Here is a 64,939-nt window from a genome sequence, read left to right on the forward strand (position 1 = left end):
TTGCCCCAGTTTCATGCACCTGACTAATGTAACCCTGGGTGCAGTGGGCTACTCCGGCTTTATCTGCAATAGTTAACACAAAAGAGACGCTAAAACAGCCTGGTGTCATTTGCTGGTTTACGTTAAGTTCCGAGAATAAAGTGGTATAAAGAACATTTCGCTTTACGCAAGTTGGGAAGCAGTCAGCATCAGTTGTCGCTTCAGTGGGACTACAGTGCGCTCGCTGGATAGAGGTGGCGGGTTGGGCAAACTCCGATCTTTGCCGAGTGTAGCCGAGAACTTCCGGAAGTGGAATGTGTAGCGGCAGTCCACACACGACTAGGGCACTGTTTCCCACACACACGAGCCGTATAGTGGTTAGTTAAACATCTGGGCACCGGTTAAACTTTTACCACCCGGAATCATGTCCGATTTGTGTTATAATAAGGGATGTGGACAGCGATTTGATCCAGAAAATAACCCAGCTGGTGAGTAGTGTCTTAGTTTACTACGCTGCCCCGTACCAGTGTGTTAGCAAGCTAACCTCAGATCATCTGGAAATTTCTACAGCGAGCAGGCCTGCTGGGCCCATGTAGCTAGTCTGAGGTGACTGTAACAGACTGGACCCAACACAAATACTATTTCATTCATCTACACTGCTGTAACCGATAACTCAGGAAGCTAATAGCATGTGGTCCTGCATGGATGTTGTGGCTTATCACGATGTTGTTAGCATGTTAAGCTCATGTGATTAGCAGGTTAAGTTAGAAGAGGACGTTTGACTTCGTAGAAGCATTGTCCCAGACAGGATATACAGAACACCGGTGATTTAACAACAAGCACGTTATAGATCGCACATTTCTCATTGTTATCCCACAAAACACGTGTTATTGCCAAAGAAGCGAAATGGTTTTTTTTCTCGAAAACTTTATAAAAAGTGGGGAGGTAAACTGAGAGAGCCATCAACATTTACGGCTTGGCTTTAAAAGGAATGTCAATTAATGTCTGTGTTTTTAGATTTATTAAATTGCTTGTTTTTTTTTTAAATAGTTGTTTGTCACCATTATTATTATCTTAATGCTAACACAACACTGCCACATTATAAAACTGAACTAAAGAGAACAGCAGCACTAGTGATAGTTTTCCTGCTGACTCGATATGCCTCCCATACACTTTAATCTACCTCAAACAGTACATGTAGGTTTTTCTTGTAGTTGTGTGTAACTTCAAACCTCATGTGCATGCCATCGCTGCCAATCAGCATGCAAAACTAGGAACATCAAATATGTAAAAAAGTTGTAAGAGTATTCAAGATAATACATTTCCTTTGTAAAGTACTAAGCCAACTCGTTGTTGGGGAATATGCTTTTAGGCCAAAGTATATTTTGAACCCACACTGTCTACTGCTGGGGGCCTCATTTAGAAATCTGGACGTTTGAAAATGCTGTCATGATGAGTTTACAGTGAGCACTCTTCATTGAAACAGAGGCCAAATCCTCGAGTTAATTTAACAAATGAAGCCTCCTCAGGACACAAAGACATTTTAAACACGGCTCATCATCATGAGCAAATCTAATGATTTCTATCTCATTGCATTTTGTCATGTTTAAGGTCATGGTTGAGTTGGTGTTTACAGGTTTGGCACATAGTTAATGGCTTGAATGTTCCTGTTTGAGGAAAAAGCAGGTTTTTGGAAGGAATGCATCAGCCTATACGTTATTCCAGTTCAGTACTCCAGAAAACCAAGAGGAAATTCACTTACATAAGGTTATGTGGGGATACGATCATTGCTTCTTGATCTTAAGTTTCCTTACTCACGATAAAGTTTGCTCATAAAAACCTTGTTTATATGAAGCCACTAATATAAATGTAATTGAATGTTCAAGAAGTGCATTGTCTTCAGCTCCCACTACACAACTTATGTGAGTCCCTTATTTCCTTTCATTAGAAGCGTCCTCTTCTGTCTTCAAGCAATATAGCATTGAGAACTTTCAGGCAGTAGAATGAGTACATTTCCATTTTAATAGGATGCGTCTTTTCATAACAATAAAGTATATTAAACCTCTAGTGGTATGTAGGAGGTGTAAGGCAACGGCACGGAAAGGGCATAGCTCAGGCTGTGCTGTAAGGAAACTTCTTGATTTATGGCGTCATGCAGACACTTTTTTTTGTTCACTCCGCAGTGATTTGTCTTCTAAGGCAGGTCTACAAAGAGGACATCCTGCCAAACCTTCCATAGGCAATCTCAAAGACACAATTTCTAATCTGAAATGAATCCAAAATCAATTATTTAAAAATAAATGTGTGTAAAATTGGTATTTGTATGTCAGGTAGTCTTTTGTCTTGTTCATATTTAATTCAAATGTTATATCCTTATAATGAAACTGAGTTATGTTTAAGGAACATATTTCCAATTAATTTCCAAATGTCTTTTGTTTGCTGCACTTATTTTAAGTTATGACGAGGTAGTAGAAACTTCTCATTTTCTACAACTCTACTCATAATTCTGTAAGATAAATTATGTTTTTGCCACAGTGAGCGATTTAGAGTGAACCCCTAAACACTCAAAGTGTCTTTTGTTAAAAGTTAATCACAGCTGTGTTTCGTCTCACAGATGGCTGCACCTATCATCCAGGAATCCCAGTATTCCATGATGCATTGAAGGTAAAAACCTTGAAAATGTTTCCTTGTGTTTTTTGGTGTATGGTCAAATCTAATGTCCGTCTGACTTCCTCAAGGGATGGTCCTGCTGCAAAAGAAGAACCACTGACTTCTCAGACTTTCTCAGCATTGTTGTAAGTTTAATAGTCTCTGATTTAATCCATACTTTAAATCCTCCATGGACATGTTTCCATTGCCTTTTATTTTCACAAGCATTGACTGCCACCTTTGCTGTGGCCACATCGTCCTGAGCACTCATTGTTTGTGACCTTCTCCTCCACAGGGCTGTACAAAAGGTCCCCACAACAAGGAGAAGCCCCCTGAGCCGGTGAAACCAGACATGACATCGTCAGGAGAAAATAAAGACATAGATGACCAAAAACCAAAGTTCAATGAGTTCATCATCTCCGCACCAAAGCCTCAGGAGGCGATACGCAGACCAAGGTATCACAGTTTGCTTCATACATGATTTTTTTATTTTAATCAATATCATCCGAGTGCTCTAAGCTCTATTATCTGTGCAAGAAACTCCCATATAAGACAAGAACACATTTATTTTCTATGTAGTCCATCAGCAGGGCTTTCAGTTTAAGACTATATCCCTATAAAGTACCAAATAAAGACACCAAGATCTTAAAGAACTCCGTAGTAAAATCTATTTTGTGATTTGACATTTCGAGATTTCTTTAAGAATTACATTACCCGGCGATTGAATGGCGAGGACTTAAAACCGCCACCAACCCCCGATAATAGCAGTAGTTTCATTTTCGTTTGTCAAGTGACTCCAATGCATAAAAGGATGGGTAGAATTATCGATATTAAATCAGCCTGCATACTAATGATCCACAGAATGGTCAGAGTTGTCCTCTCTGGTCGTTTACCATGAATACTCCTCAACAGACTTCAAAAGAACGCGGACAAGTGATTGATGAAGCGATTAGGAATGAATAAATAGTGAAACTACTTTCAAGTTTTGCGTTGGTCTTCGTACCAGAGACCTATGTGCTACTGATGATGTATTCCTTAAATATCGCATACCCCAATCAAAGTAGTTTTCAGTGATACAATTAAGTAGCACTTTGCTATATTACACCTCAGTAACATACTTCAAAATTGAATCAAGTTCTGGCACACTGTGAATATTCTATTCTGTATTATGTATATGCCCACTGTCTTCTGTATATGTTGTGTGTTAAAAATAGTACTGCATATTTTGGAGTGTGGGGAAACACAATGTCGATCCTCTGTATAATTACTTGCACTAATTGTATGGTCTGATTGACAATAAAGTTCACTTTTTTAAACTTGTTTTAAAAACACCGTTGGCCCACCTTTGTTTTTAATGTGTCCTACCTAATAAATACGTTACAGTGCTGATGAGCCGATGGTGAGGATGCAGCACAAAGTGTCTTCTTCGCTGAAGCAGGCTTTGGAGAAACTGAAGCTTACTGAAAATGAAGCAGAGAAGAAAGGTGAGAACAGAACTTCATCTTAACCTCTTTCTCTTGTTATCTCATCAGTGTTTTTGGCCTGTTTACTGCAGACTACCATCCATTACCAAAGGCTTGTTGTTACAGTAGACAGGAAGGTCATGTTGACAGGGGAAGTTAATGGATGTCCTGTGGGAATTTGCCCTAACCTGTGTCTTTCACATCGTGGCGTTTGAGTTAAAGCTGGCAGGGACGGGACAACACATCACAACAGTGGATGCACTTTTTAGATCCTCTTCAAAGCATCTAAGTCAATTCTTTGCCTCTCTTTGTGTCTCTGTTTTTATAGAGGAAGATAATGACGAGATCAAGATTGGAACATCCTGTAAGAATGGAGGATGTACTAAAGTAAGTGAATGTTTTGATGTACACTGGAGGAAAAAGTTATAAATGATCATGGTGTTAAAAGGTGTGAATAAAAAAGATGTTTTTTATCTGTACCAGATGTAGGGATTTGCCAATAGCAGCTCAAACGTTTTAAGTTATTTGGCTTCATGCTCATGCTGAAATTATGGATTCTGCTTAGCACAATTTCCGCTTCTTCTCGATTATAAAGCAAATTGTAATTTGCATCGTTGAAGAAATCAATGACAGATTTCTTTAAATGAATACATAAACAAATCATGATGAATCATGTCAGATGAGCTAGGCGAAACACTTGTTTTCCTCCTCCATGTTTGTGACCGAGGCAGATGCAAAGCAACAATATTTGGTCAAGCTAATCTGTTCTGTCAAAGTAGAAACCACACATTTAGAACATACATTTTATGGAAAAGTTGCATGAACATGTTTTACAGAAGCTTGGAGCGTGACTTAATTATTTACATAAATTGTACTTCAACTGATGTGATTGAAATCCATGAGATGTTCTCCCAAGGGGAGCCTGCCTATAGTTGATAAGTCAGTTAGGGTCTTCCAAAGTCTTCATTGGAAAACAAAACACTGTACATCCCATAACTATGTTTTCTATACAATCAAGCCCTATTTTTATTTTTGTTAACAAAAGCAACCTGCTTAATAAACATTTGAGCCTCACTTTTGTTGTCATCTTTAGAGTTTCGATGGACCTGCAAGCGATTCGGATGAGTGCTCATACCACTCGGGATTTCCAATCTTCCATGAAGGGTTAGTATAACTGAAAGGTTTTCCATCACAGCATTTCACTGTAGTGACATGGAATTGTACATATGCTCAGAAAACTGTAAAAGAAGCATGAGGATTAACACTAGTACTTTCCCGTTGTCTTCCTGTTAGTCTTGTTCACTTTTTCTCTTGAGCGACAAGTTATTGACAGCTAAAAACCCAATGGGTGTCTGTTCTTGCATCTTCAGGATGAAATACTGGAGCTGCTGTAAGAGGAAAACTTCCGACTTTAACACCTTCCTCTCTCAAGAGGGCTGTACCAAGGGATCACATCTATGGAGGAAAAAAGATGAGGTAGGTGTGCCGGTTTGACAGCAAGTGATCATTCATGTGTGCAAGTCTTTATGAGAGAGCCTCAGCTGTGACTCCATCTAGTGGTGTGTGGGAAACACTTGCATGGTGGAGACACTGCTTTGTGGTACAGACTGAATAGCTAAATGCCTAAACGTTGTGAAATCTCCACGCAGGGTAACAAAGTGGTTCCATGTCGGTTTGACTGGCACCAGACGGGGATGCAGGTCATCATCTCTATCTACGCCAAAAATGGCATCCCAGAGCTGAGCTACGTAGAGGCTAACAGCACCACGGTGAGGGATTATTCTACAGTAGAGACGATGAGATCATGTCTGTCCATACCTTGTTATTGTGTTTGTGGTCTTCTCAACCTAATGTTTATTTATCTTTTCTCCTTCAGCTCGACATCCATGTTATATTTGAGGGAGAGAAGGAGTTTATGCAGAAAATCAACTTGTGGGCAGTAAGTACAGCCTGATTCCAACCTGATATAAAGTCCTATGACGTTTGCTATATGCTGGTTTTAATACATAACGTTTTTGGCACAGCATTTCACGTACAGCAGTACATCGTAGTTTCATGCATTATTATATGTGGTATTAATCTATATACCATTGATTTACACTAGAAATCGTTGCTGTCGGGTTTCAAAGTGGCAGTACTTAGAAAATATAATTTTCTTTGATCTCCGCGTATCAAAGCATCGAGCATATCTGTTACATTCCCTCCTTTTTTTTGTAGGTGATAGACGTGAGTAAAAGCATCGTGAACATGATGGCCAGCAAAATCGAGATAGCCATGAAGAAGTCCGAGCCCATGACTTGGGCACGCCTTGACCTTCCTCCCCCGGCCCCCCCCAAGGAGCAAATAAAGGAAAAAGAGGAGACTGATAGCGAGGAGGAAGATGAATGATGAGGTATTACAATACAAACATGGTGCGTACCTTTAGCTGAATCCAAGGCCTCACAGTTCATTACCTCTTTTGCTGTCATTGACAATGGGCCTCTGCTCTTCAACAGCTTTCCCCTTTCATTCTTATTTGTCAACATACTTGATTTTTGCTGGTTTTGGTTCTTTGTATTGCTCAATATAATTGTTTGAATGCTTAGGAATCTACAAGATTTTACAACAGCTTTTTCACTAAAGACTAAGGGTCACATTTGTTAATTGCACTGAAGTTCCCAGGAGATGAATTCCCCACAGTAAGATAGGAGTCAGGCGTGACTATGCTTAAGTCATCCTAATGGACCACTGATCTCTATTCCCACATTCTACGTTAAAAGATTCATTCCATCCAATAATTTTATATTTTTGATGATTGCATTGTTTGTCCAGAAGAATCACATCAGACTGATTGCTGTGCTCATAGATATGTCCCCATGTATGGCAATGAGACAGACCCATGTAGTCTAAGCAGGAAGTTTTGATCTCTAAGACACTTGTATAATATAAAGTTTAATATCAATAAATTGTGTTTTAAAGAAATGAACTGTTCATTTTGAGCCTTAAATTTAGAAATGAAGATTAGCTCCCACTACCCCCTTTAATTCTCTCTTTTTTTTTAACATGGTTATACCTATTATGTATATTTGTACAAGTTTTGCTTCGAAATGATCAATGCTGTGTTTATCTCCATTTGTTGTCAGAGCAACAAAGCGCAGTTTGTATAACGAGAATGTACTGTAATGTCTGAGAATGCTAAATGAATACCAAGTATTTTTCAGCAAAGTACTGTGTTGTTAAAAATGCTAGACAGCACGTCTGGGATTTGGCTGAATGAATACATGACGTGTGGGTGAAAATGTTTAGGGAACCAGTTTATCTTACCAAAAATAAACGTTTGTGTTGAACTTTTGAAATTGAGTTGATGTGTGTGATAGATTATATCCTGATTTTAAATATTTGTTAGAAACTGTTTATGCAGATCAAGTTTTGCAGAATGGTGTTCAGGCCATAGTCTTCCAACAGCTGTGACCTCTTGAAACATACACTTTTTGAATTAAAGAAGGTGTGACATTTCAAGTGATTATCTTTATCCACATCCACTCTGGGAATTGCAGTGACTTTTAAAATGTCAGAACGTTTTTTTTAAACTATTACACACTTGTCAAGATGTCCGTCCTTGACATCTGGGCAGACATTATCACCCTTTTCTCTTTCCAAAAGCACGTCTCACACCACAAACAAAAAGCCATTTAAATGTTAATTTAAATGTTTCATTCAACTCCCAATGATAATGAAAGAAAGTCCCCCAAGGCTTTTGTAAATGTATCTAAGGAGTCTGGGATTCTAACTTAATGGAAGTAGGATGCATGTAGGATTCAATTTCTCCGTAACAAAATGCCCACTTGCATGACTGATGCAACATCCTGAAGAACCTTGTTTTGATGGTAATCAGCTCAAATCCCTATGAATGTGAAAGTCATTATGGAACATTACCATGACAGGATCCATAACTGTCGCACAGACCGTGTGTGAAATGAGCTAGAATGTACAAGTTGTGTGAGGAATATGAATGCCTCTTAACAAACTTTTGTGTTTACTCTTTAATACAGTTTAAATACCCTGCCAGTAACAAAGATTGCAATGCTCATTAAAATAAGCCAATACAACATATAATTCACAGTGCTTTGATATTAAAATTCATAGGTGCACGCGTCAGTGCACAGGGTTGGCCGTGCCTTCAGATAGCTGTTTGGTAGTTATGGTGTTTGGTTTCCTCTGTGTCACTGCCCCAGATAAGTGGCTGTCTCTCTGGAAGAGCAAATACGTTTTTCCACTTTCTCACGTGTAGCCAAGACACTCCTTCGCATCGCCGTTTTGCAGTTAGGACCACAGCAGCTATACTCACTGCTAAAATTCCTCCACAGACCGCTGCAATCAGCAGCCAGGGCCACACATCCTGCATCACCTCCAGGTAAGGGCCCATTGTTTCTGCTAGCCTCTGGTCTGGAAAAAAAGGATACAAGTAGTCACAGGAAAGTAGGGAAATGTTTACTCAAGTTAAACATGGACAGTATGTAACCAACCCTGAATTATATGTTCCTTTATCTTTCCACTAAAGTTGCAGGGGACATTTGGAAACAGAGATGATGGAAAGCAGTCTACAGTTTTTCTTAAATAGAAATAGATATTGAAAATAGAAAAATCTCTGTTTGGATTGAACTTACTAGCATCTAGAAGATATGAATATTCATATCCCAGATCCTTGCTGGAGATGAAGAATTCTCTGTTTCTGTGGAGGGGCAGGAAGGGCACCATGTGGTAGTCGCCGTTGTGTCCTATAGGTGCATCAGAGTCTGGAAAATCCGACGGAGACGGTCTATACCTCCTGAGCCACTGCTCGTAAATGCTTCCACAGACAAATAAAATGATGTTAGGAGCAAGTGTGAATGTGTACTCAAGTGTTAGTCATATGTATGTGTGTCTCACCTGTCAACAAAAGCGTGGTGGAGGAGAAATATGGGGTCATTTGCTGAGCCCTGCACTGAAGACATGGATCCGTTCATGAACACGTGGAGAGCAGCATGAATTCCCCTACGAGGACTGTTCCCTATCCCAGTCTGAGAGTCCCCGAATCCTGCAAGATGATAAGTATTTACTGGTTAATTGGCAATGACAAATGTGGCAGTAGCATGTTGTAAAAATCTTAATAAATAGTTATGATTGATAAAGAAGTATGGGGCACATTTGGTGCATTTTGGAAATATATGTATTAAATAGACAAGCAATTTTATTTAACAAGGATGTGTATGGTCATAGTAATCTCCATTAAAGGTCTCCTGTAGTGGATTTTTGTTTTACTTTGTCTATCTTTGTATTTTTGTTTTATTCTAAAATGAGCAGTAACAAACCCAATCTCCCCCAGGGATCAATTTAGTATTTTTGATTCTAATTGCCTGACTAACAATTCAGTTACTTATTGAAACTAATACTTACTTATCCCTTAAGATAAATAAGTGTGTGTGTTTACGACTTATCTGACCTTCCAGAGTGTTCCTGAAGCTCATGTTGGCGCTGCGGTCCATGGCACCGGTGTCATACTTGGTCAGACTGAGAGCGAACTCCACCTCTGCTGAAGTTGGTATTCGTTCAACCACTTTACGGTTGTGGTTTCCAGGATTACGCCGCAATGGGCCTTCCTCTTCAGCATCACACAACACACCCCTGTTACTGTAGTCCTCTGCTCGGGAACACAGCACCTGTTGATGAAGGTACACGGTATAATGTTGCAATAATGAAGGAACCAGCACTTATCCCATGTTGCAAATTATATTTTTGCTACTTGGAATTGGTTTCACTGAGTTTTAAAATGATCCTTATAAAACTGTGTACTTTGATATTATAGTTAAAATATATTTTGTCTTAAAATTAAAGCCAACTCTTTAGACGACTAAAACCTTAATATTTTAACTGAAAAGTCATCCACTAATTCCCTTCCAATGGTCTATATCCACTTTTAACTCTTAAGCTCCTGAGCTCATTGCTTACACTGTCAATTTACATTGCCATTTTACCTTAATATAGAATATATACATTACAGTACTATTTACTTAAAAATAAGTACACCTGTTAACATCTCTGTACAAATAAATATACATATAAATATGCATAATAACATTTCTGTTTACATCACAATTTATTACGTTTTTGAAACAATATACTATATTACTGTATTTACATTATCTCTGTTGTATTTTCCATAGATATCCTTTCAATATTTTGTAGACTACTTCTTAGGCATAGCTAATTCTTTAACTGAAATGTTGAAACTATACGTAGGACATGAAACAATGAAGAGCAACTCACTTGGAGGGAACACGGACCAAAACAAACGTTGACACACACATAGGCCTACTGGAGAAGTATCTAACATGTGTTTACCGTCCAAGAAGAGAAGACTGAGCCTGGGCTGAGCAGACTGGGGTCGTGGGGGCTCCGGTCCCCCATCAACTCGTCTGTGCACACGTCGCATCCCTGGGCATCCCTCCAGTCCCAGTACGGGATGGTGAAGCTCATGTCTCCGGTCAGCTTCCTGATCTCATGCTCCCAGTGCAGCAGGTACAAACGGTGCCATGGGAGGAACCCTGGTCCCCAGTGGGCAAAGTCGACATTGGTCCACACATTCTCCGGCCCACCGAGCAGCGCGTTACGGGACACATAATAATGCATCCACACAAACACATCATACACAGACACATCAGCAAACATTGGGTTGGAGCCGTTTTCCATCTCCTGGTAGGTCCCGGTGACCACGACATAGTCCCTGCTGACTGTCTGCTTTGCCAAGTTCAGGTAAGATACAAACCTGATCTTCTCGGCCCGGGACAGGTGCAATATGTTCTTCCTGACAGACTCTCTCCTCTCATTGCAGTTCACACCAAAGTATCCGAATATACAGTCTGCGCAGTTGAAACCCATAAAGTTCCCTGCGCACTGGCAAGTGCGGTTGTAGAAAACCAATGGCCACTTCTCCCTGTCGTCCAATCCGGAGAAGGGGTACTGCGGTCCGTCAGGCCGATCAGGCACCTCCACATCCTCGCAGGATCCACGACCCGAGCTGGCTCCGCAGGGCGACCCGTCCCCTTCCCAGGACGGGCAGCACTCCTTTGTGCGCAACACTTCCCGGGTAGCACAAAAACGTGGAAATTGTTGATATGATGGTACAAAACACAATACGAAACTAATAATTGCAAGTTGCCACATTTCAGCTAAGTTCTATTTTGGAGACTGCAACTAGTTACGAATGCATAAATTAAATAAGGCCCATGTGAATTTCTCTCAGGCTTAAGTTCTGCCGAGGTTTACCCAGGCGCCCCCTTCTCTCTTGAGCCAGTCACATGCTACTTAGCCTCGGGGTGAAGCTTACTTCATGAGGGGAGGGCGCAATTAAAAAGAAATGCAGACATCCCGAGATTTCAGAGGAACTACTTCCACTAGAGGCCCACATTTTGTAATAACAAAGATGCTACAGTGGTTGTCTGAGTCATGAGTATAAAACAGGCGTAACCAAGGAGGTCTCGAGGCACACATACATGCTCACACATTATGCCTCAAATATGGTAAACTGTTATTCCTGGCATTAAGGGATGTAATTACCATGATAAAACGCGGACTACAAAGTGAGACACATAGTGAATGAGGAGTGAGATAAAAGACAGGATTTGTATAGGTTCTCCTGTGTCATGGCCATGTGTTTTTGTCTTCCCATTTTCACCCACCGATGTATAATTTAACTTTAAACTGCCAATACCTAGCACTGCAGTTAGGTATAACGTAAATAATTAAGGAAACAATAAGCTCATGTCAGGATTCAGAGACAATGCTTTAATTAAATTGTTATTTTGAAAAAATGTAGTTCAAATGCCAAATAACTAAAAGCATTGTGTTGCCAACTATTCCTTTAATTAAAAAAAAAACATTTGTGGAAATGTCTTTTATGTCCGTGTGGTCATATGACCTAACACCCACCTTCAGTTCAAACGGATTTTTAAACGAAAGATTCATTGACAACAATCTGATAACACATGCTCAAAACAAGCTGTTGCCTCAGGGAAGGATGTACTTTATTTGAATGTGTGCTTTCTCAGAAGATCACTGTGATGGATTTTGATCTTTCTGAGTAGCGCTGTCTCACATGGTTCTATCCACCTGAGGACTGTGTGCTCCCTGCTTGAGTTCAGTGATTACGGAACTCCTTGGATGTGATATTTATAACGAATGAGCTTCAGTGACAGCCCCACCAGAGGGCGCCATGGGACCATTTCCTATACCGATCTCTCTAAAAAATGACAGTTCATCAAGTCTACCTCCCGTTCTCTGTTTCCCCAGGCAACTGACAAACCAGATTTGTGCAGACAGAAATCCCTTCATTTGGCTCCTGGTAATGAATCCCGATGTAGAAAAATCATCAATCACATAGTTGACCTCCATTTGATAAGACTTTCCAATCATCCTGTGAAAAGATTGTCGTTATTGGATTAACTGTGGCTGGAAATGCTTTTGTTTATTTGGAGGCCTGCTGAAAGCCTTGATCATACCTGTGTCTTACACCAGAAGCTAATGGGTTCACCTTTATATTGTGGAGGTGTTCCTATGTTTGATGAAGCTTCAGAAATGTAAATGAGTTATTTTGACTTTCTCTTCTGTATATGGAATAATTATAACCCAATTACACAGCTCAACATCTTTGCTTTTGTTCTTATGGGGGTGTAACGTTTAAAAATCAAAGCAGGATGTTATTCTTTATCAGTTGAAACTTAATATTAGTGGTATCAAATCAAGCACAATTCACACACTTTTGTCGCCATGCGTTCTTTGTTATATTTAGATTGTGTATTTTCCTAGATTTCCACTTCACATAAAGACAGACATGGTAATTACATAATTGTTTAAGAGAGTACTTCCCCCTCGTATTCATAATTCACATTGTTATCAGATCAGTATTCTCTCAAATAAAGAGCAAAGAGCTTCTAGTTACCACAGAATATTTGTGATGTTTGACTTTGATTCCAATTTTGGACTTCATGACAATATAGAAAGAAATACATGGAAGTGGGCGAGAAAAGTCCTACCATTTATTTAATACAATTTAATACAAGACAAACCTTTCATAATTTTTGTGAATAATTTGAACCTGAGGCAAGAGAGGGAAATAGTCCAGTCCTGATACTATACTGATGCTGAAACTACACTTCCTTTGCAGCTAAGAAACACAATCATATATATTTAAAACCAGAGACTGTAATGACACAGTCAAACTTTCTGGATCAGACACAAAAACATTTAATTTTATGACCACTGTTTTTATCTGACGTATTTTGAAAGTCACAGAATCCTCTCGTGTCATTGTGTGATTGATTGATCATTTCGAATCGGTTACTACATTCACATGGAAGCTGCATAGAATTGGGATCAGCAGAAACTTGAAGTGCAGAAGAAAAATAATCGCGTCTCACCAATTAATTGCACACCAATCACATATATAATCACATATTTCTTTTGCATGTCTGTGCTTCTTTTTTTTGTTCATGCTAAACATGCGTTTTCTGTGGCTCGGCTCCCTTAGCTTTCCACAGCCCTGCTCGTTTAGTCACTGTTGCTGCTCCATGCTCTCCACTGTTTTGGAGTAGGAGGAGGAGGAGGTGGAGAAGGAGGGGGGCCGCCGTGTGCGTCAGTAAGTCAAACATGTTCCAATAACGGGCTATATTATCTGCTGCTATTTGCAGTTTCCTGTAACCAGGCGCCAGACTGAGCTTGAGCAGAAACCTGCAGCGCTTTTTTCTTTTTGCTCTTCTGTGATGGAAACGCTCTTAAAAGGAATGGCATCTGCAAGGCTGAGGGCAGAAAACAGGTAGGCTGAAGTTCTCTCGTAGTTTGTTTGCGCGCTACGCAGGTTTAATGAATTGATTCTTAAATTCAGGAGCGATTTTTGCGTAGGTTGTTTTGTCATCATTGTACATAAAGCCCAGATATAATGTATTAAAAGTTACACGAAGCCTTGCCAACATAATTTCAGCACCATAGACAGCAGCTTGATGACATTTTTAAGTAGGGTATATCAAATTTTAAATAAACTGGCATTTGTGAAATATAACCAAACCTTCTTTTCTTTGTTCCCATGATCACTGTACCTAAAATACATGTGCTGACTCAACTGAGTAAGTCGTTTACTAAAAGGTCCTAGTTGACTGCCTGCAACTATTATTCACGTGTAGAAGGAAGAGGTGTAGCCTACTTTTGGCCAAATCTCACATGTTCTTTATTCTATCTCTCCAATTTTTGTATTCTAGATGACTTGATACCGTCTGTTTCTGAATGACTTCTTTTCGAATAATAATTTTAAATATAAATGTATTTCGGTAATGGGAGAACCTACACACCCAATAGTAGCCTTTGCACAGTTTTTTTACATACAATAAAATCAATGGATAGGTAAAATCTGTGCTATGGGTTCTTATGTACAGTAATAGGAATTATTCAACTTTCTTAAAATAATAATCTCAATCTGTATTTCTTTATTCTTCAAATGATTTTAATTACATAACAATTCTGTTTTTATTAAAAACAAACTATAATGGTTCTCTATAATAGTGGTTCTTGTTAGTTAAATTGGTTGATAAGATAACGATTGCTTACACTCCGAGTTCATTCACCTTCTATCCCTTTCCCTTTCTTCAGGAATATAACCCTTACCCTGTACACTAAGAGCACGTTGCCAGAGACAGCACCTTCATCAGAACGTCAGCTCTAAGACCAAACAGGATGGCTGGAGGAGTAAGACGAAACCCAGGGATGGGAAATAAATTAGGGTTATATGTGAGGCTGTTGGCAGTGACTGCGATTCTGGGAGCTGATCTGGGCTGGCTGGGCCTGAAAGGGCGAGCTGGGGTCAATGCCCAAAACACAGAGAGAAGGGTATTGACACATATCCCTGGTGACATCATTATAGGAGCTCTGTTCTCCGTCCATCACCAACCACCTGCAGACAAGGTACATGCTGCGTGTTCATGCGTATGTGATCATTTTCTCCACAAGTGTATATGTGATGTCATCAATCTCACTTGGGTTTTACTCAGGTCCATGAGCGAAAGTGTGGTGCAGTGCGTGAGCAGTATGGGATCCAGAGAGTGGAGGCCATGATGCACACACTGGATCGAATTAACGCAGACCCCACTATCCTCCCTAATATCACCCTAGGATGCGAGATCAGGTCAGAAACCATTTACAAAACTTCTGATGTTGTTGTTCTTAGCGACGTTTACTGTTAAATTATAAATGTGCCATGTGTTCAGCAGGCAGGTGGACTTAACAAAGTCTTAAGTAAGATTGTTACTTATGAGTAGGTAATGAAATAAACCAGACTGAGGCAGGCAGCGACTATTGTAACTTCAAATAGAATTTTAGGTTTTAAGACACACAGGTCACACTGACCAACAGGTCAATCTGACCAACTAACAAAGGGTGGCTGACAGATTGCAGTAAAATGTATCCGAAGTACTCAAATGCTATGTGCATCTTGAAGAGGTCACTGCAATGATTCTTCCTCTCCATAAGGGCTGTGAAAACACAGCAGGCGAACACAAAAAGGCAAATTTGTTCAAACAAAACTTTGGAAGATTGTTGAGACTGACTCATATCAGCTTTGCTGAACTCTGGACTGCAGATTGCTCTCAGCTCCAAAAAACGTGTTATTCAAGTGTCGTTTTTTTGTTTGTTTTTTCCCAAATCATTTATCTGGCTTCTCCAAACCATCACCTTTTTCCCCATCATGCACGCCTAAATACTATCAGGGACTCATGCTGGCACTCTGCGGTGGCGCTGGAGCAGAGTATTGAGTTTATTCGGGACACACTAGTGTCTAACGAAGAGGAAGAGAGCCAAGGCAGGTGTACTGCAGAGGCAGGGAGCATGTTGCTGCAGGCAAAAAAGCCTATTGTGGGAATGATTGGACCAGGCTCCAGCTCTGTGGCCATCCAGGTGCAAAATCTCCTTCAGCTATTCAACATCCCACAGATCGCTTATTCAGCCACCAGCATGGATCTCAGCGACAAGGTAAGACCAATTAACATACACAACATTATGAAGGCTTTAGAACACTTTTTATATTATGCAGCCATGACAACATCAAAGGAAGTCATTGTGTATCTTAAGGATGGTTATATAATATAACTAATGAAAAGCTGGTGTAATACACCAGGTAGAATACAGTATTCTAAAAAAACAACAGCATGTATGGTGCTTTTGTACATCGAATTTAAATGGAATGATGTTTATAATAGGGGTTATAATGGACGCACAGGTATACTGCTAGACTTGTGGACATATGCATTCCTTTCAACAGAGCCTGTTTAAGTATTTTATGAGGGTGGTGCCATCAGATATGCAACAGGCCAAAGCCATGGTAGACATTGTAAAGAAATACAACTGGAGCTACGTGTCCGCGATACACACAGAAGGTAAGATTGTGTATAATGTGCGTTACTGCTTAACATTCGTCATTCTGTCACTCCCCTGTCATACCTCTCTCTTATGCTTATTTACACATGGATTAGGCAGCATGTTTTACACTGACACTGATGTGTCTATAACATTTTTCTCTCTTGTTTTACTTTGGGTCAGAACATCTGCATTTTTGTGGGCAGTGCTTATTATAATTTTTTTCCCTTTGAAGTGGAATTGAAAAAATATTATGATTTCACTCACTGACCTTCTGACCTCTCATTAAAACAAGAAGCTAAATCTCCTCTCATTATCGGTGTGAATAGCCTCCTACAGCAAGCACACTGGGCACACATATAGCCACAAACACACACACACACACACACACACACACACACACACACACACACACACACACAACATTCATAAAGTCACTCCTCCATGAAACATCACATTTTCACGGAGGGGGGGGGGGGGGGGGGGGCATTATATCTATGCATTTTTATCAAATTCATATAAAATTAGCTCTGATTATATATTCTTTGTAATCCTGTTCACTATTGGCAAAGCTTCCCAGGGAACATCTGCCATGGGCTTTGAACTCTCTGGGTAGCATGGCACTGTGTCCACTTATTTCAGTGACGCTTCACTGATCCCATTCTCAGAGCAGTCTCTCGGCATACCCTTGATTTTGTATTTTCTCTTATTGTCTTATGTATGTTATCTTTTCATACAGTGGAAAAGATGCTATAAGAGCCCAAAAATATATCTCCCATCATTATAGGGAACAATCAACGGGTCTAGGATATTTCGATGTAGGATATTTTTGTAGAGCAGATGTTCAATGCGGCCCCTTAGCCCCTGATGTCGAACTACAGGCAATAGCAACACACAGGGTTATCATAGCTTCAAAACATCCAGCCCATGAATCCCTAATCTCACCGGAGACTAAATATATAGTATTGGCATCATTCTCAGTATCAATATATATTTCTCTTTTGTGATCTATTTGACACTACATAGACAGCCGTGTGGACGTTTGACGTAGTTACAAGACAAACAAGACAAATATTACATTGCCAAGCTCATTCTGGGGTTTCTAATCTATATTTTTCCGATCTTGTTACACCAAGACAGTGACTGTAATGCCCCTCCGTGACAAATGCAAATGTACCTTGCTTGTGACTCTAGATAGCATTTGTATAATCTAATGACAAGCTTTATAACCCAGTGAATTATATCAGCTTTCACACATTCCCACATACAAAGCACAAAACATTTCTCTTTAAAATAGTCTAATGCGCTGATGAAGGCACAAAAAATCCCAAGTACATCAAAGGAAAAATAATTAAATAATTATGATGCAAATAGAAACGGCAGCCCCATTTCTTGACACATTAAGGGAGTTGGATCAAGGAAACAGTTTAATACAGTTAAAACTACTCAAGAAGGCATGCCACATATTGGAGTAAACTCACACATAGTAAAGAAAAGGATGCCTCAAACTGTGCCTTGCCCAGAGTGAGAGCACACTTGCTAGGCAACAGAAAGTAGGTGACCTCATTTTTAGCAAAACAGGGAAATGTAACCCCTGACAGTTGCCATAATAGGGACAAATTTACTAGATTCTCAGTGTTGTGCTGGCATTACATCAGTGTATTTCCTTGTGCACACACTGTGTGTGCCTGTGTGATCATGCTTAAGCCTTTGTGCCATACTGAAAGGTTGGGAAGCACAAAAACAAGTAACAAATGCATGAACACCATTAATGAATGTTTTCCCCTTCTTAGGTAATTATGGTGAGAGTGGTATGGAAGCATTTAAAGACATGGCAGCTAAAGAGGGGATCTGCATCGCCCACTCTGATAAGATTTACAGCAACGCAGGGGAACAGGGCTTTGATAAGCTTTTACAGAAGCTACGAGCCCATCTGCCCAAAGCCAGGGTTGTGGCCTGCTTCTGCGAGGGCATGACGGTCCGCGGCATACTGATGGCTATGAGAAGGCAGCGTCTTGTGGGGGAGTTCCTGCTGGTTGGAAGGTGAGTGGGCGATTGTGCTGTGTAGAATGTATTATTTCTAATGGACCTTTTGTTTTGCTTTCATTAGCGGCTGAAACATTTGACTGAAATATTTATGCTTCAGATTTTTTCATGGTCATTTCCAATCCAGTCCCTTCAGATGTCCAGCATCATCAGACAAGATGTGTTTGTTGTCATTGGGGCCATCTTTGTCTCCTCCTCATCATCATCCCTATTATCATCTTCATCGCATCCATCTACTTCATGGTGGTCTAGGAACATAAAGGTATTTTTGTATGTATGTATTATTACTTCAAAGTGAAACTGATTTAAGATGAGTGAGATGCAAAAGTCTATCTTAAAACACCTAATTATATCTAATTATTAAAAAATGTTATCTCTACTCTGGTAGCTTTAGTGAAAAAGCTAACCCCGCCTGCTTTGATTTGATTTAATAATGATTTTACTTTTAATACAATTATTCATGCAGGTTTTTTTATTTACCTTCATTCAACCTGCAAAAATGTGCTTGAAATTGAATCATATTATAGGATCCATATAAACTTATAGAGTAAAGCAGTAAATTAATTATAACTCTATGTTTAGTAGGACACTATAGGCATTGTCACTGCATATCAGGGGGTTTTTTTCTTAAAAGAGGACAACTAAATACGTCAGTGCTGATTTTCCAGTAATAATTCATTTCTAGATACAGTATGTAGCAATGTAATGTCCTACTACATCTTTTTTTTTTCAGATGTTGTAATGTGCTGGCTCATTTAAAGATTGATTTAACAGAAAAAAACGAAAGACTGGGCAACTGATGCAGGACGGACAGAATGCAATTAAAAACATGAGGGGGAAAAAAATAAATGGGAAAGAGGGGGTTGATTTAGCAGGAGGTTTCACACTCTCCGAGAATAACGTGTTTTATTTTAAGGTTTAGCTCTCTGGCTCACTCTCGTCCCTCGTGTTCTATAAATGCCTTTCCTCATTAGGAGCCACATGTAGGCTGTCGCTCAAACCTGACAGCAGGAAACATAAAATAACCTTGAACTACATTACAAAACACTATGCTCTATATTCCAGGTTAAAGTGGCAAATTTATGTCTCGTTGTGTGCGATCATAAAAGAGCCGCTACTGTTTTATGCTGCTTTCCTTCAACAGCATGTTTCTGACCTCACTTTGTTGGCCACATCCTCCATCGTTTTCATCAGCCTGGAAGATTTGTCACCAGGTTTTTGTATGTGCGCAGTGCATTCATGCTTAGTTTCCATTTATAGAAAGAGACACTGAAGGAGAAGATAATGATTTTTTTTTGTGTGTTTGTTTTGTTGCCAGCACTGCCTAAGCCGATTTTAAACTGTTGTAGCCAAGCTACTGTCATCCTTCCTTCTGAACGTATAGAAATCAGTTGAGAAATGACAGTTATTCCATATATTACAAAGACAGTGAGTTGTGTTATTCTAACAGGCTTTGTCATTCAAATGAAGATGGCAAAGAGTCACACAAGTACAGTCCTTCTTTGTATTTAGCTGAATATTGAATGGATTTACATCTTTCTCTGCTGTCACCCTGAGGTTTTGAGTCAAACAGGACGTATTTAGTCTTTTTGGGGTTTTCCCTTTCCTTTATATATGTTTTTGTGCATGTAAATGGTCTCCAAAGGCTAAACTCCCACCGTTCACTCCAGAAGGAGTTTCTCTCCCACGCACTCTCCTCGTACCTGAAACACCTCTATTGGACTCCTTTGTTTACTTCCGTAACATAGTGACATCTCTGTGTAACACTTGCGCTTTTACTTTTTACGTGATGAGGCTGAGGGGCGGGACATCTCTAAGTGATTGACCAATCACAACAGAGCCGGCCAGTTAACCAATCAGAGCAGGCTGGGCTCTGGTTTCAGATGGAGGGTGAAAAGAGGTGCTGCAGCACAGGGAGTATGAGAAAATTAAAGACCTTTTTGAACATTAAAGCATGTAAAAAATATCACAGTAGAGGCACAAAATACAAATATGAACTTAAAAATGTGCATAATAGGGACACTTTAATGTATGATTTAGTTTGTTAGGTGTGAATCAGTTATCACGTGGATTTGAATCATGCTGTTCAGTTCCGTTTAATTAAGTCAATCATCATGTTACATTTGTAAACTAAGCAGACCCCTGCTATCTACCAACAATTTCTTCAGTCACAGTGATTCAGTATACAACTGAAACACACAGCTTGCTTAGGTTGTGTGTTTGTCCTCTGTTACCTTCAGACAGTAGTTTCATTTTTTTCTTTCATGTCTCGTTTGGTTTAATTATAGGAATGGACACCTTTCCAACCTCAAGTTTGTACCACTACACAGTAAAGTGTCCACTCAGTAAAGATCTGGCCAAAAGTTAACTAATATGTGTGTGTTTGTGTGTGTGTGTGTGGGTGTGTGTGTGAGAGAGAAGAGCGCTCACACTTGTGTGTCTTTGAGCTTGTAGGTGGTGTAGCAACACACTGCATACAGCATATTGCCCTCCCAGGTCGATGTGTGGGTTTCAGAGCTCTCGTTCAAGAGTGATTCAAACTATCCAGAGTCAAAGCCATCCATGCTTTTCATTTCCATTCCTGTCTTTTTTATGCCAGCATACCATTTCTGTGCTCGCTTCTCTAAGGATGTGTTATAAAATGATCTCCTTTCTCTCCAAGAGAACCAAGCATCATAAAAAAAAAACACCCACACTTCTGTTGTGTAACTCTGTTGGCTAAGTTTTCAAAAATGACTTCCTTTGCTTTTTTTCTCACGTAGAATAGATAGAGAGGAGGTCATTTATTTGTGTGAGTGAGGTGTGCCTGTTAACATGTGTGCACATGTGTGGAGGTGTAAGCAGCCTTCTGTGTTTGTTGATCGTAGTGTCCAGAGGGAGGGATAATAATAGATGGAGCAGAAACCATTTCAACCGTTCACTGATGAGATAGCTTTTTGAGTCCAAGTTTTTAAATAAACAGCAGATCAGACGTGTCTGCAGATGCTGCTGTTAAAAGTAAATTGACTATCAGATATATTTCGGTAGTATAGTCAAAAGGTGTTGAATCAAAGTTCCTATTGATCAAATAAAATGAGTAAATGAATCCTTAACATTTCCATGTCAAATTCTCAATGTATTCTTAATGTAATGACATGCTTCACTTAATCACTGCATTAAAAATACATTGAGAGTTTGGTTCAGAGGAACATGTTTGTGCAAGCAGGGCTATCGAGATATATTTGCTCCTAAAGTTTTTTAATCAGTACGTTTTTCATTGCTGTTGTATTAAATTGGCCTTCACCGATAATGAGTCTATAGAAATTGTATGAGTCAGCAGTCAGACTTTGCCATCTAAATCTTGTGACCATGGAATGAATATATACACAATAAGCCCCAACGTGGTTTTTTGAAAGAAGTCCTCCAAGCAGCATCAACCTTCAACCATCAAGCTATCTTTGCAATTGAACGCAACTGAAATACTTTTATCTTTATCACCCAGTGAGTCTTGTGTCGTCACATCTGAGTCATCTTAAGAAATATTTTATTTTACTGTAAGTCTCTGCACAGTATTCATTAGGTTTATTTAGCGAGATACCACCTGTCTCTTTCAATCTGTGCAACAGTGGTACCACATACACAAGCACCCAGCTTTTCTACAGCTGGCCACATTAAAATTCACTGCCATCGTTGTCTTGAAGTGATATTACACTTTTAAAAAATCATTAGGAAGTATGCATGATAATCCTGTGTTCAGATGAACCTTTCATTTTTAATCCTGTTGCCTGAAAGTATTATTTTCACATGAGCTAATGTTGGTTGTTATGGTAACATTTGCCTTCTGGAATGCTGAGCTTATTGAAACTGGTCTGTTGCTGAAACCAGCTTCATTGGTGTAATTGTGAACCAGGTTAAAGGTTACTGTGTAGGTCAGGGGGTGGGAGCTTCAGCAAACGACGTCATAATGTTTCAATGTTCTTTTCAGATTTAAAAACAAAATGTACGTTCTGCCTGGATCTTTTATTTTTGTGTCAGGTTTATCTGCTCCTTACAGATAAAAGACAATAAGAAATCTTGCTGAGGCGAAAGTGCTATCCAAACAGTCAAATCATTGTGTGTGGGTTGCAATATTAAGCAGCCATTACCAAGAGGCTGAAAATAGTACACAATGTGCTGTATATAAAAAGGAATAGTTCATGTGAGAAATGAGGAAACAATTCTTTAAAAATGTCTGACAAGTCCACAACGAGAATTTTATTATGCCTAAGTTTGCCTGTAATATATTTAATTAGTAGCTTTAAGAAAACAAAACAAGCTATGTATGTCTATATGTAAATAATTAAAAAAATGTAAAATAGAGCCTTATATGACTAATCTTATCCTCACTTATGTTGTTCTGTACTTTTCATCCCTGTGTCTCTCCTCCTGTCCAGTGACGGCTGGGCAGACAGGTCGGATGTTACCGATGGCTACCAGAGGGAGGCAGCTGGTGGTATCACTATAAAGTTAAAGTCGGCATACGTGACCTGGTTCGACGATTATTACCTGAACCTGAAGCCTGACGCTAACCTGAGGAACCCCTGGTTCCCTGAGTTCTGGCAGCATCGCTTCCAATGCAGGCTGCGGGGTCATCCGCAGGAGAGCCTCACGTACAACCGCACCTGCACCTGTTAGTACAAGATCACCTTGCACACACCTCCGTAGCGTATTCACATCCTAAAAGTTTGGATTACAGTGCTTGAGTTTCTCCTTATGAGCAGGTCTCTGTCCTCCACAGGGAGAGAGTCTCTGCGCCATCAGTATGTCCAAGACACCAAGATGGGTTTTGTCATCAATGCCATCTATTCCATGGCTCACGGCCTGCACGAAATGCAGCAATCCCTCTGTCCAGGATATAAGGTACGAAAATTCACTGTGTGCACACTTGTATGGTTTCCCATTTGCTGTCACAGTATTTAATTTTTTCTTTTCTCTGGTGCCAGGGTTTATGTGAGAACATGCGGCCCATTGATGGCCGCAAGCTGCTGGATTTCCTGATGAGAACAAACTTCACTGGTGTGTCAGGGGAGACCATCTACTTTGACCAGAATGGAGACTCACCTGGCAGGTAAAGATTATGGTGGGGCAGGAAGAAGAAGTACAACGGGAACTATAAATGTATGCATGTGCTGTTTGATGCACACAGTATTTGTGCCTCAGGTATGAAATCATGAACTTCAAGGAGACAGGGGAGGATGAGTTCGCTTATATCCATGTGGGAAGCTGGGATCAGGGTGGCCTGAAGATGAACGATGAGGAAATCTGGAGTAACACCAGTGAAATCATCCAGTCAGTGTGCTCTGAGCCCTGCCAGAAGGCACAGATCAAGGTATGTACCACTAAAACACACCGTTTCCCACTGTAGATAAGATGTGTTTTATTATATATATAATAAATATATAAGTTATTATAATGTATTTAAATGTTAACCCATTTGTATAAAGTAACAATAAATTAGATTTTTTGAAGTAAGTAAGTTATTATTCTTTTATATTCTTTAAAGGTGCCATAGAATGGAAAACTGTATTTACCTTGGCATAGTTGAACAAGGAGAGTTCGGTACATTGAACTGACATACCCTGAACCTCAAACACCATTATTTCCTCCTTCACGTGCAAATCATGAATATGCATATCACAGCGGTAAAATGGGCGGATTACAGCAATCCCTGTGTGTGACGTAACACACGGTAGTCCAGCCCCAACATTTGCATGCACCAGCTGCTGGAAACACTAACGCTAACACTTACCCCTCTGTAACGTTGCTCTCCAATCTCCGACCAACTGGCTGTTCTTCAAATTCCTCGGTTTCCTCCTCCGATAAAGGCTCAAACATGTAAGGTTGGATGCCAATAGCCTCCATGGTTCATCTCTCACAGTTTCGCGAACTTCACTTACTTCTGTGGGCTCTGAGGCAGCCATGGATTGCTCCTTGTAAACCAGCCAATCAGAGCAGAGCTCGTCATAATTATTGTTATTGCTTGTTTCATTCTAAGACCAAATCATAGGGTTGTAAATGGGCCTGTAAAAACGCATCTGGACCTTTTTTGGATCAACCGAATTATATACCTTCTTTGTAGACATCAGAGAACAATTTAAAATACCAGATAGATGTTTTCTATGGCACCTTTAATATGTTAGATATCATCTAATGCTCCCCCTGAGGCAACATTTGTGATTTGTGATCTTGGTCTTTATAAATAAAATGTACATTACCTGACATTTTTCCTGTCTGTACCTTCCCTTTTGTTTTCATACACAAAGTCAAATATACACTATATAGACAAAAGTATTGGGACACTCCTCTTATTCATTGAATTCAGGTGTTTCATTCAGTCCCATTGCCACAGGGGTATACAATCAAGCACCTTTTTTTCTGGGGTTGACCTAGACCCCTTAGTTCCAGTGAAAGGGATTCTTAATGCTTCATCTTACCAAGACATTCTGGACAATTCTATGCTTCCAACTTTGTGGAAACAGTTTGGGGGAGGCCCTTTTCTGCTCCAGCATGACTATGCCCCAGTGCACAAAGCAATAAAGTCCATAAAGCCATGGTTGGATGAGTTTGGTGTGGAAGAACTTGGCTAGCCCGCACAGAGCCCTTACCTCGACACCACTGAATACCTTTTGATGAACTAGAACGGAGATTGCGAGCCAGGCCCTCTCGTCCATCACCAGTGTCTGACCTCACAAATGCTCTTCTGGATGAATGGGCAAACATTCCCATAGAGACACTCCAAGATCTTGTAGAAAGCTTTCCCAGAAGAGTGGAAGCTGTTTATAGCTACAAAAAAGGAGGCCAACTTCATATTAATGCCTAGGAATTTGGAATGGGATGTAATAAAAGCTCCTGTAGGTGTAATGTGTAGGTGTCCCAATACTTTTGTCTATATAGTGTATATATCACCTTTTCAAGTTATACATTATTATTATTATCTATGGCGTCACCCTGGAAATTCAGTTTTACTAATATTGGCAGCTTTTTTCATCATGATGACCTCCAAATCACAGACTTGGTGTCATTCATTTATGTTTGTAGACAAGAGAGCATGTCAACATTTTACAGAAGAAAACTCTTAAGCAATACCCACACAGCAGCCGTGATTTGGGCCCACAGGTTTGCAATCTGCAGAATTGGTCCAATCATATCCTCGAGTATCCCACCAGGGACTCAGAAAAGCTCTTTGTTCAAGCTGTAATCACGTCCCATCTGGGGTTCTGTAACTCCCTGTAGCTACTCCAAATCATGGAGAACACGGCAGCCTGCCTTTTCTTAATCATCCCAAAAGTCTCTAATATTAAACCCCTTCCTACACATTCAACATTAACTCCCAGTAATGTGGCAGCTTGTGGGGAATTAAAAACTCAAGTCTCACGCATAACAATTTGAGGAGACCTGCTTTTACACCTCCAGGCCTTAGATCCCAGCCCACGCTGCATAGCTTGGCTCCACCAGCCAATTGGCTTTCTTTCACCTGTTCTGACCTTGACAACACATTGGAGTTGTTCCCTACCTCATGTCATTTTAGCAATGCATTTCTTCAAAAAGAAAATACTTCCTAATTTCAATCCTTTTCATCCACCTGAATGAATGAAGCCTCTCTCTGGTTACCATCACAGGACAGCTGTAACATGCAGATGACACATGTTTTTACAATTAAGAGCAACATACAGTTTTCAGATGTCCTGCTCTGCATGTCCTCAGTCTGTAGGAGAAGCTACAGCATCCTACTTGCAACTTCCACACAAATATATGAACCACTACATTTCTGAATAAACCACTAACCCAAAGTCTGTTAAGACAAGACAAAATGTATAAAATAATGAGCATAAATGTACATCTTCCTCTTTTTTCTCCTCCTATCCCCTGATGAGAAAATCCTCATTTCCCTGTCCTACAGAGCGGTCAGAGTGTAAGATTAGCTACAGCAAAGTGCCATTAGAGCTTTGAGACCTTCCCTCCCCTTTTAATACTGTCTGTGTCTCCAGGTGATCCGCAAGGGAGAGGTGAGCTGCTGTTGGACTTGCACTCCCTGCAAAGAGAACGAGTTTGTGTTTGATGAGTACACTTGTCGAGCCTGTGTCCTTGGCTTCTGGCCAACAGATGATCTCACAGGTAATACACATTCTTTATGTGTCTGATAAATGCAACTGAATATCACCAGAGGAGCCTTGAATCTGGTTCAGACTCTCATAGTGCGCCTAACATCTCCTTACATCTTTCGTCGACACACACCAAACTTGACAACACTCAACTAAGACCCAGGAATCAACACAAATACTGCAAACACACCAAAGTACTTCCTATCCTTGTTTGAATTAGGCATTTGGCTGAAGCCTTTTTAACTCAATAGTCCGTCAAATGTTTTGAAACCCATTTCCTGATCCTTTGTAAACACTTATTGTCTCCCATGGTAATTCTGTTCATCTGTTGTTGTTGTTGTTGTTGTTGATGTGTATCCTAAATATGAGAAAAACAGGGTGTTTATACTCTGTTCCCTTTGATCTCTCTCTTTCTGATCCCCCTTTTCTCCCTCACAGATTGCTTTAATGTTTAAAAAAAAAGATTGCCTCCACTCTCATTTCCTCACTGCATCATAGACTGAATTTTAAGTCATTTTTTGTTGGTCAGGGTAAATAGTGCAGAAGATATGTGGCTGTAACACGTAAATACATGAATGCACATCTAACTGTCCCTTTTGCAGACAAAACAATTCAAGTTCTCTTTCTTTTTTTCTCTCTCCCGTTGATCTCTCTGTTTGCTGCAGGTTGTGAGCCGATTCAGGTGCAGTATGTGCGTTGGGGGGATCCAGAGCCCATTGCTGCAGTGGTCTTCTCCTGCCTGGGCCTAATGGCTACACTTTTTGTTACTTCGGTCTTCATCAAGTAATTACAACCCACTAGCCAAATATCAAAATCAATCAAAAAGTTAAGGGGTTAACTTTACACGCCATGACTAAAAAAGTGGTGGTCTTGTGTTTTTATGATTATTCATCTTAAACAAACTCTTATTGAACTTCCATGTCACTGATAGTTGCTCATATGTTTATTTTTTGTATGTCACATTAGTTTTTACAGTTAACAATACCTTTGTTGAATTTAAATCTTAAGCTATTATGTCTGACATCAGATCAAATTAAACATTGTTTTAGTTTAGCTTAATAACCCTTACGTAACATAAGAACAGAACACATAAAATGGTTTAAACAACCAATTTTTTGAACAGGTATACCAGTGTGATGCAGGCCTTATTTACAGTAGACACCATGTAAAAGAATATAGAAATACAGTTTACTCATACAAATAAGATTGCAACTCTATGCCATGTGCCGAAGCAATACCTGTTCTACTTAATCTGTTAAGGTAATTACGTGAAACAACATATAATCTTATCCGTCTGTAGGTTTTGGGACACTCCTGTAGTCAAGTCATCCAGTCGTGAGCTCTGCTACATCATCCTGGCTGGAATATGTCTGGGTTACCTGTGCACGTTCAGCCTCATCGCCAAGCCCCACATAATCTACTGCTACCTCCAGCGGCTGGGGATCGGCCTGTCCCCCGCCATGAGCTACTCTGCACTGGTCACCAAGGTACTTTCTTTTCTATTTCATTTTAAGGAGGTTGGGGCATAAATATAAACAGTTCAAGTAGTACAAGGTTCAACCATACTCTGACATCAGTGCTTTTTTCTGTGAAACTGTACAATGCAGCCTAATAGTCTTAGAAAGTCCAATTTAGATTTAAAATGAGGTCCTTCCAATTTTTTTGTTTGACACTTCCACCCTTAATTGGTATTTGATATTGAGAAGAAGGTTTGTTTGCCAACAAACTACGAAATGTACACTCAAAAGAGCTATTGATGACCCATTTCTTTCCTCGTACGCACTTACTGAGGTGGTGGAGAACAAACAGACAACCACGCAGTAAGCAGCTACCGGTGCTTGTTGGACCATTTGTCAGAGGAGAGAGCTGTCGATGATGTTGCAAACTGAAACATGTGATCAGTCCAATTTCCACTATCGCAGTCCAGTGGTTGTTTTTTGAAGGTCTTTAGCAAAAATAGAATGGCATTTAAGGATAAGGGCAGGAGTAAAAAAGCTACCTCCAGAGATTGGATGATGGCCAATTGTAAGAGAGGTACATTAAAGTTTAGTCCCTGTGTGTGGGTTGAGGCTGAGGTTTCATGATCTGAAAACTGAAAAGGAGATTATCGTTGTGAATCAGCATGAGCGTTTTTATCGACATTCATTGTAATCGAAACCTGCATAACTATTAAAACTATTTTTGATCCAGACCAACCGTATAGCGCGGATCCTGGCAGGCAGCAAGAAGAAGATCTGCACCAAGAAACCGCGCTTTATGTCCGCCTGCGCACAATTGGTCATCGCCTTCCTACTCATACTGCTGCAGTTTGGGATTATTGTGGCGCTGCTTATCATAGAGCCACCGCAGGTATATAAGTGTGTGTGTTTTTCTCGGTGTAAATTATGTTTATTTAGATGTATTTACACACAAGGAGTGATCGATCCCCATCTCTCTTCCTAGGTGATCTACGACTACCCTAGCATCAGTGAGGTGCATTTGATCTGCAATCTGACCACTCTGGGGGTGGTGGCGCCGCTGGGCTACAACGGCCTGCTTATCCTGAGCTGCACCTTCTACGCCTTCAAGGTACATCAGCACACCCAGAGATATTAATACCGTCAACATTTACTTTCTATGTCAGGATCATGGTTTTCTTTCTTGTAACCTTCACATGTTTCTTCTTCAGCCTGCACGATTTTCAAAAATTCTGTTCTTAATTTTCTCCCACAGACTCGTAATGTTCCAGCTAATTTCAATGAGGCCAAGTATATTGCCTTCACCATGTACACCACCTGTATCATCTGGCTGGCCTTTGTTCCCATTTACTTCGGCTCCAACTACAAGATCATAACCATGTGCTTTAGTGTCAGCCTCAGTGCCACAGTGGCTCTGTGCTGCATGTTTGTGCCTAAGGTAAGAAACGGAAACATGGTTGATAATTTTCTTTTCTACATATTTTTTGTAGGCGTGCATCTCATTGCTAAGAGCTAATGTGTTGTTCATTTTTGTGGTCAGGTGTACATCATGCTTGCCAAACCTGAGAAAAATGTCCGGAGTGCTTTCACAACATCCACAGTGGTGCGCATGCATGTAGGTGATGCCAAGAAAGCTGCCAAGACAGGAAAATCCACCAGCAGCATGGCCAACTTGTTTCGACGCCGTGGCTCTGCGCAGGATATCAGGTATGAATATAAGCAAATACACCTGTGTCACCTACTACAGAGGAGAGGATTTTTTTTCTAAAACAGCCAAAACCTCATGAGGGCGTCTTTGCCCTGTGCACTCCCTCCATCTAATTGTATGATCATTTTATTCTCAATATACGCATTCTAAAATATATTATGTCATCTTTTGGCATATCATTTAACAACCATTTTGGCTCCTTTTCTGCTGAATTATGTCCATTATTACAGGAATAAACATGCAAACCTTGCTGAGATATTACCGTGAATTATCCATCTTCCTTCTCAAACTGTCTTGGGTAATCAGAGCTGATTCCACTACAGCAGGGTAGATATGCCAGGAAAAAACTGCTCCCCGAGCTGAGAAAAGGCTACCTCATTTGGGTTAAGTACTCCCAGAGGAGCCTCGCTGCCTTAAGGATTTCTCTTTCTAGGGAAGATAAAAAGAAAATGGAGGGAGATGTGAAATTACACAGACGGCAAAAGATTAAATTGGGGGATGGAAGAAATTCCAACTAGAAGAAGTAGAACATGAAATTACTAATCCTGGTGTTATAGCAAAAGACGTTTTTTGCCAACATGTACTTTATGTCAGCACTCACATTGATATACATGTATTCATATAGAAGATACTGTACTACGTGGATATTTACTATTACTTATTTTGTTATGTCTTTAATTTGTATTGCAGTTCCAATGGAAAATCTGTAACATGGGCCCAGAATGAACGCAGCTACAGACCAAACATATGGAAGAGGATGTCATTTCATGTCAAGAAAAAGGAGGCAGTCGAGGTAAACCAGACAGCCATCATCAAGCCGTTCTCTAAGGGAGGAGATGCACCTGCCGACACTGTCGTCAAAGAGCAGTATGAGGATCAACATGTGCCTCAACCCTTCACATGCTCCCCCTCTCAGTCACCAAGGGGTTTCCAGAGAGGAGAGATGGGGGAGGACGGACAAGCCTTACCCACCTACGTACCTGATAATGGAGCTGGGGTCAGAAGAAGAGTGGGGGACAACAGTCAGGATGTTGGTATGCTGGACGGGGGGGACATTAGCGTGATAGGCGTAGGGGACATCGGCACAGGGATGATTGGCGGCCAAGCTCAAGGCACTTGTATCATGGACCAAATCAGCTGTGTGGTTAACCGTTTCACTGCCAACATCAGCGAGCTGAACACCATGATGCTGCCGGGGGGAGTCACCGCAAGCCCCACGGCAAGTCCTGCTGTGCCTGCAGCTGCAGATGCCGCCCCCTGCCCATCTCAGTACCACACATCCAGGAGCATAGACGCCTCCTCCACTGTCACCACACATGCAGAGGTTGCAGCCGTCTCCAATTTCTGCGAGAATCGACCAACAGGGAAGATTTATGAGCACCTGGCTGGGACTTGTAGCAGGCGAGCCAAGGATATGGAGGAGCTGGTAGCTCTGACGCCCCCCTCCCCTTTTAGAGACTCATCTCTGAGCTCCAGCGGCAGCTCAACCCCCTCGATGTCCCCGGCCTCAGAGGCTGAGTATGACCAGCTGCTGCTGAGACACTACAGCCAGAGCTCCTCCTCTCTCTAAACCTGCTCTCTGCACACCTTTTTCTCCTTGTTGGAGTATTTTTTTAAAGACTTTCTTTAGATGGGACCAGACTCTTGGATGCTTTTTCTACACATGGATATTGAGAGTGTAAGCAATTTAAAAAACCGAAATTTTCAGATTGATTTAAAATGCGCAGACACATACCTCAATTGAGAGGACTGACAGGAAACACATCAGTGGCGAGACTACAAATACAAAAGGATTAAATTAAGCAACGTCAGGGCTTCATCATTTGTCTTCTAGTGAGTAAAACAACTTGACAAACTAAAAGACACGGGCATTTTACACAACTTTTAAATGCTATGATAACTGTCACAATTTTTTAACTTTCCAAATTCCAAAGAACATACTGATAAGCTGAGAGAACAAATGTGAAATTGCCTATTACATTTTTATTTCATTATAACTTTGCCAGTGATCCTAAGTTACCAAATATGTATGTTCAGTGTTTCTTTGATTATGCCAAAATGGCTTATATACAGAATTTCAAGTAGACATTTTTTTTTAGATAACTGCAGGTATTATTATTACCTCTTAAGATAGTTGTATTTCAGTTGTATATTTTGCATCAAATATTATCATAAACCCAAAAAGCGTGTTTTTTTTCTATTGCTTACTGTATCGCTGTTGTACATGTGATGTTTTTGTATATCTCTAATAATGTGAGACCTGGTGAATGCCGATTGTGACAGCATGAAGGCGTCCGCCCAGAAGATAACAGCTCAAATAACTTGCCTGAAATGAAAAGGTTAGTCTGCAACATGTTTTTTTCCTGATCTATAATTTGTTGTCAGTCCTGAGAGACTTAAGCAAGCATTTTGTATCCTAAAGCTAGAGGAGAACGTGTACAGATGCTGCACGTTGTGAATCAGAAAGCAGGTTTTTCAATGACCCTCCCTTTTCTTGGAAAGAAAACACTCTCTGAGAAGGAATCCCCCTCCGAGTTACGATAGGACAAGAGCTCTTTGTGTCTTAAAATAATTTAAGCGTGGTTTTATTGGACTCAACATCATGAGGTGTCTAACCGACAAAGAGATTATGGACTACCTGGATGTGTTCTTTGATTCTTTTCTCTAGAAGTGACTTGACTGAATGTACAATAAGTTGTCATTTGAAGTGGACCAAAATGATCTTCCTCCTCAGGATGTGTCTGAACCAAAATACCTTGACTTTAACTCCTAACTGCCGAATGAGCGCCGTCTTTTGTTGGCTCAGTTTGCATGATGTCAGGATTTGGTTTTGCAAGTTACATTTGTAATGCATTTCTTTTTGATATTCTACACGTTAAACCAATAAGATGAATAGATACAGTAGCAAAGTAATGATACCATGAGTGTGTGTATTGATGTATTTTTAAGATCAGTTCTAGGAGGAGAGAAGCAAACTGAAAATGTGCCAGATTTTCCAGACATCTATTACAAAGCAGTTGTTTCTCGCCTGGCTTTTTAACTCCGTATGTGCCAACGTCTCTGTGCAGTAAATAACATGTTTCTATGAATGGGCTCATGTTGCAGGCTCTATAAGGAGGATGTTCTTTTTTATAATATTTTATGACCTTTAACCATTTTATTGATCAATGAATGAGTATTCTTTTTTTATATCTGCAGTGTGGCCTGTCTGAGGATAGTGACAATGTTAAATAACAGGCAGATGTAACTGATGATATTAATGTCATAGCTTGCTTATGCTCGTTTAACAAACCTATTTTTCCTGTATGTTTACAAAGGCAGAAATGTGTTCATGTTTTTTCAAATTTGAAGAATTTTTCTACTGGCTTTCGTTTGTTAAAATCGTTATAGGCAATTCTCATATTTGCATGCAGGTCTGTGACAATTTTGCAGTTGTATATTACGCTTTATGCTAATTATTCAAGCTACAGAAGATGTTTGTCTTATTTTATCATCGGCATTTCATAATTTACAATTTAAACCTATGTTGAATTAAAGATTTCCAGACAAAAGGCTACATCTTTTCTTGTAATTGTTTCAGTTCATTATAAATACAACTGTACACAAGATCTTTTCCCTTATTATACGATTAATATTATATTTCAGTATTCTAAGTCAAAAGCCCAACTGGAACTAGAATAACATGTCTCAAAGTGACTTTAAATGACCTATACCAAAATGTACGTATATGCCATAAGTTTTTACGAGCCATAATTATTATTATTCCAAGAAACTGGATCATGTGCAGCGTTATTTATATACTTCCTTAGTCCATGTTATTTGAACCTTCTCTAAATATGAGATAATTGTGTCGAATCATGGTGCAATAATTAATAAAGAAATAAGGTTTCTGGGGCAGTCTTTATTAAATAACAAGGGATTTAATTTCCTATGTTGTATATTATAGACCTGCATTGAAATTAACATTCACACGATGATGGGCAAAACAGAGAAGTCGCTAACGTCGATGAGCTTAGGGAGAGAGCAAGGCCTTAATGGACCACCTCATTGTTTATCTGATGGTGGAGCTTGCTGTTAAAATCGATTGACACTGCCCGGTCAAAACAAAGGTCACCACCTGGATTTAACTAAGCAAATAAGTAAGAGCCTCCCATTGGATAATTGCAGCATGGGTTTCAGCTGGCAAAAAGTTATTCAACCCTAACTGATGCAGTGAAGTGCAAAGATGTCATTGAATGACATGAAACCCTCTTTATTTGTCACATACATGCACACAGCAGAGCACACACAGTGAAATTTGTCCTCTGCATTTAACCCATCCTATTACTAGGAGCAGTGGGCCGCTATTGTGCAGCCCCTGGGAAGCAATGGGGAGTGGGGGATTGGAGGTGTCCAGTACCTTGCTCAAGGGCACCACCACAGGGCCTAGGAGGTGAACTGGGACCTCTCCAAGTAGCAGCAAAGATGTTAATCTGTTTCAGAAGGGTCAAATTATTGGCATGCATCAAGCAGAGAAAACATCTAAGGAGATTGCTGAAACTACTAAAATTGCGTTAAGAACTGTCCAACGCATTATTAAAAACTGGAAGGACAGTGGGGAAACATCATCTTCGAGGAAGGAATGTTGTCGGAAAAAATCTTGAATGATCCTTATAGGCGATCACTTAAACGTTTGGTGAAATCAAATCATAGAACTCACGGCTATGTTTAATATTGAAAGTAAGAGCATTTCCACATGCACAATGCGAAGGAAACTCAAGGGAGTGGGACTAAAACCACTTTTCAGTGAGGCTAATCGGAAAAAACGGCTTCAATTTGCTAGGGAGCGTAAAGATTGGACTCTGGAGCAATGGAAGAAGGTCATGTGGCCTGATGAAGCCAGATTTACCCTATTCCAGAGTGATGGGAGCATCAGGGTAAGAAAAGAAGCGGCTGAAGTGATGCACCCATCATGCCTGGTGCCTACTGTACAAGCCTGTCGGGGCAGTGCTATGATCTGGGGTTGCTGCAGTTGGTCTGGTCTAGGTTCAGCAACGTTATGTGCCCAAAGAATGAGGTCAGCTGACTACCTGAATATACTGAATGACCAGGTTATTCCATCAATGGATTTTTTTTTCCCCTGGTGGCACAGACATGTTCCAAGATCCAATGCCAGGATCCATCGGGCTCAAATTGTGAAAGTGTGGTTCAGGGAGCATGAGACATCATTTTCACATGGATTGGCCACCACAGAGTCCAGACCTGAACCCGATTGAGAATCTTTGGGATGTGCTTAAGAAGACTTTGCGCAGTGGTCCGAATCTTCCTTCATCCATACAAGATCTTGGCGAAAAATGAATGCAACTCTGGACAGAAATAAATGTTGTGACATTGCAGAAGCTTGTGGAAATGATGCCACAGTGAATGCCTGCCGTAATCAAAGCTAAAGGCGGTCCAACGAAATATTAGAGTGTGTCACCTTTTTTTTGGCCAGGCAGTGTATGTGAACGGTATTAGAAACACCTTTCAATGTGATGTATTACAATTTCAACTGCGCCACAATTTACAGTGACCCATTTTGGCCTACATTCTACTGTCTTTATTATTAGGCAACAGAAAACAACCAGTTGATCATTATTGCCTTCCCTCCACTTCATGCTGTCCAGTTGTGCTGAGAGGTCACTGCCAAAGGTGAGAATAACGTCACCTGTTTAGACCTAAAGCTACATAAAGGCAAACAGTACTGTAGTAGAAGTTAGTAGTCAGTTACAGGATGTCCTGTATGTGAGCAACCTCCCATATGACATCCTGGACCTTGTGTTGATTCCCCCAGAGAACCAAAACAGCATTCTCTTTTTCGCATTTGCCTGTTTGACTGGATGTAGTCAAACCCAGTGCTCTGTATTCAGGGGTTAAATTGGCATTATGATGATAATATACCATCATTTATTTCATAAATGTTTACATACTATACTTCCACTCTTTTCAAACTTGCTGTACAATGACCTATTTTCATATTTTTCGACAAACTGTTCTATGAATCTTTTCATAGTTTTTTGTCAAATTCTAGGACCTTTTTTCGACAGACTATATTATAACTTCAGAAAAATGCTTTACTTTGACTTTTTTTTATTTTCACCATATTATACTTTTACTTTTCATATATTTTTCGACATAAAATACTATGACTTTTTCATGATATGATGCCTTTTGCACTTATTGTAAGTCACTTTGGATAAAAGCGTCAGCCAAAAGAAATGGCATGTAATATTTTTTAACCTACTATACTATATATATTTTTTCCATTTTTGTTTTACACACCATGTTATGAGCTTTTTCATAATAATTTTACATACACATCTTTTCGAAACTGACCTTTTCACATGTTTTTCTCAACATAATATGTTGTGCTTTTTTCAACATACTGTGGTGTCACTTTTTGATGATATTTCCGGCAAGACAATGAAATAACCTTTTCCATATTTGACGTACTGTACCCCGACTCTTTTCGAACTTACTTTACAGTGACCCTTATGTATGATAAGTTTACAATTAGCATTTGAAAAGGAATATGTTCACGGTAGGTAGACACAAAGACAGATTGAGTGGCAAAAGGCTATACTTCACTGGACTCACGAACCCCTGTAACAGGAACTACTTCGCGGAGTTTACAGTAAACCGTGCGCAGTTTTAGTGTCCTCAGGGAGAGGCAGAGAGGTCACAAGTTCCCAAGTACAGCCCCTGAGGAGATCACACGCGTCCCTTCGGGAGAGGCGGTCACTACACTCATTACGGAGAGACTGCACACGGGATTATCGGGTAGGGATCCTCAAACTGCGCTCATACCGAGTCAAAGTTGCTGAAAGCTGCTGTACACGTCGGAGATCCACCAAGAGCAATGACCAATCACTCATCGCACTCCAACGGCATGCACAGCCACCGCCAAGAGCACCTGTACAAGGTGCTGGTTATCGGAGACCTGGGGGTCGGGAAGACTTCCATCATCAGGCGATACGTCCACCAGACATACTCCACCAACTACCGGGCCACTATCGGAGTGGACTTCGCTCTGAAGGTGTTGAACTGGGACTCAGAGATTGTCCGGCTCCAGCTGTGGGACATTGCAGGTATGACGCTGAAGAAGTGTATTTTTTGTTGTTGTTGGGTATACACTTATCTTCTCCTGGTGTCACTGCCACAATTTAAACATAGACTTAATTGCAGAGTCCTCATTGATGGCTGTTATTTTCCTGTTTCGTTTGTTTAACATGCGGAATAACTTTTAGAGCTCTTTATATGCTGATTGAAAAAAACAACAATGTTCTTGAGCAACTCTGTTTGTCATAGTTCCTAAAAAGTTGATTGTTTGTGCAGATAAGACTTATTTTCAAAATGACAGTGAGTGTGACTGTTGTAAAATTGTGAAACATTCACAACTTAAAGATGCACTGTCATTGAGCAGAGAGATTGTATCTGACACACAGTATTTCTTCTCTCTCACAGACACAAACACACACGCACACACACACATACACACCAAGTGGTTGGTTGAAGCACTTGTATGAAGGGACTGCCATACTGTATGTCTCCTTTTCTAACATGACACCTCCCAAGGCATACAAGCTGTAGTAGTAATGACGACAACTTTGTTGGAATAAGTGAAATGTTAGCTGGCAGGTAAAAGTACACTAAGTCTGACTTAACTAACATCATATACTAATACATGGAAAGAAAGGATAATTGTTAGAATAAAATAATACCACTCCCGTCCGTCTGTCTTTCTCCTCCTGACCTCCTCAGCTAGACTTGCTGCCTTAAACTAATACAAATAAAAAACTTTGAATCTGACTCTATACATACATAAGCACATTGTTGGTTTCAGCCATGCTCACAATGGCAATATTGCTTAGGTAAGAACACCTCATTCCAGTCATTATTCAAGGTGCGGCGATGCGTCATGTGATTCTAGGAGCATGTGAGGGAGATTTAAAGGCAAGTCACAGGAGTGTCATTGTAGCCTAAATAAAAAAACAAAACATCAATAGTCACTCACACACAAGCACATGCTTCCAGAGGGCAAATGCAATTATGAGTAACATCTGATTTAGTTTAATTTACCTGCTTGAAATTCATCTCAATAGGGATAGATTAACTAGGGTCTGTGACATTCTAGTTTGTTATTATATGGTGGTGAAGTTAACAGGTTGTACCTTGAATCATGTAAAGCTTGAAATTGCAACGTCATTTTGTTGAATGACAATGTGTCAAGTGACATGTGTGATGTGGGTGTCTGTCTGAGACTGCTGTCACATCGCTTCACATGAGGGTTCCTTGTGAGCAATAACAGTCATTGATGCTTTTTTTTTGCAAGAAAGGAGGAAGTTCTCAATCCACTTAGTGTCAGTTTTTCCATTTCCTCTCTTACTCATGAAGAAGAAGAAGAAGAATCGGAGGATGAAACCCTCTTTATTTGTCACAAACATGCACACAGCAGAGCACACACAGTGAAATTGGTCCTCTGCATTTAACCCATCCTAGTACTAGGAGCAGTGGGCAGCTATTGTGCAGTGCCCGGGGAGCAATGGGGAGGGGGGATTGGAGGTGTCCGGTGCCTTGCTCAAGGACACCACAGCAGGGCCTAGGAGGTGAACTGGAACCTCTCCAAGTAGCACTCCACCTTCCATATTTTCAAGTCTGTTCGGGGACTTGAACCGGCGACCCTACGATTCCCAGTCCAAGCCCCTACTGACTGAGTCACTGCTGGATCATGAGGCAGATAGCAGCATTTTGTCCATGTAGAAGTGACTCTATAAGCCAAAAGTGTACTCTGAAACATGCATATTTATTAACAGTGTAAACTTTTCTGTCGAGAGGGCTTGGTATGTAAAACAAGCAGAATGCAAACGCCTACACTCGTTTGGACCAACAAGTATTCACATTAGACAGCAGAACACAACCCCCTGGGAAATGAGATGTTGACAGCTTTTCTAACCTGCCCCTTAAGCAACTTATATCCATTCCCGGCATAATACACACACATTCATGGACACACAGACACATGTATCTCCACAAAGACATTTCACATTGTTATATTCTTACAAATATATTGTTTTAATATCATTTTAGTCTGGGTCAAAGTTAGTTTTCATTACAGGTCCGGCAAAATACAGGTTTAATTTAAGTAGGCCTATTATCAGCAGGCACAAGCAGTTGCATTGACCATCTGGTTAAGAGCAACGTGACAGAAAGACCACAGGAATGTGCTGTTTTTGTGGGAATGCAGGCTCTGCTAACTGCAGTCCGAATGCCAGCTGCATTAGCTTATTTGCTGCAAAACATAAGGGAAAGAATGAGAATCTGTCATTAAACTGGTGGCCAGGAAACAGCAGTTTTACAACACTTATCAATGAAGCCCCCTTTGTGTTCGCATGTGTTCATCACAGGTCAGGAACGCTTTGGAAACATGACAAGAGTATACTACCGTGAAGCCATGGGAGCCTTCATAGTGTGCGATGTGACAAGACCCACGACCTTTGAAGCCGTCCTCAAATGGAAAGAGGACCTGGACTCCAAACTGATGCTAAATAACGGGCAGAGCATTGCCACAGTGCTTCTGGCTAACAAGTGTGACCAAGGAAGGGAGCTGACCAATAACGCCACCAAAATGGACCAGTTCTGCAAGGAACATGGCTTTGTTGGCTGGTTTGAGACCTCAGCAAAGGTGAGATCAGAGTATGCTTAAGGTTTTCTTGTTTGCAATGTGTGAAATGAAATTTATTCCTGCCGGTCCAGGGGCATTTGTAGTTAAAAATAAGATTTTTTTTCAACTTAATTGATAATAATTTGCTGAGAAAATTAAACCCACTTACAATATATATCTTATGACCAGAAATAGGGGGAAATGGCTATCCTGGCTCTGTTTTAACGCAACCAACTCTCCCGCAACTTCATATTATATCATATTTAATATTTTCAAAAAGTAAAAGTGTAACATAATAATTGTCGTTGATGATTGTTTACTTTCATACAGGGACTGGCTTGTCCCCCTCTTTACAGTCTTAATGCTAAGCTAAGACGACGCTGTAGTTATGTAATACTTGAAATGAGTGTATCTATCTTCTTATACAACTCAAGAAGGCAAAACAGCCTATATCCCAAAATGTTGAAGTATTGCTCTAATCATCTAAATTATAATGAATGGTTCAGATGGTAGTCCTGAGTGGTGAGCGGCTGACACACTCAGTGGAGATCCTCTCCCCCTCAGGTCACTGCAGTCAGAGACATCCCCACAGAGCCCACTGGAATTTCATATCCTGGTGGAAAGTGGCTCTCTGAGATACATTTATAAAGCAGGGTGAGAGTTGTGTGGTGTTTAAAAAACTCCATCTTGCAGAGAATTCTGTTCCCAAGCAACGGCAAGTTATTTAATTAATTTAGATTCTACTTTTTTCTTGACTAGAATCGAAAATTGGATGTCTGAACTAATAATTTCCGTACAGTATTTGTTTGTGTGTTTTAAGGCTAGAGCTCCCATATAATCTAAACAGTATGTAATGTCAGTGATGCATAATCATTTAAATAAGCCTACTTCCTTATTCCTAAAATAAACTCTGCAGTACCTAAACATGGCTATAAATTATACAAAAGTCTTCATTAACACAGCTTCTGCTGACACTAATTTGTTTTGGGCAGCATAAGTGCACAGTCATTTGCATGACATCAAGACTCAACATTCCCGAAAGGTCAAAGGTTATAAGGTTCAGGTTCAGCCAGTAGTGTCAGTGACAGGCGCTATCGCAGACATACACGTTTTCCTTTGGTAGCAATTAGAAAAACACACGCCAGTTTGATATAGCTGCGACCAATTAAATCCCTGCATTGATGCATGCATTGATACACATGAACTAACACCCAAACACACACACAAACAAACACAAACACACACACCTACCACAAGAAACAGTTCATTAGGTTGGCCACAGTTCCTACATCTTTGTTAAAGGCCACACTCACCACAAGCCCTTTTTTCCAAATGGCATGAAAAAAGCCACACCTTCCGGCTTAAACAAAAACCAACAGTTGTCTCTCTTTTTTTTTTTAGGACAATCTCAACATTGGTGAAGCTGCAAACTTCCTGGTCAAGCACATCATGGCCACAGAAAATGACATCCTGAAAAGCGTGGTGCCAGACACCATCTCACCTCAGCTCGATTCCAACAAGCAGATGAGCTGCTCTGGATGCTCCAAATAATGAATGGAGAGAAAACTGAATGGGGACAAAGTAGGACAAAGAGGGACATGCAAACCACACAGTCTTCCAAAGAAGGAACAACAGTACAATGTGGCTTTGTTGGTCCAAACCAAAGTTAAAGATTGACATTCGATACAGGGTGTTTGTTTCCTCATTGCCAAATTACAAGCGAACCAGAGCGTGCAAAAAGAAAAATCCCATGGACTCAGGAGTGCTCGCTTTAAAGTATGACAGACAAACACGTATTACTTAAGCCTCTATGCTCTTTGGCATGATGATTGAAAGTATCAAACAGTCAACTTTGCCTTTTTTGGCTGTTCTTATTAGGATATCTAAACCCTCTTCTTATAACAGTATCAGATCTGGCAACTGTCGCACAACCTGCCGGACCAAACTTAACAAACTGAGTAAATGCTCCCAGCATGCTTTAGGCAACATACCCAACGTTGTTCAGTAATTACAGAATGAAAACTGAAGTCTTGTTATCAGTTCTTCATCATTTCCAGCAATTCGATTGTGTTGCTGTTCCCCCTGTGTTTACATTCACCTCTACATAAACATGGTGAAGAGAAACAGTGTGAGTGACACACAGTCCTCCTTCACCATTAGTATGCCAGAGCCAAGAAAAGCAGTATCGACTTTGTACGTAAGTGAATTTTTGCACATATATATTTTTGGTTATGATTTTAAGTTATTTACAGTAAGCTTTTGTGAGTGCAATGCTTGAAATATTTTCTACAACTGACTATTGTGTGTGTGATTGAGTTTAAAGAACATTGCCTAGTAGAACGTGTTTTTGTGAAACGTGCAGATCCCGTGACGCATTTGAAGTAATCAACATTTGTCAGACATGTTTGTTTCTAATGGAAGAGAGTGGTGGTTTGCTACCATAATTACTCTGTCTGGTTGCAAATTGATTTGTGCTTCTTCTCGGTTTGTTCCAAAAAAATGTATCTGTGCATGTGTTCTTTTTCTTCGTCAGAAGGAGAATTGTGTTGATTGTCTGGATGTATCCTGGACTTTATTATGAGTTCACTTGCCAAAGCCTAACCCTCTGTATCCATGGTAACTAGATCATTTCTTATGGGTATCCTCGAACATCCATGTGAAGCTATTTCTTGCTGTACTCACAACCATGCAGGCACAAATGCGTGCACACACACACACACACACACACACACACACACACACACACACACACACACACACACACACACACACACACACACACACACACACACACACACACACACACACACACACACACACACACACACACACACACACACACATACATACATAGGCAAAGAGATCTTTCCTCTTTTCATGTTCTTGTTGCTTTGTATCTACATCTTTTCTTCTCTCCCCCTCACTTCCATCATTTGTTTTTGTTTTTAATACTGAAAAATGTTCAGTCTCTGTCCAAATATTTCTGTTACATGTCCTCTTCTTCTTCTCTTTTCCTGATCATGTCATTAAGTGACTCGTATACAGAAAACCTACACGCCCAGGGAGCCGTAGTACTTTTTTATATCATCCAACAATATAATGTTATTATTTAAAGTTGTAATCCTCCTGTTGGTGACCTTGCATCTTTGTATAATCCTGTTTAGGGCAGTGCAGTTGAACCCACTGTGGTCAATATCTTTTTTTCATTGTAACTTAAGACAGAGAAGACTTGGTATTTTATAAGACCTCCGTTACATTGTTTCCTACAGCAGCTGTTGGTCAGCAGGGTTAGCACAGTATTTATAAGACTGATCACAACAGCGTCATGTGTTATTGTGTGCTTTCTTGGAAGTAATGCACAGCATGCACATTAGGGCCTGATAGAATTAAACAATGGCATCTACACAGGATTACAATTTCACAGTGTTAGTTTGGCTCATCATGAGGGTGTGGCATCATGTGACATTAGTTGTGTCAATAGTGTTACAGTATTGTAGCAATAGCTGCATTATCTCTCACTCTCACTCACACACACACACACACACACACACACACACACACACACACACACACACACACACACACACACACACACATTCAGTGTAGAACAACACTTTGTATCAGATAATCCATTTTTTATATCACAAGTTAACTGTATCCCTATAACCGATTACACCACTTGTGGATGTTCGTGTTTATTATTTATTGTGAAGTAATACAAAATTACTTAACTCATTTTACTCATTACACTCCCTCTTTTTGTAATTGTGTAATAAAATGTGATCATCATGAAACATGGCTTACACTTCCGCCATGATATAAGTAATACGTTGTTGTGTTTTGTAATAATGGCAGTTTAAGGTCAATCGGAGACTATTAAAAATTGCATTGAATAATATAACTGTAATCTATATATCAGTTTGAGTGTGTGTGAGTGTGTGTGTGTGTGTGTGTGTGTGTGTGTGTGTGTGTGTGTGTGTGTGTGTGTGTGTGTGTGTGTGTGTGTGTGTGTGTGTTTTCTGGCTGATCAAGGGCTCTCAGGTCCTCATTAGGAAGCCACATGACTGCGTGGATTATTCTCTGCCTGAGGGATTAGATTTGGTCGTCTGCTCTTGGCTCCCATTAAAGACATCACCACCAATAATACATTAACTAATCTAAGAAACAAAATCTCCCCTCACTCAATAATGTTGATGAAGTTGTGTCAGTGGGTGGAAATGTTTTAGAATGTTAATTACATTTCAAAAGATGTGATTAAAACCACACTACAATTAAAACTTCTATTTCAATTAGGGACAGTATTCTGCAAGTTTTGGTCTGTTATCTCTTCCTGTGAAAACAACTGGCACAGATCTAACTATTCATTACTGCGATTACGAGCCCAACATATTGTGCTCCCTTATAGTGCTCGGGCTCTGCCAGAGAACCACCTACAGAAAACACCCACATTTTCTCTCAGAGAGAGAGACAGCGAGAAAATGAGGGACAGAGACAGAGAGAGAGTGATGAGGAGAAGCCGGTAGCAAGACAAGAACATGAGATGGGAGAAAAGCAGTAATTAAATCTTGCAATACTCAAATCTGAATGCAGTTGAACAGAAGCAAACATATCGAATTGGTCACTTTTGACTGACTTTGAATTGACTTGTATTTTATCTGATGAAAAGATAAAAGATCAAAATAAATTCAGCCCAAACATGGAGACCAACAGTAATTTGGAATATAATAAATAATAAAAGCAAGAATAACTCAACATGATAGAAGAGAAAAGATCTGCTCAAGATTCTTCACCATCAGAAATTGCTCATCTGGTGCCATCTGTTGTCACGTTAGTAACACCGCAGTCATTTATTCACTCAGGGTTTCAACACGTTTCTGGTGCCGATTGCTTGGAAACAACCTTCCCTTTTCCTTTTCTGTTGATATTTATTTGCTCAGCTCTCCTTTATTTTTTGAAATATACTAACTGAAAGCTTGGCTCACAACATGCATGGCCTCAGTACATGGTAACAAGGTCCTGTCAAATGCAAGACAACAGCAATGGTATTCTCTGCCCAAAAGTAATTTAATTTTAGATGTCCAGGACCGAGGGATTGAAGGTTGCCCGCTATAATAGGGACCTCTGAATGAACTATAAATGATAAACAATTCCCAAGCTTCCTCATTTATACAGAAAACTCACAAATAAAACATGGTTGACTTTGGCCAGAAACACATGCACCCATAACTGAAGGGCAGCCACTTGAGAATGAAAGGTTTGAGCTTAATTACAGCATGTGAACTCATGCTCTCCCAAGCAAATGACCTCCTCCATTAGGCTGTTTTTCTCATCTGTAAGCCCTGGGACCTCAGCGACTTTCGGTTCCCACTCCCCAGTGCCATAATCTATTATGCCAAGTTAACCTGCTTGACCTTTATCCCCTTGGGTCTTCCTTCAATTCTGTATTCATGATAAGTTCATTAATAGCCAGGGAGAATGACCAACAGTAGATCTTAGTATAGCTTCATAATCATCTGAGAGTATTACGTTATGTTTGCTCACATAAAAGAAAATTGAGAGATGAAATAACAGTCCCTCTATAATTTAAATAGCCTCCAGAGAGAGACAGAGGGAGAGCGCGGGAGTGAAGAAAGAGAAACAAAAAAGAGAAACTTAAAAGTAATAAAGATGAAACTAAGCTAAGTGACTGAGATTCAGAAGGGAGAAACATGAAAGTGCAGTATTAAATCATGAATACATCTTTCCAGGTTGAAAGATGAGAACGGTGAGGACCTTAGGAGCTCAGCTATTCATCACTCACTCTGAACACTGACAGATTTTACATCTCATTAACCTTGCTGATGGTTTTTCAATTAAACTGCATTGCACTTACAATCATCTTCAAAAGTTAGTCACGATAACATCATTAACTGTTTTATTGTTGATTGGTTTTGTTTCTGAAAAAAAAGGAAGCCTTTTTGACATTGTCATTGAAAATAAAGTCCTTTTTTGTGCAATTAAAATAAATGAAACGTCTTACTGTAACAATATGTTGACTGTACCAAAACTGCCACTAGAGGGCAATAAGCACCAGCGTCTGCAGTCGGATTGGTGTGAGAAGAAAACAAAACATTCTTTTGTGGAGATTTAACACCCTCAAACACAACTGTCCTCAAAAAGACAGTGTTGTTAGTCAGAATTTCCTTATAAAAACAATGTACCCTAAACATCATTCTTACAATTTTTTTTTTTTTAGCGACAAATCATTTTGAAGCCACACGCACTGTAAATGAGATCAAGAATACAAAAATACAAAATAAACATATTTACATAAAATACAGTGAAATTAGATCACGAGGAAGTTGTGTAGCTGGTTTTCTGTACATAATCCTGAGTGTCATATATCTACTATAAGCAGGGAGAAAATAGGTCAAAGGTCAAAGTCAACAGAAAGCCTGAGTAATGAATGGAATGCAAAAAAACTAAAAGAAATAATTGTGCTTTTAAATATGCTCATACTTCATGCATCAACAAGTTAATGCTAAATTGACCTGGAGAGTTATTTAAATATGGTCACAATCCTGCCACAATTCAGGACAAACTGGAAATGTGGGAAGAATGATGGGAATGCTTTTCATCAGAAAGAGTGAGGCAGCTTTTCTCCTGAAAGTGTTTTTTTGTTTGTATATAAAGTTCTACTAAGGTGCACTTTCTTTAGACAGCTTTGAACACACCTACGCACATTAAGAGGTTTGTTTTAGTGAGTCCATGCTGTGTGCAACCTAAAAGAGCCATGTCACTGTGGTTGAACAACCACAATAACAATGGTCTGTTCTTTGTGCAAAATCTTGTTTTGTGTTGCTCTCTCCATAGAGAGGGCATACCCCACACTGTCTGTTAGAGGTATTGTTTGCTGAGTTTTCCTATTAACACCTGAGAATCGGTATAAAACGTTTTAGAGTTTTAAGAAAGGAAATAATTATGTATCAGGATGAAGTGCAATTTCCTGAGATAATGAAGCAGTGAAGCACATTATAAATACAGAGACCATTGTTCCCTTTCATTATGATTAACATTTTGTTCTAAGATTTTAACATTATCAACATGCACCCTGGCTGGGTTTATTTGTGAGCAGGTACCTTTCGACTTTCACCCGAAAACAAACTCTGATAAGAGGTTTGCCAAGGGTGAAACATTTGCTACACAAGGTAATCAGACTTATAATTGGTGTAAAAGTAAAATGAATGGTTTTGGACACCTGGAATGCATTCCTGACCACGCAATTAAACTCATTGAATAACTAGTTTGACATCATAATCAACCCTATTCTTTGTATCTAAAGCGAATGTTGCCCATCTCTGGTGACTGTATCCTTTCTGGAGCTGGAAGCCTCCTCAGACGCCATATACCCATCATGAGGCTGGGGTAGCAACCCGGGCTGTGAGAAGAGTGTGTCTATGTGAGTAGAGAAAGAGGACAGAGGGCAGTCCGGGGAACTGTATTTGGCTAACACCTGGATCTGCTCTGGCTGCAGGTTGGCTTCGTTGCAGACCCTCTGGCATAATGTGGAGACATTGTGACATGCTTTCGATTTCAGCTGGCTCAGATGGCTCTTCTCTGACATCAGTTTCTCCCTCTCTGTCTTCTGTGACACACACAAGCAATACATGCAATCCAAATGAATAAACAAGAAGAGGATTTAAAAATAATTGCTCTGATTTAACAAAGAGGTTTTTCGTTATTTTTTTACCAGTTTGTTGATTTCACACTGCAGATTATATATGCAGTCTAGTTTTCTCTTGCGGCAACGCTGAGCTGCAAGGCGGTTTTTGCTGCGGCGTCTCATATCGTGGACAAAATCCAGCTGTTCTCGGGTAAAGACCTGTTGCTTCAGCAGTTGCTGGAAGTCATTCCTGCTCAGATCAACAATCCACTCAACAGAAAATGGCAACTGCACCTGAGGACACACAAACAGGAAGTAAAGGTTTCACAAGAGAGTATGTGCTTCATTGCAGGAGCAACCTTAATAAAAGATGGAGCAAAATCAACCATATATTGCATGATATCACACTTTTGAAGACATGGGAATGTGGTACACACACCCTTATTTTAAAGCAGCAAGGTTGTTTGGACATCATAAGGACTAATTATTACTGTCAATATGAAATCTTAGGAAATCATTATTTGAATTAAAATACTATGAACAAAAATATGTAATGATCAAACAGTGGAGCTTGCTGTTAACAACCAAAATAAGTAAGTCAAATGAATATAGAGTTCAAATACAAAGTCAATTTTTTACCAACATGTTAATCATTTACTTGGAGTTAACTTTTATAGGCAGCGGTTGGGTGCTGGGTTATTGCTTCTGCCAATGTGTGACAGGAAATGTATACTTCTTAGTTTATTGGAGCAGTATCAATCATGCAGTGTTTTATCTAGGGTAAATAAAAGCTTAGTTTCTCCTGTGAAGTGACCTCAGCTTTGTCTGCACACCCACTGCACTGTTGAACCTCTCTGTACAGAAACATGAGAGTTTCCTCAAACCTGTTGTTTTGTTGTTTGTGTGTTCCTGTTCATTGTTAACTCAATGGGCTGAGCTGTCAATGTGATGACTTGGACTCTGAGCTAATTATGCACACCGTTGCAACAAACACAAGTAAACACATACACACACATCAGTAACTTGGTGAATAATTAACTTGGCACTTAAGTGATTCTGCTTTCTGTTGAATGTAAGCTCATACAGCGGATATCATGTTCCCAACAAGCTTATCTAAAGCAAACACACTGTAGTGAATGTATCTACATGTAGGGTGGGCTTGCTGAGGTTTACTGGAACAGACTATTTTCAGCACATGAACTTCCCAGTTAGGTGTCAGCCGGAAGCATATATAAATATATCAAAGAACGGAGCAGATATGCAGAGAAAAGGCAGACTTGATTCATGGTTTAACTGCTCACCTGTCTGGCCCGCTCCCTTGCATAGGACTCACTGTCTCCTTCTGTTTCTGTCTCCCACTCTCCATCCTCCCCTGAGTTGAAGGATGACACACCTGACTGAGAGGCCCCCTCGCACTCAGACAGCTCTGCTCCCTTCCATAAACATGTGCCTTGTTCCAGATCCTGGAAAAGGAAACAGTTGGTGCTTGTGGCGCTGATTTTGTGGAACTTCATCCAATCTATAGATGTGCTTTGTGCCTGTCCGCTCCCTGTATCAGAGGCACTTCCTGCATCTGGGTCCACGTCGGAACCCAGCCGCCTTGCCAGGTGCTCGGCTACCTCCCTTTCCTCTGTGCTCCTTTCTTTGGCATTATCTACTGACAGGGACACTCTCTCCATGCTGCCTCTATCTTGCCAGCCCGAATATATGTCATCGTCTGCCATTTTTCCCTTTGCTTCCACCTGTTGGTGAATGGAAACTGTTTGCTTACCCTCTGTAATGTCCATGTCGAACCTCTTGTGCCACTGTGACAGATTGATTACAGGGCCTTCCCCAAAGGTCTTCAGGGGGCAATGGTTCAATATTAACCCTGATGACTTCTCGCCCAGCACTGTGCTTGACCCTGAAGAGACTTCCTTGACAGTGAATCTGTCTGAAGAGCATATCTCTTCCTCCACATTCATCTCTCTTTCCTTCTTAATCCATTTCTGTTGCCTTTCATGTTTGTCTTTCTCCATCACATCAACCTGGCCTCTGCCCCCACCATTCTCTTTTTTCTTGTCATGTTTTTCATTTTTCCATGGCTCATCAGCCCCTCCTTTGCTCTGTGTAGAGGAATTGGAGATTGAAATATGAGGGAATTCAACATCAGTTTCATTCTTGCTTTTCGCACTGCTGGAGGAGGGCGAGCAGGCGAGGTCACAGTCATCCCTGATAACTGTGGTAGGGTTGTTCAGACTTTTATCTGTGACACACGTTTCCATACCACAAGCTAGCTGGAGCTTGCGATACTTTGGACACTGCATGAAGCCATTGTTTGTCCCTTCAGCTACAGGTGTAAGAGTGCCCTCACTGTTCAGACTTCCCATTTTGTTGTTCACTGATTTGTTACAGTGCCAAGCCACTTCCTGCGTAGATGGTGAGTCAGCAACTGGTTTTACTTCTTTGTCATCCAACAAAACATTGTCAGAGTGAATGTCTTCCTTCAACAATCTTCTCTTATATTTCTCCTTACAACAGATCTTTCTGAGGACAGGGGCGGAGTCATTGCTGGAGAAGAACTTGGGGAGGAGAAAATCAAAGCATGACTCGTCTAGGTCTCTGAAACCAAGAATTGAAGCTGAGTTACGTATTTCTAAGACATCGTCTTTCCCGAAGAGAAGTTTGGATGTGTAGGCAAAATTTAGCAATGGTTCAAAGCCAGAAACTGTCACCTGTGAAAGAGGAGAAGAAATATAAATAAGCAATAGGTATTTCTATAATATGTTCTGTCAGAAGGCAACAACATGCCAGTAAGCCAGGGAAATACTGTAAAGCTACTCTGACCATAAATGTTTTGTGAAATAAGGCCAAGGATTGTTACTGACACAACAACTAATGAATGTAAACAATAATCTATTTGCTATCTTTTTTCCATGGCTTTTGCATTCAACAAGAAGATGAATAATAGTGCATTAAAGCATTGTGTAAATGGAAATTCAATTTGTGAAAGAAACACAGTACTTGTGGAAATAACAGAAAATCAAAAAAGATTTGGTAATTTAAAAAGAGTTGTGTAAGCCAGCGCTTTCCTCTTGCAGATCAAATTGGTTGGACACTTTTCAGTATTATTTCCAAAGACCCACTGGGAATATATTTTGTAGTCATATGTCTCTTCAGCAAACAGGTAACCACTAAGAACTTTAATAATTGCAGTCAGTCAAGTGTACGTGTCATGGTAGTATTTACACAAAAAAGCATAATCAAAGACACAGGTTACACAAACCACAGCCTATTTACCATCAACACTGGTTGAGGAAATGAAACTTTCATCATACTTCTCACTTCACATTAATACAGGGATGTGTTTGGTAGCACGGTCTGTGTGTTTTTCACTTTCTCGACGTCACTTGAATGTATCTTGAGGTGTCATCTCACCTCTTGTGGCAGAGTGATGACCCCCCCATGCTGTGTGAGGGAGGAGATCCTGTGTGAGAAGTACTCGCTACAGCAAGCGAGCACTGAGCGGTGGGCTCTTAAACTGTGGCCCTCCACCACCACGGTAACATCACACACCGTGTCCCGGCGACGCTGCTCGTCCAGGCAGCGCAGCACATGGGAGGAATGCACTGTAGACTCAAACGTAAACACAGACGACCGGGGAGCAGACGAAGCCATCACAGACATCTATATACACAAACGCACACTCTTAGAGTTAAGTGCTTCCCCTCTATCGGGATACATGAAAGGTAAAACGTTATTTAACAAATTTAAAAAAAAACATACCTTACAATGCCGCCTTTATATATCCGAGTTTCCTAGAGAAGTGTTAAAGTCCTATCTTCTGAGCACACATGATTATTTCTAAATGTAATGCCGTCCAACCGGGCTACGATTCCCAGAAAGTCTTATCTCAACTCTGCCACAAACTAAAAACCGAGCTTGACTCAGTCAGATGGCCTGTGTGTGAGTGTGTAGGAGGGAGGGGGGTAGAAAGAGGGAGTGTGTGTCTGTGTGTCTGTGTGTGTAGCCTATGTCGCAACAACTCTGGGTGGAACAGAGCAAGCGCTGACTCATGCACTCCTGCTGATATCGGATGAGCAAGCAGTTTTTCCGTCCATACCAATCCCACCCTTAGATCCGTCTGGTAAAATAACGGGGTTTTCCCTAGATTAGCCCTTTATAGATTAACCCCGCAAACTATTCATAGAGTAAGGGTTGGAATATAATCCAAGTGTTTAAACATAATTTAGTCTTTTGTCCATTTGTTTGTTCTAGACTGTCTGGACAAACTTGACTCATTCTAGACAATGCATTTTGTGAACAGATGGTTCAATAACAGAGGGTAAAAATAACAGAAAATTAACTTTTGCAAGACCAAGGAGGCGTTTATGCTAGTCTAAAAGTAGAACATTCTCAGTTCTCTCATATTATGCTGTTCTTCTAGGTAGCAGCAATCTTTTCAAGGGATCAGTTCAAGTCTTTGTCATGTGTTTATGAGTCTGCCTTCCAGGCAGAAGTCCAATAAATGAACAGCTGCAAAAGAGTACCAAAAAAACAATATTTGCCCTCGTTTTATTTTTAGATTCGGATTTATTTATTAAGCTTTTGTGCCAGAAACTGTAAAAGGCGAGGTCAATTTAATCAATTATCTGTGAAAGGATGACTGTTAGGGACGGAACAATAATGTATTGACTACGAGTGAGTAGTCAGTAGTGAGTTGTTTGTGTATACACCTTCGTAACCAGCATGCCAGGCATTTAAAGTAAAAGAAATTGGACTAATCGTCACCACAAAGCACTGTTGTCAATGTCACATGATTTAAAGGAGGAAGAAGGAAGGCTAACAGAGTCGAACTAGCCAATCCGGTGACTGTTTCATAATTCCAGAATGAGCTAATCTCCACATGAAAAAAAAAAACAAGTTCCCTTTTCCATGTAAGCACTGCATTATGTCCATAAAGCAGACACCAAACACAATAGTGCTGGAAATGAAACTAAGGAACTGATGCTGGTATTCATTTTATTAATAGATGCAGGCAATAATCAACCTTTAATCTTGTTGTATACTGCCCCTTCTACAGGAGGATGAGACAAGCTGCATCAATCAAATGTACAATTCTTACAGTGTTGTGTCACAGCAGAGGCTCATTGTGAAACAGACAGGCTCACCCTTCTCTTTTACTGTTCCTCACAAATGGCTTTTTCCCGGTCCCTTACACATTTAAAACACTCGTCTCATATCCTTTTTATCACAACAGGAACTTGACTGGCAACTGTATAGGTGGAAGAGAAGGAGCGTCAGGGGAAACGATTCTCAAAATACAACATTTGGACCACATCATACCACCTCATGCTACATCCACAGACCTCAGGTAAAAGATCTGAGTCTCCACAGGACCTGAGACAGATTTCAGATTATCTGGTGAAATTCACAGCAGCTGAGCATGAAGATATACTGTGAGGTATTGCAATGACGGCCAGGAAGGTTCTGCAAGATCACATAATAACACAATCCAGAAAGGTGATCTTGTGTCATAGATTGGTAGAATCACTACAACAGTAGATGACGACACTGCGTCTCAAACAAATGACTCAGACACAAATAAACACGGCACCTTTCTGTGTAATTAGCTGAACCACTGACTGTATTTGTGTTGAATGAGCACTAGCTGAGCCTTTATTTCTGCTTTGTTTCCTGCCTGGCATCAGCCGGATGTTTGGAGGCCTCAGGTTCTGCGGGAGGTCAGAGGTCACGAGGAGTCCTGCCTTGTATGATTGGGTAAGCAGAGCCTCTCCAGCTGCTGAGCGCGCTCGTTGTGGACAGTCATCAGTGTGCGGTTCTCCTCTGTTAGGCGCCGAAACTCCTCCTCTAGACGGGCAATCTCCATGGCAACCTTCTCATCCTCCACCAGCTCTGCCAGCAACTGACGCCTAAATAGAGTGAGATAAAAACATTAACAGACAGTGCCCTTTTTCTTCGTATTTCTCCAAATTATACAATTCATTTTCTGAATAATAATTTGTTAATTTTCCATTTCTTCCTGATTAATCTCTTTTTTTTTGGGTGAAAACCTGGACCGAGTATACACTTGACTGCAGGCAGGAAAACATCCTCAACAGGTTCCTAGATGAGTTAAAGGCAGATTTGCCAGCGATAGCTAACATTTATATCTATGAGCAATTCAGTCAGACAACTCCCGTGTTTCATTAATATGTTTATTAGAAGCAGTATATAGTTTGAGTTTTGCGTCTAGGCTCGGGCCTCATCACTCCACATATTTACACAAAACATTGAGTGATGATTAGATAACTAACCCCAGATCCTACAGGTGGAAGCTGGGGAGGAAGCTGGGGTGATGGTGAGGCAGGCGAGCGTCACCAACGTGAACGCAGCAGCAGCGAGGTGAACGCATTTTGCAGCGTGGAAGCAGCAGTAGCAGCAGCTGCATTAGCGCGGCAGAGGTAGGCAGATCCGTCAGCTTAAATAGAGCGCCAGATTCAGGGGACTATGATTGGTTGGGTGCAAGAGTGACGAGGGGCGTTATATGCGAATGTATCATTGGTGCTCGAGTTGACTGACTGAACTAGCTCGCAGGCTTCGCCCCTTTAAATAGTCTTTGTCATGTTTTGTTTCTTAAATGTTAACAGAAGGGCTAAGCTTCAGAAAAAAAAACACATTGATTGCTGTTGGGCAACACACAATATCTTCTTATCTACAATAATTTTAAATACATTTGGTTGGCTAATATTCATCAAGGCACATTTTTGTTATGTGTAAGAGTTCTAACAAACCCATATTACAAACATATTGATGGTCAGCTACAGTGTACTGCCTTTTATGTGTAACATAATTCCCCAAAAGTGAAAGATCTCAAAGAATAAAACAAAAATCTGTGTCTGATAAATGTTTTCACAAATCAACTGAATTGTTGGACGAAGTCCACGAGGCCTAAGCACAATAAATAACATCAAACAACTTCAGATTCAAATCCAGCTTTGGTTCAGGATGACCTGACTTTGCCTGGCAAACAGTGATTTCACACTCTGGGAGGAGATCAGCATTTGGACTTTGAGAGGCATTGTAAGCACACAAACACGTATGTGTATGTGAACAACGTGCGTGTCATGGCTTCAAGCCAGAAAGTGTGTGAATGTCAGGGTTGTATTACGGCTGGTAACTGCCAAGTCACACAACAGTAGCATTACCAAAGGAGAACATTATTCTTTATTCTACAATGCAGGCTGTCTGTAGAGCTTTAATGACTGAACTGGGTTTTATTTACTGAAGGGGTTCAATGTTGAATGATTGAAAGGCACTAACCTTTAATTTATTTTAACCAAATTCACATGATACGTGTGCCATAGAGGTAAAACATGTATCCAATTCTGTTTCAAAACACAAATTGATTTTGTCTAGGCGTCGCCCTAATATGAATTAATGATTAATGATGATGATTGTGACTCTTTTGTTTACATATGGATCACAAATGATTGCTTCAAATATTATGTTTGTTTAAACTAACCTTTTACTTGTAATAGTCCTTTCCACATACCAATAACACCTAGTTTTGTATATTCATTTACTGATAAGACCAGTTTGAAAAAAGGAATGAAAAAGCAATAAAAATAGACATGTCAGCGGATAAAATATGATATGACTTTATCTTTCTCTATCGGCTCATCCTCTGTCCATTTTCAGTTTTTACACTCTCTAAGACTGGTTATTTTGTCCTTGTTGATAAGCATAACTTCATTTATTTTGAAAAACTTTTTGACAAACACCTCAAACACAAAGAAAAGGCTTTTGGTCACGGTCACTTACAATTTTACAATCATAGATGATTTCATTTTTTTTGGAGGGATTCAATAATTGTGTTCATCTGTAATCAGCATTTTCCAAAACAGGCAAAACACAGTGTGATTTACCGGCAATGATTAGGGAGTATGATGCATTACATTTGTGCCGAGTTTCTTTTTTCTTTTCAGGAGCAAGTTGAAACATGCATGTGGTATGTTCCCTGTTGTTTATAAGTATGTTTCATTTACAGAAAGAGGTTAAGAAAAGAGGAACAATCTTAGCCCCACCTGGAAACCATAGAAGAGGAATTAAATCTGGTGTAAATAATATCCAATACACCATCATATCATCTGTGTACCAAATGTTGTGAAGACCTGAACAAAATGTGCTTATATAGAAACAACATAACAAACACTGCCCAGTTAAATTTATGAAGTAAGTATGAAACCATCTCAACTAACTTAAACTGTGTATCGAAATAATTTCAAATCGTCGAATATGGGCCCGGGCCGTGGCGCGAATGGCTGGGGCACCTGCGCCGTACGCTGGCGACCCGGGTTCGATTCCCGACCCGTGTTCCTTTCCGGATCCCACCCCGACTCTCTCTCTCCCACTCGCTTCCTGTCACTCTCCACTGCCTTATCCGATTAAAGGCAAAAAAACCCCAAAAAATCTCTTTAAAAATTCTAATATGGATACCAATGTGTTTCATAACTCTTTTATAACTGGGAATTCGCATTAAGGTTCCTGTGATCTACTAATAGCCTACCAATATCTGAGTCATTGTTTTTGCATACACTGGGGTTTTTTGAAACAAAAGAAGTTCACTAAAAAAACAAGAGGCATAATTCTCTTTACATTCCTACAGCACGGGCTGGTTTGATATTACTAACCAAAAGCTGACAGAGTGAATTCTGGAAAATCCCGAGTGCGGTTCCTGTTGTAATTATTGCAACGCTTCACTGTATGTCTGAAACTATCCTGTGTTTCTGCATGTAATCATATGGGAAGTAACAAAAAGTCCATTGTATCAAGAATGTCTGTCAATGGTTGGTGACCTTAGCAGAAGATATCAAAATGTCCACACACTATAATTTGATGTCTGAATAATAGAGTATCAATAACAGAGAAATATCTTATTTTTAGTATTGGCGTAAAAGCACAATCTGTGTAGCGCCTTCCCTTCTGCCTAGTTGAGAATCATTTTACTTTAGGTGTGAATCTGACTTTGTGTGTGTACGTGTCAGTGGATGTTGGCATGAGCGAGTAGCGTTAAAAGAGAGAACCAAGAGTTTGTACTGGCCTGACTCATCATGTTCTTATCTAAACTCAAGGCTACACTCATCCCATCAGAGTCTGCCTGCTGTTCTCTATTTAAGAGCTACCAAGTGGTGTAGGTTTTGTGTGTGTGTGTGTGTGTGTGTGTGTGTGTGTGTGTGTGTGTAGGTGTGGTTGTGGGGCAGCAGCAATGGCCTTGAAAATCCCACTGCTAAGACCCCCCCACAGCTGCTGAGGGCACAGGGGACAGTGTGCACTGTGTGTGTGTAGTACTACCCTGTGTGTGTGTGTGCAGGCATACACGGTAGTACACGTGTGCATTAAAAAATAGAGCAGGTCTCACTTTCTTACACCTTATAATGGTTGCAGTGGAACATTCACCGCCGGCTACTGTTTGTAAATATAATGCTGAAGCAAACAAACCCATTCAGTCTCTGTTCGAACAAATATCAGTGAACAAATAGTGGTAGCAAATTATCTTTATGTTAAATCATGTCGGGGAAGAGATGAGGAGTTTGGTTTTGAAACAACATTTTGAACTGAGCCATGTTGGTTTTCAAAAAGCTGACTTTTCAAAATGAAACCGATCGCTTTTGAGTGTTACCCATGTTACCTTCGCATTCACACTCATGTATGGGTATAACTTAATTCACTCTGATTTAAAGGTTATTACACAAATAAAGAATTACACCTTAAATTTAAGTTTTACAGTACTTGTTCAAATTTAAAGGATAGTGCTCTCAGGAGTTAACGTGCCTGTATGAAATCTATTAACATGTGCCACCTGGTGGACATTTTGAACAAAAAGTTATGTATTTTCTTCTGGTCCCAACAGTGCACCCTTACATGATTTGAACATGCAAACATGTAGAATGCGGGTATACATGCTACCATCGCGTTACAACATCCACTGGTTTGTTTTGTGTTTTATTTAAAATAAATGTTGTATAGGGACTCACTTGCGATCCTCAATCGCAGCGATCTCGTGTTTCACCTGGTGGAACTCTCTCGCCATCCTGCAGTGCTCCTTGTACACCTGAACGCTCTCCCTCAGAGACACACAGGGGGGTACTGGCTGCAGGGGGTCAGGGTAAAACGGATCAGAAAGATGAAACAAAGCAGATTATGATTAGACACACATTTCTTTCACACGATCAGTAATATGTTAAAACGTTTCATATCACTTTCCATCATCTAAAGAAATGATCTTTTTCACTGACTTTATTAATTATGACAAATTATGCTAACGGGCTGCATAATGGCTAATTCCCTTTACTTGACCCTCTGACCAAAGAACCTCAATATCAACAGTTTAATTTACTTTGATTCATTAAAGTATCTCCTAACATTATACAAATCATCACTTCTGGTGAAACATGAGATTGCTGTGCTTGAGGACACTGACATGTATCCATGCTAATACATAAACCTGATTCTGATTCTCACACTACTTAAATGAGATGAACACATGCCTTGTGTCACAAAATTAAAGACCTTACAGTGGGAGACCCTGTAGCCCAATGGTAGTGAGCCACAATAAGCCTGTGGTAGAGTGTATAAAAGCTATTATTCATTGGCCTGTTACTACTGTTCTCATTTGATACTTTAAACCAGCATGCGCTTTATGTAACCCTGGCACTGGCAGCAGCTGAAGGATAATTCAATGACAACACTAATAGCAGCTTTAGTGCACACAGTCAAGACATTGATTTACAGGGTTGATAAAATTAACTCAGGCTTCTCTTGATGTAGCCAACAGATTCAGATGCTACCATTAACAGAACTGTGGGACTATTGTAGTAAAAATAAAATAAAATATACAGTGAGGAGAGGAGGGAAATATTCTGAGGGGAGAAAAAAATCAATTATTCTGAAAGCTTTCTCGTAAAATCGTCGCTCTAACTTTGTGACAAGCAGTGTATATTTAAAATAAATGTCCTCTCTTCTATACTCAATCTAATCTCTTTTCTGCTGCTCTGCCAACAATACAAGGCATGTGTTCAATGCAATGGGATGCTACAGTGTGTACGGGTATAGTATTACTGTATACCTGTAGTCGCTGTTCAAGGTCTGGGAAAGTCTGAGGGAGGTCCGCCACATCTTTTACATCTATTAAAACAGAACACGTTATTCAGGCATGTACTGAGTGATCAAAGCGTAGTGTTATTATATATTTTGTATTATTGGCTTATTATTATTAATACATATGTTTAGGCTAAATATGTTATAAAGTGTTGAGACATTCAGCCTAGTGACTTTATTTCCTGATTTTTTCCAGAATGATTTCCTTCATTCTCTCCCAGTACTAAATCAGCATGCAGAGATTTGAAACTTGTGGGAGAGCGATTATCTTGTCAAATTGTAGGTATGAATCATGTGGTGATACCAGTGCAAGCAGACATTGCTCTGAGCATAGTTAAAGCATTGCAGGAAGCTATTACAGTAGGAATTGATTACAAAATAGTGTTGCATTCATAGGACAAACACTAACAACCATGTATCTTTTTAACTACTAATCTTAGTGAATATGGTTTCCTTTGGAATCAAAAACACCTTACATTTTTTTCTGATAATTCACTAGCTACCGTTTACTGCAAGTTGATTTTCATAGGATGCTAAATGTCAGTCTAAATGTATATATTTATCTATTTTATTAGTATTGCTTGCTGCATGTTGTTGATGTATATCCAAGTGACTTGTCTTACTAGCAGTTGCTTAAATGTCTTTCCCCGCCTCATAAAATAGACCAAAATGAAACACTGTAGGGGTCTCTTGTACGACACCACAACATAGCAACATGCTGCTACGCTTATAAATGAGCCATGTCCTCTTACTGTACATCAGTAATGAGCTGCCACACTGAATGGCATGCAGGGTAAGAACACAAACAGACAAAGAGTGGGCAGAAAGAGCAGACGGGCCAGATGTATCGACAGAGAGGGATTCAGACAGGCAGCCAGACAGACAGAAACAGACAGGTTGTCTGCACCAGCCTCTGCCTCGCCAGTAATGTCCCCCAGGAATTGTGGAACACATGTGGAGAATCCTGGGATGATGCAACCTTCTAAAAGCAGAGGTATCAGTGGGCCAGGCTGCAGCCGTGGGGCCAATTATGATGTGGAATAAATACAGTTCTCATGCTTAGGATTGACACAGTGGTTATAACTATGCCCGGCATGAAGTCATGAAAGCCTTAGAGGATGATCTCTAGATGGAGCACAGGTCCCCTGCCGAGGAACACGAGTTCAAAGAGGGAACAACATGATCGTCTTGGGAATATCTAAAATTTGATTTTGGAGGGTAGGGTCAGGTTGTGCCTGAGCAGCTCTGGATGGTTTAACTAAAAGTAAAACAAGGCATGTAAGCATGTTACCAACTATAGTCATCGCTCTCTTGATCCACAAGATTTATAAAACAAAAAAAGATTGAGAAAAAGACAAATATGAGGTAAAGGGAAACTAAATTGAATCCACTGAGGTTGAATCCAAAAGCAAGTTATAAACAGCATTAAGAAATATTAGCAATGTAAAATGTAACTCAGAAAGAGACGGTATGTTGCCATGAGCAAATGACAAGCAGAATGGCAATGAGTTCAATGAATCATTGCTCAGAGAGGGATTTGAGTGTAGTTCCTGCTACAGCCCTTCATCTCACTTCCTAAGAGAAAGACAAGGGGGATCAGAGATGGGTGGAGTAGGACTGGAAGTGTTAACTGCTTATAAATATAGGCCAGTGTTCTAAAAGCTGAACAGTGAATCAGGCAGCGGGACACTGATAGTATTAGAGGGAAACCTGACTCTGCCATTTCATAGCTGCAGCAGCTGTCCCAGTGCCCGGCCCCATTTCAGTAAAACATCCTGAAAGACAGTACCTTGGCCCATGGGTAGGGCAGACCTGCGGGTTTTGATAGAAAATTATAGAATCAAGTAATGATGGTCACATACAAGGTTGTGCAATCACTCGCGTGGTGCAAGTGCACAGCTGCTCATATGCATGTGTGGTTGGTTTTTAATATGCAGGGGTCCTACAGAAATAGAGGGAGCACCTGTCTCAGCTGCAGTGTAGAAGAATGAACACAGTTAAAGTGATAGGGTGTGAGGGAGGAGGGGGGAAGGGGTGTGAGGGGCAGATTGTGCCTGGTCTGTTTTGGTAGGAGGAATGTCGTGCATGTGTTCCACACATACTGGAAATGCAGTGAGAGTAGAGCTTCAAGCAATGCAGGTGTTAAATGATCTATTGATTAATAGGTGTAACTAAACTTTAAAGAATGTGTTAGTGTCTTTTTTAAGGATGCTGGAACACAGGTGTGTGTGGGGTGTTGGTGTGGGCATTTGTGGGTGTGTGGGAGTGCACAGTTAGTTAGTGTGAGTGTGTTTACCTGATGTGTCTTCGAGGCTGAAGGCGATTCTAACTTCAGATTTATCAGGAGACACTCTTCTGGTTGAGGTGATCATTTATCCCTTCATGGGGCCCACAAGCACAAAACACAGCTGTTAGCAGAGGATCTCATGAAAGAGGAGGGATGATGTAATAATCAAACAAGTACTCGATCAACTGGAAACTGTCAGACCAATAATTAACACATTTATTAAAACATACAGTTTAAAGATTCTAAACGTGGTGTTTTTTTTTGCCTTGTTATGTTTTATATAAGTGTCAATGTGTGGGGTTTAAACAATTGCTTGTACAGAATAAGCTATTTAAAGGAGCTGCCTACATTTCTGGGAAAATGTAAAGGGCATTTATTTTTACTTTTATAACAAAAGATAAACAAGTGGTAATAGTGGTAATTTGATATGTAGCTTATGTAGTGTCCTATCTGACATGGAAGGCTAAGTATACCTTTACCCCAATATTTCGCCTTCAACTCAAACTAAACTAAACAGTGAACTCAGCAGGTGATGTGTTTATTAAATGAAAGCGTGCTTTGATAAACCACATGATTAATCCACACCTAGGAAAGTATGGGGCTTTATACACACACACACACACACACACACACACACACACACACACACACACACACACACACACACACACACACACACACACACACACACACACACACACACACACACACACACACACACACACACACACACACACACACACAGTTTCATCATCCATTTGAAGTTGCAGTCGGATTAAATAATTAAGGAGCTCTGACAGACCGGCTCTGAGGTCTGGATTCTGCATGCCCCCTCTGGTTAGGGTATGGGCTTTTTATATCAGGGGGCATGTGCCTACTGTAACCCTGGTAAACCCTGTCACACATAGCATGCTTCACTGACTTTCTAATACGATGTTTTTTTCCTCCAATAAATGTATCTATCAGTCGTTGTAATAGTATTGAAAGGTCACATGTGCAAGGAATAAAAAAGGTCAACATGTGACAGAATAGGCAGCTGGGATAGCATAATAGTGCACATATTTTAGGCATATGATCCACATAATGATGGAGACTAGTTTATTCCATACATATGGAGTATTTCCAGCATGCACTGAATATGACCCATTTTGGCATGCAGGTCATTGTTACCTGAAGCAGCAGCAGGAGCCCAACCAACTAAGGAAATTCCGTATAATAAAGTTTAAAATCAGATTGCAGTGTACGTCCTCAATATTGATTCCCGGTCCAATGATGTCTCTTCAGAAAAAACACAATTCGTACATCAGCTGTTGCATGGCACAACTATCTCTCCAAAAGTTGATCTCAACTTTCGTCTTGAGACAAAAATCTATATTATTTTGTATTCAGAAGTTCTTCACCATAATAAACGCGTCAGGCAGAGAGACTCCAGCCGTTCAAGTTTGCGTGGGCATGGACATGACATCCACAGACTGCAGCCACGCGGCGAAGAGCAACACAACAGGGCGCAGGCGGTGGAGGAATGCCGTCTGCTGTCCCCCTGTGGCGGCCCGGGCCCAATTAAATGTCTCAGATGACATGACTTTAGCTCGCAAAAATGCCCATAGCTGCAGCACTGTTTTGAGTGACACGGTCATGCCGCTGGGATGGTCTTGAGCTTTGTAATAGCTTTGCAATGAGACAGTTGCTCAGAATGAACATCTCGTGCTATAATAAATCTGGCGGAAGAAAATAGAGCAAGAGTGTTTTTCTTTTGGGGGGAGGGAAGGTTATCGCAATAAAGTACAAGCCCACCTTTATGCAGGTGATATACTTTTTATATAAGACGAGATCCTTGATATACATAAGCTACATCAAAAGTGGTTTTACTTTAAGGCAGTTTTTTTAAAAGGGACACTAATTTTCCCACATGGTCAGTTTACTCAGTGTGGCTCTGTAGGAGCTTTCTTGAGTCTATTAAAACATAACACTGATGATGTCATTATAAACATTTATATTTCAAATGCCATTGATTAGTTTAATCTCAACACCAAACTTGGAATGGGGCTTCACAGTGTATGCTTTATCGGTTTTGTTTATAGGCTGAAAGTGCATGAGAAACTTTCATAACAGGCAAAAAACTTCATAATGCTAAACTGACCTTAAGCCTTTGAGGATGGGTCAAATGGAAAAACAAATTCAGCCCTGTGCTTTTATTAAATTGTTACTTCTCAGGGTTTCCTCACATTCTGATTAAGTGCAATTTTCCAAAGTTTTATATAAGGCAAGTTCACCTACACACCACCAGATGAGAGCATTGCCCCTGAATTATTTACAGCCAGGCTTTTCCACAGCAGGAGAGAAAGAAAAAACCCAGAGAGACAAACAGAGAGAGAGCGAGAGATAAATGATGCTCTGCACCTCTCAAAGCGCTCCTCCTCGTTTGTCTTCATTGACAGGCTGTTGACACAGACCTGCCTTATCAGCCCCAGAGACTGTTCATCTCATTGTGATGGATGGGACACACTCAAACGTCTGCCACTCTTTTACGTTAGAGACATAGTTTGGATTTAAGTCTTCTTTATGTACAGTTGAGTTTAGATTTTTAAAACCATACTTGACAGGTTTGAAGGATTTATATGAATGGTATAAGATACATCGAAGCACAGATCTGAAGTGCTCCCTGATGTTTTCTATAATGCAGCTGGTTTTACACAACTAAAAGTAGCACTTCTGAGTTTCTCTGTGTTTTATTGACCTTCCCTGGATACTCATTTTGGACATGTTTAACTGTCAACATCAACAACTCTTTGAACTGTCTCTTCATCTGGATTTCTTTGGACTTTTATCTCAATCTCTTTCTGATCATCAGTGCAAGAGGTACAGAAGATATGGATCATAATCTCTGACCTTCTTACTGACAGCACAAACAGACAGATGCCACAATCCCTTTATCTCTCTCCATTGCTTTTTCACCTCTTCCACTACCACCAAGGTTGAAAGCTTGGTGGGAAAGCTTTTCACAATCATTTAGACAAACAAACATTTCTGTGGGAGGAACAAACAGGGACAAAAAGACAGGTGAAGGCAGACATATTGTCTAACAGCACAACATTGTTCAGGTGAGGTCATCTAATGTTAGTAAAAAGGAGGCGCGTCCTGCTCAGCAGTGCAGATTGCAAATCCAGAGTAGTAATCCACAGCTTCCACGGATTGGATAATGATAAAAAAAAATACTGCCTTGGTTTTGATTAAGAATTATGGGGTTAGGAGATTAGAGACAACCACACACTATTACATTGGACTGAGCCCAATCCCAGAGTTAATCTGAATACCAAAAAGGAGAAAACTCATTACATGGAGAGATTAAGAAAACTCTGTCCAATTCTCTCAGGATGCATATAAGCCAGTGCACACCATGCACCTAGAGAAATGTCAAAACAAAACCTCTGACTCCAGTAATTTATAAAGAATTTAGATCCATTTGTTGCTCTTTTCTTGGTGGAAATGTCATGCATTAGGTGGTAAATGCTAGGTCAGTTTTGAGAGTCCTGAAATTATTGATAAGCAATTGTATTAAATGTTTAGGGTGTTTCAATAACATTTGATCTATTCCCCACTAATTGTTTTCACAATTGTATTTTTTTTAAATGCTGGTTGTACTGATGGTAGTGTTTAAAAAAAAAAAAAAGCAGGAATACTGAAATGCCGACTTCAATAAGCTTTTCCAAAAAACACATAGTAGTACACCTCTAGTCCACTGACAGAGTACATGGCAGGTACACACTAAGATGTTAAGAGTAAAACGGCACAGGAAGTATCTATGCTGATAGAGAGAAAAGATTAAAGGTGTTTGGCAAGATGTGCCAGAGAGTCAGAGTGAACGCTCTCTGACTTTCCTCTTCTTTCACTAATTCAATTATGTTACCCTAAGGTCAGCTTTAAAGGACAGAAACAATACCAACGATATGGAGGGAGCTCTTAATGTAGCATTCAGCTCAGAACTCAGTGGAAATGAGGAAGATGTACAGGACTTGTCAAGGAAAAACTTAATTGATTCCTTTCTGTATTCATGCTGCAGAGAGGTAATTGTGCTGCAGCTGTTGAGAACATATCCATCCTTCATTCTGATAACCGGCAGAGAGGTGAGAGATCTTTCTGGTTGGAATTAGTAAAAAAGAAAAGAAGCTAAATTTGATTTGTGTGTGGGCAGATTGGATTTGTAAATCAAATTAAAACAAACTTCAATTAGAAACATCTTTGTCAGCACCTATTCCTTAAAAAGTGTTTTTAACTGTATGGGGCAACATTTTCTTCCAAAATAAGGGTTTTAATTTAAAATGATAGTTCTTCCTATGGTTCCTAATTGCATCATCA

At 40.2% G+C, this 64,939-nt stretch overlaps 6 protein-coding genes across 7 annotated transcripts; 3 read left to right on the plus strand and 3 right to left on the minus strand.

Moving 5' to 3' along the window:
* The first annotated feature begins 250 nt into the window (after positions 1 to 250).
* Positions 251 to 7,426, plus strand: chordc1b (cysteine and histidine-rich domain (CHORD) containing 1b). Its single transcript, XM_063895011.1, has 11 exons — positions 251 to 467; positions 2,594 to 2,643; positions 2,718 to 2,774; positions 2,924 to 3,084; positions 4,012 to 4,112; positions 4,420 to 4,478; positions 5,185 to 5,255; positions 5,462 to 5,567; positions 5,741 to 5,860; positions 5,968 to 6,030; positions 6,309 to 7,426. The coding sequence occupies exons 1-11, from the start codon at positions 404 to 406 to the stop codon at positions 6,477 to 6,479; spliced, it is 1,023 nt and encodes a 340-aa protein (XP_063751081.1). The 5' UTR covers positions 251 to 403; the 3' UTR covers positions 6,480 to 7,426.
* Positions 7,427 to 8,112: 686 nt separating this feature from the next.
* On the minus strand, positions 8,113 to 11,363 carry LOC134871964 (tyrosinase-like). Its single transcript, XM_063895010.1, has 5 exons — positions 10,452 to 11,363; positions 9,553 to 9,769; positions 9,000 to 9,147; positions 8,738 to 8,919; positions 8,113 to 8,516 (listed from the first exon to the last, which is right to left on the minus strand). Exons 1-5 carry the CDS (start codon positions 11,271 to 11,273, stop codon positions 8,251 to 8,253), a joined length of 1,635 nt encoding a protein of 544 aa, XP_063751080.1. The 5' UTR covers positions 11,274 to 11,363; the 3' UTR covers positions 8,113 to 8,250.
* Positions 11,364 to 13,752: 2,389 nt separating this feature from the next.
* Positions 13,753 to 33,382, plus strand: grm5a (glutamate receptor, metabotropic 5a). The gene is made up of 18 exons (XM_063895008.1): positions 13,753 to 13,920; positions 14,748 to 15,059; positions 15,146 to 15,279; positions 15,860 to 16,121; positions 16,411 to 16,525; positions 18,299 to 18,548; positions 22,964 to 23,199; positions 23,308 to 23,429; positions 23,513 to 23,637; positions 23,730 to 23,898; positions 26,558 to 26,684; positions 27,337 to 27,454; positions 27,972 to 28,158; positions 28,862 to 29,020; positions 29,114 to 29,239; positions 29,384 to 29,566; positions 29,669 to 29,835; positions 30,527 to 33,382. Exons 2-18 carry the CDS (start codon positions 14,832 to 14,834, stop codon positions 31,404 to 31,406), a joined length of 3,588 nt encoding a protein of 1,195 aa, XP_063751078.1. The 5' UTR covers positions 13,753 to 13,920; positions 14,748 to 14,831; the 3' UTR covers positions 31,407 to 33,382.
* Positions 33,383 to 36,426: 3,044 nt separating this feature from the next.
* On the plus strand, positions 36,427 to 43,406 carry rab38b (RAB38b, member of RAS oncogene family). The gene is made up of 3 exons (XM_063895002.1): positions 36,427 to 36,942; positions 39,259 to 39,536; positions 40,917 to 43,406. Exons 1-3 carry the CDS (start codon positions 36,714 to 36,716, stop codon positions 41,064 to 41,066), a joined length of 657 nt encoding a protein of 218 aa, XP_063751072.1. The 5' UTR covers positions 36,427 to 36,713; the 3' UTR covers positions 41,067 to 43,406.
* A 2,006-nt stretch (positions 43,407 to 45,412) lies between these two features.
* LOC134871957 (transcription regulator protein BACH1-like) lies at positions 45,413 to 51,132 on the minus strand. 2 transcript variants are annotated; one of them, XM_063894999.1, is made up of 5 exons: positions 50,923 to 51,132; positions 50,575 to 50,823; positions 48,459 to 49,871; positions 47,245 to 47,451; positions 45,413 to 47,139 (listed from the first exon to the last, which is right to left on the minus strand). In XM_063894999.1, exons 2-5 carry the CDS (start codon positions 50,821 to 50,823, stop codon positions 46,831 to 46,833), a joined length of 2,178 nt encoding a protein of 725 aa, XP_063751069.1. In that variant the 5' UTR covers positions 50,923 to 51,132; the 3' UTR covers positions 45,413 to 46,830. The 2 variants fall into 2 exon arrangements, with proteins under 2 accessions (XP_063751069.1, XP_063751070.1); XM_063895000.1 differs by having other exon boundaries at positions 50,928 to 51,111.
* A 563-nt stretch (positions 51,133 to 51,695) lies between these two features.
* map3k7cl (map3k7 C-terminal like) lies at positions 51,696 to 62,125 on the minus strand. Its single transcript, XM_063894615.1, has 6 exons — positions 61,984 to 62,125; positions 61,754 to 61,861; positions 60,593 to 60,674; positions 58,265 to 58,323; positions 57,174 to 57,289; positions 51,696 to 53,069 (listed from the first exon to the last, which is right to left on the minus strand). The coding sequence occupies exons 3-6, from the start codon at positions 60,666 to 60,668 to the stop codon at positions 52,889 to 52,891; spliced, it is 432 nt and encodes a 143-aa protein (XP_063750685.1). The 5' UTR covers positions 60,669 to 60,674; positions 61,754 to 61,861; positions 61,984 to 62,125; the 3' UTR covers positions 51,696 to 52,888.
* Between the last annotated feature and the right edge of the window lie 2,814 nt (positions 62,126 to 64,939).

Source organism: Eleginops maclovinus, chromosome 11, assembly GCF_036324505.1.
Source record: "Eleginops maclovinus isolate JMC-PN-2008 ecotype Puerto Natales chromosome 11, JC_Emac_rtc_rv5, whole genome shotgun sequence".
Classification (NCBI taxonomy): Eukaryota; Metazoa; Chordata; class Actinopteri; order Perciformes; family Eleginopidae; genus Eleginops; species Eleginops maclovinus.

What these genes read in the sequence shown, in the direction of transcription:
- rab38b (XM_063895002.1), top strand. Translation starts at nt 36,714, where the DNA reads ATGACCAATCACTCATCGCACTCCAACGGCATGCACAGCCACCGCCAA. An exon ending in CCAGCTGTGGGACATTGCAG is followed by an intron (nt 36,943 to 39,258) that starts GTATGACGCTGA and finishes TGTTCATCACAG; the next exon opens with GTCAGGAACGCTTTGGAAAC. An exon ending in GGTTTGAGACCTCAGCAAAG is followed by an intron (nt 39,537 to 40,916) that starts GTGAGATCAGAG and finishes TTTTTTTTTTAG; the next exon opens with GACAATCTCAACATTGGTGA.
- map3k7cl (XM_063894615.1), bottom strand. Translation starts at nt 60,668, where the DNA reads ATGATCACCTCAACCAGAAGAGTGTCTCCTGATAAATCTGAAGTTAGA. An exon ending in CAGCCTCGAAGACACATCAG is followed by an intron (nt 58,324 to 60,592) that starts GTAAACACACTC and finishes CTGTTTTAATAG; the next exon opens with ATGTAAAAGATGTGGCGGAC. An exon ending in GCTGCGATTGAGGATCGCAA is followed by an intron (nt 53,070 to 57,173) that starts GTGAGTCCCTAT and finishes CACTCTATTTAG; the next exon opens with GCGTCAGTTGCTGGCAGAGC.
- chordc1b (XM_063895011.1), top strand. Translation starts at nt 404, where the DNA reads ATGTCCGATTTGTGTTATAATAAGGGATGTGGACAGCGATTTGATCCA. An exon ending in GAGGCGATACGCAGACCAAG is followed by an intron (nt 3,085 to 4,011) that starts GTATCACAGTTT and finishes AATACGTTACAG; the next exon opens with TGCTGATGAGCCGATGGTGA. An exon ending in TTTCCAATCTTCCATGAAGG is followed by an intron (nt 5,256 to 5,461) that starts GTTAGTATAACT and finishes TTGCATCTTCAG; the next exon opens with GATGAAATACTGGAGCTGCT.
- LOC134871964 (XM_063895010.1), bottom strand. Translation starts at nt 11,273, where the DNA reads ATGTGGCAACTTGCAATTATTAGTTTCGTATTGTGTTTTGTACCATCA. An exon ending in CAGTCTTCTCTTCTTGGACG is followed by an intron (nt 9,770 to 10,451) that starts GTAAACACATGT and finishes CTTCATCAACAG; the next exon opens with GTGCTGTGTTCCCGAGCAGA. An exon ending in TTCATATCTTCTAGATGCTA is followed by an intron (nt 8,517 to 8,737) that starts GTAAGTTCAATC and finishes CTTTTTTTCCAG; the next exon opens with ACCAGAGGCTAGCAGAAACA.
- grm5a (XM_063895008.1), top strand. Translation starts at nt 14,832, where the DNA reads ATGGCTGGAGGAGTAAGACGAAACCCAGGGATGGGAAATAAATTAGGG. An exon ending in ACCCTAGGATGCGAGATCAG is followed by an intron (nt 15,280 to 15,859) that starts GTCAGAAACCAT and finishes AAATACTATCAG; the next exon opens with GGACTCATGCTGGCACTCTG. An exon ending in GCACCTTCTACGCCTTCAAG is followed by an intron (nt 29,240 to 29,383) that starts GTACATCAGCAC and finishes TTTCTCCCACAG; the next exon opens with ACTCGTAATGTTCCAGCTAA.
- LOC134871957 (XM_063894999.1), bottom strand. Translation starts at nt 50,823, where the DNA reads ATGTCTGTGATGGCTTCGTCTGCTCCCCGGTCGTCTGTGTTTACGTTT. An exon ending in TCATCACTCTGCCACAAGAG is followed by an intron (nt 49,872 to 50,574) that starts GTGAGATGACAC and finishes CCTCTTTCACAG; the next exon opens with GTGACAGTTTCTGGCTTTGA. An exon ending in CAAGGGAGCGGGCCAGACAG is followed by an intron (nt 47,452 to 48,458) that starts GTGAGCAGTTAA and finishes GTGTGTCCTCAG; the next exon opens with GTGCAGTTGCCATTTTCTGT.